This window comes from Colossoma macropomum, unplaced genomic scaffold, assembly GCF_904425465.1.
Source record: "Colossoma macropomum unplaced genomic scaffold, Colossoma_macropomum, whole genome shotgun sequence".
NCBI lineage: Eukaryota > Metazoa > Chordata > Actinopteri > Characiformes > Serrasalmidae > Colossoma > Colossoma macropomum.
Window position 1 is genome coordinate 43,197,547 of NW_023494789.1, and position 72,089 is coordinate 43,269,635.

A 72,089-nucleotide genomic window follows, 5' to 3' on the forward strand; every position below is an offset into this window, starting at 1 on the left:
AGCAACATTCTTGTCTTGACTCCATTGATCACACAGGAAACTAAACATTTGCCCCCAATTACTTGGGCAGTTCGTCGTCCATTGCTGCTGGTTTCATCAGGCCACTCTATTGGTTGTTCAGCCTTAGCAGCCTGCACTTGGATGGGGGACATGTAGAATGGTTGGGTCACTGGCCGTTCCTCCCCAGTGACCTCACCCTGTTTTCTGACTCTGGCCAGCTGTTGCAGCCCACAGTCCAATATCCTACTTGCCCTCAGCGGAAACAATGTTGGCACTGCTCACATCCCTCCTGGTTCCCTCCACGACATCTTCCTTTAACACTCTGATGCCGAGTGCTGGTAGATAGTCTAAACTGGGTGGTGGCTGGTGAAGCATGCTGAGTGGTGGCTGGTGGTACAAACTGGGTGGTAGCAGTAGGTAAATATTGAGTGGTAGCTGATGGATACTGGTTGGTGTTGGCAGGAGGTACAACCTGGGTGGTGGCAAGAGGTAAATACTGAGCTGTAGTTGATGGATACTGGTTGGTGGTGGCAGGTGGGGACTGGATGATATATGGCAGCGTGGTGTTGACCCAGGGAGGTTCCGGCTGGCCAGCCTTCACCAGCTTCTCCACACTCTGTGTAAGCACAGCCACTTGAGCAGTAAGTTGTTAAATGGCAGTCCGGTTGGCTTCAACTCCTGCTTCTACCAACATAGGTTGTTGCTCCTGCACCCCAGGTCACTGTGTAGCACTCACTGTGGCTCACTTGGGCTTACTCAGGACAGCCAAACGCTTAGCCCTCTCTGCTTCCTCAGTGGCTAATTTAGTTACTTGATCTAAAATTACACTGTCTGAAATCTGAGGATCACTAAGGTAAGACTTCAAATTACGCCTAATTTCACTATTTGTAAATTGGTAAAATTGGTAAAAAAGCTGCAACATCACTGATCTTAACAACTTGAGTAGTAGCCTTTGCCTGTGTGTTCCCCATCCCCCCAGAGTCTCTGCTGAAATTAACACTGCCTGTTGGAAGGGTGGTTGCTTGAGGAGGAGGCACCATACTGTCCCTTCTCAGAGCTGAGGTTGCAGAACCCTGTCCCTGAGACAAAGGGCTAGACTGATTACTTGAGCCTGATTACTTTTATTCCCAAAAGTTCATTGATGTCATCATGGGCAGCTAGTAGGCAAGCCATTCCTTCATCTTCCAGCTCCAAGTGTTTTTCACCTTTTAAGTAGTCTATGATGTAATAGAACAGTTGTGGCTCAGAACATTCAGACAGTTCCGGATTATCTTCTCCTTCTAGAGAAGATGCCAGTTTATACAGTTGAGACACATTGAGCAATGGACATCTCTTGTGTATGTCCCACAATAACACTTGCCGCGGTTCTGAGGACACAATTTTCTCTGGATCCAGCTGCTGAAATATCAATAAAAAATAAAAGTTTTAGTTTTATGATAATATGTCACAACAACCTCTGTCATTTTAGTCTGTCCAGTCTCTTGTGACAAACCAGGATGAGTGATTAACATTTGGAGTGGACATCAGTTCTAGAAATTGGATTTTCTGTTACTCACAGAGTTTTGGTTCAGAGCCAAACAGCAGGCCTACAGGAAGAGTCTTTTATTGTCCTATTGTATAACTTCAGTAATTAATAATCTCCTCACTGGGACCAGATCTGGCTCCTGACAGGGACCTAAAAAATGGAAAATTTGTGAGTGCCTCAATCCAATTTTATGGCTGTAATCTAGACTGTGATGAGTCCAAACTATTAGCTTTGGAGTTGTGGAGAGGTCTTGTAAACAAACTGTGTTTTCACTGCTGCATATATGCTCTCTAATAATGAACTATTTGTATGTTGACAGTAAAGAAAAAAAAAATATGACGAAGCAGATAAGTAAATCTCACAATAGTGCCAATTGCATGGATAACTTGCATATCTGTGAGGGCACCATTAATGCTGAGGGTATATCCTTACTTCTTTCCAGGGATGGGAGAGTAGCTAAGTAGCATGCTACTTTTTGTAGGTAACTACAATTTTTTGTAGCTAATAGCTGTAGTCGCTACAGTTTTATGAAATGTAGCTAATAGCTGTAGTGCCTAAAATTTTTCGTGTAGCTATAGCAAAAGTTACAATTTCACTACAGGCTTCAGGCAATCTGCGCAAAATGTGAACCATAGAACGCAGCCGTTAACTGGGCTGGTGGCGATTGTGTAATCCTGACTGAGCCATGGACAGTTCGAGGAAAACTGTCACACGCTGGTCCCAGGCACTGATCACCCCATACTAGTAGGCTTAGCGCATGGGTCGCAACCGAAATGTTAGGAAGAGCCATTTTGTCCTTTCAACAAAAATGAAACCACCTTGGGAGCAACTATCATGTTACATCCGATTTACCATCATGGCTGTAAATAAGTCTCAGTATGTGCTGATGTGCAAGTAAAGGCTAAAAATATAATATAAACGAAAACGCAGACTTGCTTTGCTCTGCTTTAAGCTTTAGATCAGCTACAGCTGCTTTTCTCGCACTTCAGTCAGGAAACTTTTAAGCGAGTTTCTTGTAAAATGTCTCTCAATGTTTGACTTTTTACCAGGCTGAAGTCACTTCTCATTCTCCAGCTTATCGTTCAAACTGTCCCGTTCCACATTAAATGATGCCTGAGGCGCCAGATTGTACTGCTGCACCATTTAAGGTGGAACGGGAGAATTTGAATGAGAATGAGAGTTTTGCGAGTTGTTGCAGATTAAACGTACACTATATTGCCAAAAGTATTCACTCACCCATCCAAACCATTGAATTTAGGTGTTTCAATCACTTCCATGGCCACAGGTGTATAAAACCAAGCACCTAGGCATGCAGACTGCTTCTACAAACATTTGTGAAAGAATGGGTCGCTCTCAGGAGCTCATTAAATTCCAGCATGGTACCGTGACAGGATGCCACCTGTGCAATAAGTCCAGTCATGAAATTTCCTCACAGACCTCCAAACTTCATGTGGCCTTCAGATTAGCTCAGGAACAGTGCGTAGAGAGCTTCATGGAATGGGTTTCCATGGCCGAGCAGCTGCATCCAAGCCTTACATCACCAAGCGCAATGCGAAGCGTCAAATGCAGTGGTGTAAAGCGCCGCCACTGGAGACGTGAGCCACACACTGATGAGGATTTTGAGGCTAAAGTGTTACTGAAGTTTAATAAAGGACTCTGAATGTCATGTCTGTACATATCTTGCTGATATGTTTAAATTGGGGCAATTTTATTTCAACAGTTGACAATGCATTGCACAAAATTGTTCCTTTTGTGTCTGGTTATTTTTGTTGATTTTTTTAAGGAAAAACCTGGAATGACTTTGCCTTTACTTAGTCTAAATTTTGTTGGATATTACACCTTTGGTTGTGTAAGTTTGATTGTTGGCTACACTTAAACTTACATTTTGGTGATCTTTTTGTATATTTGCAGTTTTTAAATTATATGTCTTTTTTCTGGCACATGATTAAATGCAGTGTCTTGTTCACACTATCAGTTGGGCTTGTTTGGTATGTCAGGTGGAGATTCACAAACATTCTGACAATTGCGCTTTAAAAGTAGCTAAAAAGTAGCCACTACATTTTCTGGAAAAGTAGCTAAATTGTAGCTAGCTACAAATCTTGGGAAAGCAGCTACAAAGTAGCTAGCTACTAATTTTCACTAGCTATCCCAAACCTGCTTCTTTCACAGCAAGACAGTGCCAAGCAACGTTCTGCAGAGTGTACATGCTAGACTGGCCTGCCTGCAGCCCAATCCTGTCTCCCTTTGAAAATGTGATGCATTATATCAAGCAAGAATGAGACAAAATTCCACTTTCACCACCACAACTGGTTTCCTCAGCCATAAAAGATTACAGAATGTTGTTAAAAGGAAAGGTGATATAACACAGTGGTAAACATGCCCCTGTCTCAATTTTTTATTTAAATTTTTATTTAAATTCAAATGTGTTGCAGGTATCAAATTTAGAATGAGCATCATATATACAGGAAAAAATTAAGTTAATAAATTGAAACATTACAACACAAACAAGTAAAACAAGTCCATTATGTAGTTTTCTAAAGTATGATTCACCACAGCTGTGTGTTCTGTCATGACACCTTGGTTGTGAAGATTTATTGCAGGCACGAAAATATGTTGTACACAGAAGGGCTGGTCTGAAGAACACCACTAATCATGTCATGAAAAACATGTCTGTTTCTGAGTCATAGAATGAAGTGTCAGAAAGCCAGATTTGCTGCTCATACACTGCACGAAAACACACATTTACAGGAGTAAATGCGCATCACACATTTTCTGAACTGCTTATCCTTCTGGGTCGCAGGGGGTGCTGGAGTCTATCCCAGTAGTCATTAGGCAGAAGGCTGGATACACCCTGGACAGGTCACCAGTCCATTGCAGGACAGACATATACATTCACACCTAGGGGCAATTTAGCATGCCAAGTTGGACATTCTGCATGTCTTTGGGAGGAAACCCATGCAGGCACGGGAACATGCAAACTCCACACAGAAAGCACCCTGGCCACCCACCCAAGGAAATGAACTCAGGTCCTTCTTGCTGTGAGGGGACAGCGCTATCCACTGCACCACCGTGCCACCCACAAAATATACTACCATATTAAATTATGTAAAATATGTTGGTCTAAAGCAAAGTGCCAGTATCATATATGACATCTCCTAATATTATGTGATGTGTTATAAGCAGTAAAAAAGAATACTCATTTTCAAATGTCCATGCATGTAAGACTAATTTAATTCAGATTGTTCAATTAGTTTTTTGATGTCTAACATTAACTGGTTGCTTGTCTCTGTCATACTACTACAATAATTGGATTAGCAAACAGGTTAAACAAGTGCTTTATATAGTTTTGGACAATATGATTCACCACAGCTGTGCTTTCTGTTCTGACACCTTGGAAGATTTATTGCCGGCACGAAAATATATTGTACGCAGAGGGGCTGGTCTGAAGAACACCACTCCTACAAGTGTAGAGCTAGATACCACTGTGGTGACTGACAAGAAAGGCCATAATCATGTCATGAAAAATATGTCTGTTCCTGAGTCATAGAACGAAGTGTCAGAAAGGCATATTTGCTGCTCATACACTGCATGAAAATGTTGATTTCTGATTTCTGGAGGTAAATGCACATCAGAAATGGCTGAAAATGCTCAGTTTATGGACATATATGGCCACATTTAACGGGTATCATAGCTTCAGTATACTGCCAGGCATGTCCGGAAACAAACTATTTTTCAAACAGGAATTTACCGATAGATGGCTTATTCTCTTATTGCTTAAAAATGTTGTTCTCCATTTCATATATGACTAAAACACTAGTTCTGGCTGACCAATAAGACTGTAATTAACTATAATAATGTCTAATAATAACCACAGCTAAATACAGCTATAACTACAAATTTATTATCTATCTATAAAAGACTGTTTTTAATTATCTTTTTTCCCCTCAAAAAACACTTCATTTTAAAGTTAATTTGAAACTAAAATGAAGCGAACAAATACTAAATTAAAACACTTTTTCATTTAATTGCTAAAACTGACATAAGGACATTATTAAAAAAATATTAAAATAGATATGAGATTTATTTTAATATGGATGCCTTTACATGCCCATTAACAAACCACAAATAACCTTCGGTCTAAATTACCATACTTTAATGGTACAATTTCAATTGAGACATTGCCTAAAAATATCATCCTTTAATCTGTCAAAAAGAAGCCTTTTTAATTTTTTAATCCTTGCTGTCCTGCAAGCTGAATTTTTCAGGTACAAAAGCCCATATTCTTTGTCCAGCTGCCGCTGTAAAATGCTGCACAGCTATGTGAGCTCACTGCTATGAAATCCAAGTGGCTCCACTACATATACTGGAAACACATCCAACATCATCTTCATCATATTGACCTTGATTCTTTTCCTGTCTTTCTGATGGTCTGGACTGTGGCTTGGGCATCAAACATAAAGCAAGCAAAAAATATAACAATGTTCCTATAGAACCAGTTATTTCTGAAATCCTGAGAGCAAATCCTAAGTATGACTTAAGAAACAAACAAATCACATCTATAGTTTTACATTTAAACCTCAGTCACTATGTCACTTTAATTTAATTATACACAATGTTGCCAGTTCCTTGAACCTACACTCACTGGCCATTTTCTACACCAATGTATTAGTGTACCTTGTAGGTTTACAATTACTAACTATGGCCCATATGTTGCTACACAATTTATCAGCCACTCTCTGCCTCAACCAGAAATGGAAAGGAACTACTGCTGACCAACCATTCTCAGCACAGCAGTGACAGAAACATATAGCGTTTGATGCTGCAGTGAGTGTATTGGAAGTATTGGGATGCTGAAATGTTGGAATATTGGGGTGTTGAATCAGTTATGCTAGATCAGGAAATGAAAAAAAAAAACTCTGTAAGTGTTGGGTCTGGACTGACCTGAGGAACCCCTGCATAAGTGGTCAGTTTCTGGCAGTAGAGCTGCACTTGGCTTGATGTTTTTGGATGGTGTTCCTCTCTCAACCTATCAGTGACACTGATGCATGTAAAAACTCTGATGTGTCCGATGCACTCGTATAAACACACACACAACTCTGTCACTGCTACCTTAAAAGTATTACTTTTATAAAGAAGTTATACAGGAGCTGAGAAATCATGCAAAAATTAGCCATGTGGCAAATGATTACAACACACATTTAATAACTGGAATGGAACAATATGGATAAATGTCATAGAAATGACATTTATAATGTAACAGTACTACAGCCTACAGTGTACTATATTTCCCTAACATTAAGTGTTAACGCTTTTCTAATGTTAAGCGTTTTAGATGTAAATTGAAAGGACACCCTGAAATTGAAGGGAATCCGTATGTCAACCTATATTATTGGAACTTGTCACCAAATTGCTCAATGTCTTGGGCTAGTTAGAATAAAAATAAGTTTCTAATTAAAACTTTACTTAGTAAGGGGTAACCTAACTTACTGCTGAGCATTTCCTTCAGCTGAAAGGAGGTAACTTTACTGTGGGGTAGGTTAAACCTGTGAAAGACAAAACCATTTTTAAAGCCAACCTCCAATACACAGTTGTACACTGCTATCGTATAACATTACATGTTAAAGTATGTAACTTAACTTAGCTAGATTAAATAAAACAATTGAGGTTCCAGCAATCTGTTCTGAAAATCCTTTCTCTTAAGTGTCTTCACAGTGAAAAACTGTGAAACTTTTTTACTGTAACATGATCCAAAGGATGCTTCTGAAAAGTATGAAAATGCATGCCTATTTAAATACACATCTCGTTTGCTTATCTATATGTCATTTTATGAAAACTTCAAATACAAAAAATACTTGTATGAATATTTATATTCAACTAGAAAAGATTAATTACTACAACCATTTAAAAAAAAATCCTATTCATTTGTAGTGTCTGAAAAACGGGCTTTAAATGGAAAACAGGACAGCTCTGTTTACATTTATAACTCCCTTTGTCAGTGTCCCTTTGTCCTTTTGTCAGTGTTGTGTTGTCAGTGTTCACTCACGTTCTGTAGAAACTGTTACCAAGGAGGGCTAAGCTCCATTCAGCCTCAGTGGTGCATGCAAAACAGAGAAACAAGGTTGAAGACTTACCCATGTCAACGAGATTTTCTTCTTAAGCCATTTTAAGACCAATGTCGTTATTGAAGCCGCTATCTTGGCATAAATCCGGAAGAGTCCAATTTAAACTGGACATAAGGCTGAGTGACACGGGAGAGATATTCACCGTCCGAAACTGCTGCAGGAGCATGACGATGAACGAATTAAAAACAAAAATTGAGCTCATCGCTGGAATTCCCACCGATTTTCAGAGGCTTAGTTACTTGGACCAAGGTAGCTACAGTTTTATTCAGGCAATGGGTGCAGAAAATAAGAAATATTGTTACCTTGGCAACTCACTAATCCTAGTTCTTGATTTGATGTGCGCGATTAAGCACTTTTTCTCGATAAATGTATTTGTCGCGAATACTTCACGACTGTGTGAGTTTTTCTACATGTATGGGTTTGCTATCAACTTATTCATTTTAAACACTTCTCTCTCTCTCTTTCTGTAAGGTGATTTAATGAATGAAACAACTATCAGATTTAATTACATAATGCCTGGCGCCACGCTTTTTTTGGCTGTCTGGCCCTACAACAGCTGGCCAGAACTGGTGAAAGCAGCTGTATCTGGAGATTTACAAAGAGTGAGCTGAAGTCTAATTCTAGGCTCATTCCTCGAGTTTTTATTATATTGCTGTGAATGATGTGAGGAGTTTCCCTGCTAGAAAAAACAGCACAGACCAGCATGCCTGGTCACAAACAAAACCAGCATATGTTGTGTTTTGGATGTTGACCATGCTAGGTGACAGCTAAACTACCAACATTAAACAGCATATATCAGTACTGATGGTTTAAATACAATGTTTTTTTACTAATGGTTTTGACCTGGTCAGAGTCCAGAATTAAACCCTATAGAAAACATCTGGTCTCACAATAAACACAAACTAAACTAACTTGGCAGTGTTTTATTGTTTGAAGCCATTTATTGAAGCCATCAGTGCTGAGTTGAACAATATTGACTCTACTTTCTGCGAAAGGCTGTTTACAAATTTACCCACAAGACTTCAACATTTAAAGAAATGAAAAGGGAAAAGCTGTCCCATATTAAGATATTTTTGTTTGTTTAATTTACAGACTTCATTTGTTTAATTTATGGACTATTAATTTTCTATTAAGACCTTTGAAAGATTAATATTTTGCCATTTTGGACCATTTTTTTGCACGGGAGGGTAGACCATCTTACACCAGCAAAGTGCATGCTGGTCTGTGCTTTTTTCAGCATTGTTGTCACAAAAGAATATGGCAAAAATATTTATATTTAGTCTAAGTTTTAACATTTACATCTGATTTAAATGAACAACTTCTGTACCTTTTTCACAGTTGAAGAGTGCAGTGTTTAAGCCTGGTTCTCTCAAACCTTGGCTCTTTCACTGTCTCTTCTCAGCACTCTTTATCAGTGCACATCGTGGACATCTGGCTGCAGTCCGTTTCCTCATACAGAAAGGTGAGTGGTCTTATTAATACCAATTACTAGGGGTGACGTTTTCACATGATATGTATCATGATATTCTGACACAGACAAAATACACAAGAAGTGCCACATTTAAAAATTGCTATTAAAAACTGAGCAAAATGATTTTATTCAGTGTTTCACATATAGTGGTTTTGTTATTGCCAAGATGACTGTGACTACTAAGGATTAATTTTACTATTTCCTCCACACCCCGTCAACCCCACCCCATGTCAGGAGCTGATGTTAATGGCCGCACTCTGACAGGGAGACGTCCTTTTCATGCTGCTGCAGCCAAGGGTCACTTGCACTGTCTGCAGGAACTGTATGCAGCCGGAGCTCACTTAAACCTGTCGGACTGTGATGGCCACACAGCTTTGGATGTCGCTTGTCTTTTCGAGCAGAGGAGGAGCACGCAGCAGATCTTCTACTTACAGTGGCAGGAGCGAGCAGCTAGTGTCAGTCTGAAACGCCACTTGCATGAGACTGACCTGTTCCCCCATCAGTGCTTTGACTCAAAGCTACATACTTGGCGTCGGGGGGCTTGCAGTCAGATCTACATGGCAGAACTAAAGAAATAAGTGACTCAAGGCTTCCTAAGACTATACCAACCAGATTCCCAAAAGACACATTTGTCAGGACTGTGAAGATAACCGCCTGGTTCACCGCTGTTGTGAACAATTCTGATCCAACAAGGTTCTCTATAATGGTGTATTTCAAATAAATCTGAATGAATATGTTTATATTGTGTAAATTGTAATGATTAAATTCAAACACACACATTTTCTAAGCTGCTTATCCTTCTGGGTCGTGGGGGAAGCTGAAGCCAATCTCAGCAGTCATTGGGTGAAAGGCAGGAAACACCCTGGACAGGTCACCAGTCCATCATAGGGCAGACACACAGATATATACATCCCCACTCACACCCACACGTCTAATTGGCCTGACTGCATGTCTTTAGACTATGGGAGGAAACCCGTGCAGACACAGGGAGAACATACAAACTTCACAAAGAGAGATGGCCCTGGTTGCCTGGCTGGGAATCAAACCCAGGCCTTTCTTGCTGTGAGAAACAGCACTACTTACTGCACCACCGTGCTGCCCATGATGAAGAACACCATTCCTAAATTGATACTGAAGCTTAATTTGAGTTAACATTTGGTCAGAGTGATGGCTCAACATTCACTGAATGTTAAAAAACATTTCCTTGTGTGGTTTGAACTTGTCTTCAGCTTTCTCCTGTAAAAAAATTCATCTAGTCAGCTGTCACTATATTGTGGTTCCACTGAATGACTGAAAAATTAAAAAGATCCCTGTAGGTTGAAAGTGCATGTTCACACCTATAATTCCTGAGACTTATTCCATGTGAATCTTTTCACGCATGCACCATATGGAATTGTAATATGAGACCACACCTAAAACTTGAAGATACAGATAAATAAAGAGATAATCATTTGCTGATAAAGGGCATGTTCATACTCGTTTTCTGATGGGTCAGAAGGGCAGGGCCAACATTTAAAAGCAACCTCCACCTCTAATCCTCCACCAAAGCACATTAAGCTCTTGAGTGGAGGTTTCAACTGCTAAAAATGTCTGGCTTGTCCATTTACAAGCTTCTAAGTAAGTAAACATCTACTACAGAAGTATATCCTGTTTTTTTTAACATATTCTCAAATAGGGATGTCTTTTGAGACCATATTGTCTGTAAATTGCTTTATTTAAACATTATTTTTTGGGAAAAGTATTAATATTCATTTTTAAATTAATTATTAATTTAATCATTAAATTATTAATTAAATAATTATTCAATTCCTTTAAATCTGTCTCTTAAAAATGTCTGTCACACCTTGCTCCACTCACAAATGGTGCAGACAAGGTGCAGCTCCACTGTGAGAAAAACAACAAAGAGCACCACACTGATGACATTGCCGTGAATAGACTGCGTAGGGGGAAGCCCTTTCAGCTGACATTCCAAGTCAAACAACACTTCCAACCACAGCAGGAATTCTTTCAACTTACTGTGCAGACAGGTGTGGTACTTTATTTTGAAATGTTCATTCACAAGATTTTGCATTTGCATTGATTAGGGCCTTTGATGAATTAAAAACAAGTCTTGTTCTATAAATTCCTGGTTAGAAAATACTGTGAGTTCACCAAGACACTTCGTTGAATTACTTTTTTCTAAGACAGTGGGTCTCAATCCTGGTCCAAGGTTGTATTTACAAAGTATTTCAGAATACGAGTGCTAACCTAGGATCTGCTCCTGACAGTAACATTATCATAAATAAAGCTTAAGAATGTGATGTCATGATGCATTATACAACAGTTAGGTCCGGCCAAGCGAGCTGATTGGTTGAGAAACATTCTAAATTTGCTAAGCAACAACTTTGACAGCTGTGGGAGATGCTCAAGCCATTTGAACGTTTTTATTTCCTACTTTGCGCACAAACAGAAAATGGATACTTTTAAGATTACACTTGGCCTACAGCCGATTTGGTCAGGCTCTGAAGATGAGACTACACTAAATTCTGAAACTGTCATTACCACTGAGCAAGCTTTTCAGTCGGCAGCTGTGACAAAAGAACACCTAAACAACCTGGAATTAGCCAGAAATGAACCGAATACCACTCGCCAAACAAAATAGGCTGTAAGATGCTTTACAGACTGACTGGAACAAAACAACATTAATATTGATCTAGCAAAATATGACAACACTGAGCTAAACTTGATATTGCAGCTTAGCCCGTACTTTAAAGGCGAGGCTTACAGCATACTGTGCAGCAGAGTTCGTTACTCTGACGTAGCAACAAGCTGCTTGTTAAGGAACTATAATTTGGCGGAAGGAACTGCTAACATTAAAACATATTAAATGCCACGTTCACGGCCAATTTATTTATTTATTTCTTTATTTATTTAACTGTTGTATAAAAGCAAGTTTGTGTGTTATCGCGGATAAATCACAGCTGTGATGTTATTTCACCATAACACATGATCTCGAGTGTTCTATTGCTTAAGTGTCTTACGGCTAATCCGCTATTGTGGCATGGTTAGTTGTTCTAAGCTGGTTCTGAATTCTGAAATAAGTCTTCCTTTTCTACTGGTTTTACTTGATTTTGGCTGATATGTATCCCATGGACTCACTAAATACATTAGCAGAGCTCACTAGCATCTGGATCTACATGACAAACAGATTAAAGATCAGAGCAAAATTAAAGAAAGCAAATATTAAAAAAAAAAGTTTTTTTTTTAACTATTTGGATGCAACTCTAGCTCTAGCACATAGGAAGCATCACAGTGAGAACATCAGATGAATTTTATTTTCCAATCTTATAGATTTAGTGGAATAAAACCTTAAAAACAATTTAGTAGATTCATTATGTGTGGTGTCAGCTAACTATCTCTTCATATGCTTGTTATTTTCCAGCTAAAAGGTATGCTGTGACTAGGCTAGTAACGTTAACAGACAAGTAGCTTTTGTCTGTTTCTCTTAAAGACTTTAGATCGACTGTCCTTTCAAGCCACGTGTGATCTAATATAGCTCAGCATAGCAAGCAGTGTTTGCTAAAATGCTACAATGGAATATGCCAGGGGCTGAATGAAATATGAATAACTGAGTGAAATCTGCCAATAACTAAGTTAAGTACGTTGCAGTTCTCCCTTCCACCTGATGACCAGCTGACCAGACCTGCAGCTTCATTTAGTGAATGACATTTAGTCGACTACAGACATAAAGCTCCAACTAAACGCTGAAAACCGACGATTTTGGTGAGATGGATAACTTCTTATCAGAGCATATTCAGCAGTTCAGTAAATATTAACCCTTTAAGGTCGAACAAAAACGTGGCTACACTGCGTTTGTTTGATGTGTAAAAACCATTACCTAACAAAACCAAATATGTATAGATTTTTGTTTAGTTTCTCACAAATTGTATTTTTCAACAAATAAATATCATTTCAATAGGAATACGATTAATACCTTAAACATGATGTATTGTTACTCTTAAACAATTTTTTTCACAATAACAATCATTTATTATAAGTGCTTATTGATCCAAACTGTTCTGAATGAGCAATCCAACAATAAAAGAAGCCTCATGCATCTCATATACAGTCATAGGAAACACAGTAGCTCACAGAAAGCTCAGATTCTATGCTTGTGAATAATATGTTGGCCCTCAGGTATTTTAACACAGTACAATCTGACCCTCTTTGAAAAAAGTTTGGACACCCCTGCTCTATGGCTAAATCTGCCAGCAGCTACTTGTAAACTGTACGTGGGCTTTGAGTGACTTGAAAATTCTGAATTACTCAGAAGAACAGGCACTTACTAGGAAAAAAGTCTGAAAGAGTTGGTAATGTTAGTATATGCAGATTACTCCATTCTTTCTATGGAGGTTTGTATACATCCTAGACTAATTTTATCTATAGGCTGTTGTTTGGCATCTCTATAGAATCTTTTATTAGATTCACTTTTTAACATGAGAAGCCTAAGAAAACACAATAATACAGCACCGTTTGAACAATCCCATAAAGTAGTGCGACAAGACGTTGATACCCAAGCCCTATAGGCCACTATAGTCGTGCCTCATTCTGTAGTCCTCGTTATGCCCATATTAGGAACTCTGGGTCCAAGCTCCATTTCTCTATGGCCAGAATGAATAGGGTTTTTGAAAAATTGCCTCTATCGCACCCTGTGTTAAATAAAAATGTTCAGAACCCAATACGTTTTGTCCTTTGTATATTGTTCACCCGAACACCACCAGATCGTCCGAATTACGAGGTCGTAAAGAGCTATAATATCAATATTGCTACATGCGAGCTAAAGCTACTGCACATGAATTTGATGTCACTAAGCTACACGAAACTAAGGCGGGCAGTGCCACTGCTCTGATGAGTTGTACTACCTTATCAAAATGTTCTACCGTAGTGCATAATTACAGGTATACCTGTAAATAAAACCTCTGGGTGGGATATTTTGATAGGCTAAAACTCCTTATCAAAAAATACTACCCGTGCTAAAACTACGAGGCTGAATTTAGCTCCTTTTTTCACAGCTTCTTGTTTGAATGTTCCCGTTCCACTTTAAATGGTGCAGCAGCTGTGACTAGCTATCACAAACAAGGCAAAATACTGACCTGTTATTTCAGTGAAACAGCAAAAAAATTGTTACTCAGCTGTTAAGTGTAAATAGTGAAACCCTCTCATATCATGCCTTTCAACATGAAGCTGAAGTCAGCTTCTTTTTCGCCAGCTGCTTGTTCAGATTTTCCCGTTCCACCTTAAATGGTGCAGCAGCCACGTTATAGTTGAACAAAAAGCTGGCGAATGTCCTGAAAAAATGTCCTCAGGAAAATGTTACCAGCATTAAAATAATAATTAGGATAGCCTATGTCAGTTTATCAGGGGGTCAGCAGTGATGTTAAGATGAGTATGTACTGGATTAGCCTGAGTGCAGGTACGTTTGTAGATTTTTTTCAAAGCAAGCTAAAAGGAAAGATCTATCGTGTTTCAGTGAGCATCAGATGAAGGACAGAGAACACTAGGGAAACCTGCTTATTTTGTTCTGACTTCTTTTCATCCCTCAGTCTGTAAATGGAAATGTACACTGCCAAAACCTGCTTGAGGAGGCTGCCAGTCTAATGACGTGAATTCAGTGCGCAGTAGCTTTATCTTACATGTAGCAATATTCATATTTCAACTCTATAACGACCTTATAATTCAGAGGACCCAATGGTATTCGAGAGAAGAATGTTCATAGGACAAAATGTATCGGGTTCTGAACATTTTTATTTAACACAGGGTGCAATAGAGGCGATTATTTGAAAACCCTATTCATTTTGGCCATAGAGAAATGGAGCTTAGACCTGGAGTTCCTAATATGGGCATAAGAGTACGGCGCCGACTACAAAATGGCGACACAACTACCTTGGTCTATAAGATGGGCATCTGATCCTAGATCAGCACGGCTACTCTTAGAAGCTTTATGAATACAAGCCTTGGAGTACCACTAACCTGGAAGCATTTTCCTTGTTATTTATGTTGTTACTGGATGTGTCTTCAGTTTGTAATCTGTCATATTTAAGGGCCGGAAGAGAAGGGCACACGGTCGTCATTCGGCCTTCATGTGTGTTCTGGCATTGGCAAGCCATGGAGCGTGCGGTTGAGCACAAGCTTTATGGTGTCTGTCTGCTCTCCATCCAATGCCAGCATTGGACTCTACACACTTTCTGTGAAGACTGGACCTACCAGCACTTCATTATTCCCAATAGGAACACTGATTGTTCTGTTCAATCCCTGGTGTGAAGGTAATTGAAAGGAATTTATTATTAATCAGATTTCTGCTTTTATTTAGTACATACCTGTAGGAGTGTGGTATGTACCTACAGTATGTTGCTAAGTCCACTGGTTTACAACTAATATAGGGAAACATAGGAAAAGAAGCCCCTCTGGATAATATGTCCCCTCATGATTCTCTCACGATTAAATGATGGGGCCCAATCTAGTCTTTACAACATTTCCTGAAAAGCTATAGTGTGATTTATTGCGACTGTGGAGAGAAAAGTACATTTGGTATTGAGCAGGACAAAAATGTTTTCTTCTGGAGTAAAAATGTATAGTTAGACCTTTGGGACCTCCCCAAGACACAAAATCGTTCACTGGAGTTTCACTAAGTAGCTTTTTTTAGGTAGAATTTTTCGCTGTCTTCCATGGAGATGAATTTGTATGTGAGTCTTGCAGCTCAAAGTTACATCTTTACTGTTCAGTCATGTGCAACAGTCATTTACATTAGAAATAATAATAATAATAATAATAATAATAGAGTTAAGTGATATTAATCTGTAATTAATATACTTACAAGAACTGTTTAATTCATGAAAAAATGACATTCTATTTTACTGCCATTTGTTTTGGACTAGAAGTGGATTAATAACAATTTCTGTAAAATTCAAGAATTCACTAGAAGTGATTTGACATATAAATGATACATTCTGTAATACTGAAATGATAGTTTCACCAAAGGGGCCTGATAGTTGGGCAAAAGGCATATTTTAAAGATTTTCTTTTTTTTTTTGCTATAAAAGCAAAACTGTCTACTGTTCAGCTTATTTCCCCTATATGTGTGTAGGTTTATGTATCATCATCCTGTGCACAGATATAGTTTAACCCTTTAAAAGGCCAGGGCCCACCAGCGCGCCCAAAGATTTATTACACACTTCTATAAGCTATGACTATCTCAGACAGTTTGCATTGAAGTCCCTGTAGTTGCTGAAGAATAAGCTTTAGTATGTAATAAACCGGCAATTTTAAGGGGTTAACTTCACATTAAACAAGTGGTGTTCTGAAGTGGGGCAGTTCCCCCAATTTCCCCTACCTAAGTCACTTTGCCCTCTGCAGTCTGAATGTGTGTTTTAAATCTCTGTGCTAGATGACTGGGTGTACCTGCCTAAGGACGAAGAAAGACAGGAGTATGTAATGAGTGAACAGGGTCTGCTTTATAGAGGGAGCTGGAACTGTATTCAGACAATGGCCTGGGACTTTGGACAGGTAAGCTCATTTAGCACATTTATATAATATTTGATTTTCACTCCGTTAGTTTACATTTAAGAAAGTAAAAAACTCCAAAGGTTTTCTTTACATAAAACTGTGATTAATGAATACTTCGGATATATTTTGCAGCACTTAGATTCGTGTTCATCAAAGTGTCATAAGACTGGAAATTTAACTGGCTAAACAGCTGAAAAGTAGTGCTATTATCAGATGTTCCTTCAATGTTGCAGTTTTCGCAAAAAGAAAAATGGCATATTAAAAGCCATAGGCGTTTCTAGACCCTTTGTAGCACCCCTAAAAAAAAGAGTTTCTGTCTCTGATAAGCAAATGTTATGACCCACTTTCTCTCTCCTACACTTCCCCTGCCCCACTCTCCCCGAAGCTGTGCAGTAGTTGTGTGCTCACATACACACACACACACACACACACACGCACGAACTAGAGCCAGTTACAGCACCACCAGTCACTCAGCACCAACACATTACAATCATTAGCAGCAGTCCTCATTTTTGCTGCACTGAATCACAGATCACTCTTTATGTTGTTCTTGTTAGCTATCTGATGTTTTTTTTATCTAGCAAGCTAATGTTGCAGGTTGACAATCAAAGACCGTCCACTGTTTGAATTCAAGTGAGAGAAGCTTGCTGTTGTGCCATTTGTAGGCCTATATGTTTATATTAAAGCCAAGGTGCTAGACTAGTACTGTCTGTATGCGTATCAGCACAGATCCTAAAGCTCTGATCCTAGAATCTCCCCTGTCAAAAGCCTTCTACTTCTTCTGGAAATAGATATATGCATATGCATAAGCCATCATGTTTTCACAAAACAGAGAAATTGAAGCAGGATGTAAATGAAGCAAAACACTAAACATAAAACAAACAGAAGGAAGCACATGAGATAGCATGAAATGTAGTGAAGCAGAGTAACATACTCTGAAAGTGACACAGCATAGCAAAACAAGACCAGGCCAAGGAGGGAGAGAAACATGAGCGCTACTTATAGCAAAGATAAGACTAGAAACACATGGGAAAGGATGCGTAACAAAGTAGTAAAGACCACAGCATTGGTGGGAAAGGAAGGAGACATGGGAGGAAAGGGTGCAGTCAGCACGTGACATGTGATAATGTACATAATGTGTAAGGGTCTACACTATAAAACAAATGGCAAGAGCATTTTTTCTAGTTCATTAATCATGGTAGAAATAACTCATTTACTGAGCAAAACTATTTTTTAATTAAGCTATTAGAGCATTAAGCATTAAGACTGCTCAATATAAAGGTAGTATAAAGTATTACTTAATGTGTAAATTTTACTTGTTTTTCATTAGTTCGAAGATGACATTACTGACATTTGCCTGAAACTCCTGGATGTGAACCCAAAATGTTTAAGAAATGCGATGGAAGATTTTTCTGCACACTGCAATCCCATCTATGTTGGCCGGGTGGTGAGTGCCATGGTATGTGCCAAAGTTCTCACTGTCACCACAACAATGCCTATACAAGGGTTAACACGTATATTAAGAATAGTATGTAAAATCATAATATAACATACTATGTATAAATATTAAAGCCATCCTCACCTCTGTGTGTCTTGAGCAACACTGAATGTCTTGCATCTCATTTCTGGGCCCATGTTATGAGGTTTGTTCACACAGGTTGATTAAACAGCGCAGCAGTGTGTTCCAGACATGGTACAGAAGCAACAGTGAATATAGAGAATAGGCATCAAGTCTCACACATGCCACACCACAAAACACAATAAAATAAAACTAGGGATGCATCAATACCATTTTTTTCAGACCAAGTACGAAAACATATTTTTAGTACTCGTTGATACCAAGTCCGTTACCATACTGAGTAACCTACTTAGAATTAAGTAGCTTTTAGTGTAAATGAGTGCAATGTACCTCAACAGTTAAAACATTAAAACTAAGCTGATTTTAAATAAAGTGCATCAGGTAAGTATGTTGCATTAGTTACACTGGATTGAGTAGTGTTGCAGTGGAAAACAGCGAGCTTTGTCAGAAAAGCGCTTCTGTACAGCTGCAAGTAAGTAGTTGAATGTCCTCTGGAGCCAGACATGCACTGTGTGATTTTAGAAATCCTAGTCTTTGGTGACTCTCACTGTATGTTTGAACAAACAATTGTGTCAAAAGTGTATAATTAATATAATCACACTGTACAAAAATGTAAAATTTTAAAAACTCACTTCCTACCATTCTGAAATATTTAAAAATACACTAACACGTTTGATTAACTTTTTTATACTATGTTGTAATGGCAGAGATAATAGATCAATAAAGTACAACCATAACCATAATCATATAAACAGAAATCTATGTATTGTTATATGATGATGAGTCCAGATATTGTAACCCAGGTTGAGGAAATTTTTGTTTTTATTTACTTACGAGTACACTTGAGTGGGAAGCAGGGACATCTGCTCTGCTCTGCTCTCTTTTCATTTTCTCTTCTCAACCTATCTTATCCTCTCCAGCCCTCTCTCCTCCTCTCCTCTGGTCCTATATTCTAATCTCCTTACAAGTTATGTCTTCTGTCTTCTCATCTCCTCCCCAGGTCTCTCCACCTTCTCTTCAACAATTTCCTCTCCTCTCTAGGACTCTCCTCGTTCCTTCTCTCCATTCATCTCTTCTCTGCTCTCCATGTCTTTTTCCTCACCTCTGGTCCTAATGTCTCCTCTCCAGTCATCTATTCTCATTTCCCAAGTTTCCAATTATCTCTTTTCCTCTCATTTCTTTTTATTTATGTATATAATTGTTTTATTAATTACCTCCCTTGTATTATCTGACATACGCATGAGAAGCCATGCTTAACCAAATATCTTACATTTAAATCTTTTAAGTTAACATCAGGATTAGCCTGTTGTGATGTCATTATTTAGTCCTAACCATACATATTTGCTCCTTTTCTCATTCACCTCTATGTCACCTTCTCTCCCTACACTGTCAGCATCCTCATACTCTGAACATGAGTGAACATGAAAGAAATATTTTCAGTAAACAACTACTTGCCACGATGTTTAGTAATGGTATGACCATTTCTGATCTGACTGGCAGTAATTATATCAAGAAACACTGGCTCATCTCTCATACTACTGTATATATAGTATACATCTGACTAGTACTTATTTTCCTACTGCTCTCAACTTACTTTTCTTTTTTTCTGAGGCTGCCCAAAAAACCTGTAAATGTCACTGTCAGTCCGCTCATGATGACTCATTTGCACTTTAATCTAACTCTAATAATGCTATTTATCATAAGCAAGTACAGCTACACGGGATACTATACAAATATGTAATAAATGAAAGCTACTGCTGTCTACATGCTACACATGCCTCGCTACAATGATTGACACTTTACTGAGACTTTGTGTGTGATTTCTAACAAATATTATGTAAACACATTAATGTTAGTTGAATATGCCCGTGACCATTGTTGGTCGCTGCATGAATGTGGCTGATTAGTTTTCCAGGTAACTTAGCTATGAAAGCTAACATTAGCGATGGTTGATTGCTTAGCACTCACAAATCAGCCTGTTTTCACCAAAAATGTTTGTTTCCACTTCATACAATTTCTGACATATTATTTATTTCCGCAATTACAGTTCCAACGCAAAATGACATGTTGCTGCTGACGTTACATTTTCATATGCAAGTCAGAGACATTATAAAGACTTTGCTAAAGTGAAGTGGTGGTGCGGTGTTACAATAATAAATGTCCCATCAACAACTGATGGGAACACTGATGGATCCTAATATTACGCAAAGCTAGAGAGTGTAATATTTTTATTCGAAACATATCTGAATATTGGACGAGATGTGCCTCCCTCAATCAGTATATATTGTGATTACAGCCTTGATTCTATCTATTCAAAGAGTAAAGTTTGTACGGACTTAGATAGCAAACTTTTTCGCCTCTGTCTAGCTGGCCTCTGTGTTTCCGCGTCTTTGTGTTTGTGTGTGTTTAAAAACAGGCTAAAATCACACAGTATATTTTTGGCCAGAATACACCAGAATGTCAGTTAAAATATAGCTGTGTGAAACAGACCGTAGTTCACTGTGTTTGTTAATTTGTACAGCAGCATGTGGTTTACATGACATGGTATCAGCTGGTTTCGAAATGTTGGTATCATGAATTTTTATAAGTACAAATAAAGGGACACAGTATTGGGCATACCTGATACCAGTACTGGTATTGATACATCCCTATCTAAAACCAATGAAAACAAATCCGCGAACTGAATAAAAATGTCAAGACACAAATTTGGCAGTTAATGGCCATTATCAAACCAAAAAGTAAACTTTTTGTACATACACAGACGCATACATTTTCTAGTAGATCTAAAGGCTTGAAAACGATTGCCCAGTCACAAGTCAGAACAGCCAAGGGTAAATAACTGTATCTTTTTTTTTTATGCAGAAGTAGTCTGTGTTTCCCATGGCTACTGAATCTGAAATTCAGATATGGTCAAAAATCAGGCAACAAACTGTGATTGAAAAAATGCTCATTTGATGGTGGACAACACCGCTGAATCAAGGTAGATGCTGAATTTGAAAGGTGTAGACATGTGAAAGAGTTTAAAATGATGGCACAGTGAATAATGCAGTTGATTTCCCAATGCTGAATTAAAGGCCAATAAAACAAGCAAGATCAAGGCAAGGCAAATTCAAGATCAGATATTTACCTTGATTCAGTTCTGTGGAGACTTAATACAGAGACAGTGCAGAGTGTGTTGTTTCAGTCATTTATAGTTTCAGTGAAGTTTGCACCATCTTGCTCTGAGGTGTTGGTTTTTATATGTATGTCACTTTGCATTAACAGCCTGTGTGAGTGAGAGAGTTATATCCTCTATATTATGGCTAATGCCTTCTGCTTCTGCTGTTACCTTCTTGTTTCTCACATCCACCCTACAGATAAATATGAATGATTATGACAATGGTGTGTTAGAGGGAAGATGGGAGAACTCGTACAGTGGAGGAGTCAACCCAGTGTCATGGAGCAGCAGCGTGGACATCTTACGGCAATGGTCTAAAAATGCATGCTGTCCAGTCAAATATGGACAGTGCTGGGTGTTTGCTGCTGTTATGTATATAGGTAAAAACAGTCTCACAGATTTTGGTCTGAAATAATAATAACGTTTTTACACTACATGGACATCCCTTCTAATTAGTGTGTTTGGCTGTTTCAACCATATGCAAAATCAAGCATACAGACAGGCAATCTCCACATACAAACACTGACAGTAGAATGGGTTGTACTAAAGAGTTCAGTGACTTTCAGTGTGCCACTGTAGGATGCCAGGGTTCCAAACAAGTTAGTTTGTCCTGCTGGTGCTGCACCATTTTATTGTGAAACATCTAGGAGCAACAACAGCTCAGCTGTGTAGAAGTAGTTGTAACCTCACATTGAGATTCAGATTCATCAGACCAAGTGATGTTTTTCCAGCCCTGTTTCAATGAGTCTCTGCCCACATTCTTGTTCTTGACTGACAGGAGTGGGACTTAATGTGGTCTTCTGCTGTTGTAGCCCATCTGCCTCAAGGTTCACTGTGCTGTGTGCTCAGAGAAGACTTTCTAATGTTTTAAAAAGTGGCTATTCAAGTTATTGTAGCCTTCCTGTCAGCTTGAAGTCGAGTAGAGCATCAGACACCACTGCTGAGCTGTTTTGTTTTTAGCCCAACTGGGAAATACAGCTGTGTTTTTACCTTTTTAGGCTTTGTTTTGGTTTAGGTACATTTTTATCCGTCAGAGCTCCCTGCATTGACTACCCTAAACTACGGACTACGGGCTGCTTATTTTATTTTAACCTACAAGCTGTTTTGGGGCCATGCCTCCCTTCAGCTCTTCATCTGGATGTGATGGCCATCGAGCCATGGTCCATTACAGGTGGGGGTTTGTGTGGTTGTAGGCGCTCTGGCCACCACCCGATTCCACAAAAGCTCCACCTGAGCAACAGATTCTCTGTGTTGGAAGAGCTGGAAGACACCACTCCTGCTGACAAACAGTCATTAGTGCAGAACATCCAAGTGAGCTTTCCAGCCATAAACTTTACCCCTGCTCCATCCTGGAACCCCTATGTACAGCAGACCCGCCACTCCACCTCTCAGCTGGACAAGAACTGCTGCCTACCTCCCCAGGCCATCTACACCTCCACCTCTACACGGCCACCATGCCGAGCTCCCTCACAGCTCCTGACCGCCGCTCCCCACCCCGGGATTTTGCTGTGCTGACCCCTTGTCTCCCACCACTGGTTACCGAGCCACGAACCCATTGTCTATCCCCACCTCTGCCTTGACCAACCCACAACCCTCTTCCATCCACGCTCATAGTAGGTGACTCAATTGTTGGAAACGTTAAGCACCATACAGCCGTAGTTCACTCTATCTCTGGAGTCTCTGACATTACACAGCAGCTCCCCAGTCTTCTAAAGAAATATGACTCAGTGAAGAAGATGTGAGATGTAATGATATCTGAAATCAGAACAAAGAACTGCTAAAAAAGGACTTTATGAGCTTGTTATCTTCTATAAAAGACTGTGGTAAATGTGTTTTTATCTCTGGACCAATTCTGTCACTGGGAAGAGGTTCAGGACATTTTAGCTGCATTTTAAACCTTCACACCTGGCTCCAAAAAACCTGTTTCTACAAAGACTTGCCTTTTATTGACAATTTTGACCTTTTCTGGAACCAGCCTTCTTTTTACAGAGTTGATGGGATTAATCCCAATAGGCTGGGTTCACAGATTTTAGGCCACAACATATTTTACTCTGTCTTTAACTCCACATGACTAATACATACCTCAAACTCGTACACAAATATTTCCGTAGTTTTGGGTAGAACACCCAGTAGTAGTTCTTGATCAAAATCCATAAGAAGTATTAAAGAAGCAAAAGAATTTTAAAGGTTTTATTACTTTACACTCCTAAGACAACCCAGCAGTACACCCTGTAACAGATCTTGAGAGTTTTAAAAACAGAAAAGGTTTAGGCATAATTCATCTTAACGTTAGAAGCCTACTTCAAAAAGATAAAATGGATCAACTCAAAATCCTAATTGCACAATCTGATCCATATATTTTAATACTAACAGAGACTTGACTTAGACAATCTGTAAGTGCTGAAAACGTGGCCTTAAATAATTTGAATCTTTATAGAATAAAGAGAGAAGCATGAGGAGGCGGAGCAGCTATTTATATAAGAGTAAATATGCAAGCCAATTTATCACCTGCAGTCTCCAAAGAAAAATACTTCGAGTTCCTAGCTCTGAAAGTGTCCCTTGGAAAAAATAACTCTTATTTTAGCTGGGATATACAGGCCTCCCTCTGCTCCGTCTACTGCACTTGATGAAATAGCCAATCTTTTATCACAATATACTGTTTCTGAAATGCTGGTCCTAGGGGATTTAAATCTTAACTGGCTTACTAATGCATCCGATTACTTAAAGGAAATATGTGGAAATCTTACCCTCACAGAATTAGTCATGGAATCAATGTGCCCAAATCTGAAGGATTCCACCAAATCTACCCTGATAGACTTAAATCTGTTCAATAAAATGGACAAAATTATTGCCTAAGGAGTATTTGACCTTGGCCTTGGTGACCACTGCCCCATCAGATGCATTAGAAACAGTTGCAAGAACAAAAACAGGCTCTTGGATGATGATTAGAGATTTTAAACATTTTAACGAACAAGGTTTTCTATATGACTTAGCAATGAGTGAAATTCACCTTACACTGAAAGGTCCAGATGTTGACTTGGCATTAAATGATTTTAGCAAAGAATTTACAATGGTGGTAAACAAACATGCCCCCCACAAAAAGCAAAGAATAAGAGACAGATCAAGTACCTGGTAGACTAGTGAGGTTTCCTCATTGTTTAAAGGTATATATATATATAGATATATATATATATATATATATATAATATATATATATATATATATATATATATATATATATATAATAAACTTGCTGCCTATGCCTCAGACTGCAACCTACACTGAAAAAAATGGTACTTTGGACAAACTTTAAAATAATTACTCTAATTTGTTACACCTAAATTTATTAGTTTTTCTCAAATTATATTTATGATTTAGTTGAAGTCTTACATTTGATTTAGTATCAATCAAAATACTTCTTTCCCCAAAGACAAAAAATTACTTTCAAACAAAGTAAAAAGATTATTTGTTATAAAGAACATACACTGTTTTTTTCACTTTGTAACAACTTATCTTTTTATTTTGGAAAAACCTAATATTTACTATTACATCCAAGTATAGTTTTTACTTTAGAATAAAGTAATTAAAATACTCTAATTTGTTACTGTTCTAATTTGTTTCTCAAGTTAATTTTCTGATTCAGTATAAACTAAAATTTCTAATTATACCTTAAATCAATATATTTTATTTAGTCACAAGCCTAAAACATACTAAAGGCATACCAATAATATTTTTTTCTTTCTTGAGACTTTTTTTTCCCCACAAACAAAAGCTACATTCGCTTTGATTTGAAAGTAGAATTTTCACTTTAGATAAAACTAAAACAAGTTTGCTAGTCAATGTTTGATTTACAACAAATAGACAATAATATTCTCTCCAAAAGACCAAAATGTTTATTTTGATGTCTTAACACATGCCTTTTCTGTAGGCACAAAAAAATAAAAACACCAAAAAAAATAAAATAAATAAAATATTAATACCATAATAAAAAATGAATATTTGTTTCATCAAAACATAAACAAAACATACTAAATATCAAACATCAACAAAACATTCTAAATATAAGATGAAGTAAATTATGGCATTTTCAATATGTTTTTTCTTTTAAACTTTTGCACCCTTTCTGTAACCTTAACCATTTACACCGACTGGCCACTTCATTAAAACCACCACCTTGTTTCTACGCTCATTGTCCATTTTATCGGCTCCACTTACTATATAGGTGCACTTTATAGTTCTACAATTACAGACTGTAGTCCATCTGTTTCTCTGCATACTTTGTTAGCCCCCTTTCACCCTGTTTTTCAGTGGTCAACACCCCCATGGACCCTCACAGAGCAGGTATTTGGGTGGTGGGTCATTCTCAGCACTACAGTAACACTGACATGGTGGTGGCATGTTAGTGTGTGTTGCGCTGGTCTGAGTGGATCAGACACAGCAGTGCTGCTGGAGTTTTTAAACACTGTGTCCACTCACTGTCCACTCTATTAGACACTCCTACCTTGTTGGTCCACCTTGTAGATATAAAGTCAGAGATGATAGCTCATCTGCTGCTGCACAGTTTGTGTTGGTCATCCTCTAGTCCTTCATCAGTGGTCACAGGATGCTGCCCATAGGACACTGCCCACAGGATGCTGTTGGCTGGACATTTGTTTGGTGGACTATTCTCCATCCAGTAGTGACACTGAAGTGTTTAAAAACTCCAGCAGCTCTGCTGTGTCCTGACCATTGAAGAACAGGGTAACAAAGTATACAGAGAAACAGATGGACTACAGTCTGTAAATGTAGAACTACAAATGCTCCTATATGGTATGTGGAGCTGATAAAACGGACGATGAATGTAGATACGAGGGGGTGGTAATATTGACATGGTCGGCCGGTGTTACATGTAAAACTGGTTTGTACACCTTCGAAACTTGAGATGTACTCCAACAGCCATTAAGAAGTGCAAAAATAGTGTATACCTGTTAAACTTGGCTATCCTTTGGTGAACAGAAGAGAATGTGTGAATGTCACATTACAAAGTGCAATCAAAAGATTAAACGAACCATGGAAAAGCAGTTCAATTGCTGAGAGTGCAATCTATGAACAAAGGCTAGTATTACTGAAATGCTGGTTATTGTGAATATAGCATATTCACATTTTCAATGTTATTTTCAGTGCCACAATATTTCTACCACAGAAAGAATTCTGTTAACAATGACACGTTCCATGTTTCCTGGAAGGTATTTGAATACATGCAATACAACAGAACAAAACATATCAAAGATATATCAAAGATTTAAAGCTTGGCACGAAGACTGCACACTCTGCGTGTCATTTTCTTTGGTTCTATCTCCATGAATATTTTCTGCAGTGCATCGAAAGAGTATTTGAGCTCACCTGGCTAGCTCAAGTTTACAGCATAGATGAGGCCAAACAACATGGCACATGCATGTGCGACTGACGGTAACTCACTCATTAAGGACTTCCACACCTTCAATTACAAACCCAATTTCATGTGGTGGTTGGAGAGGATTCTCATCCTCCCTGATGACAAACACTGCCATTGTACACCTCTCAAGCTCTGTTTCAGCTTCATTCTTCTGAGAAACCTGATAAAAGAGAAGACATTTACTACAAAGTTATTTTGATGGAGCAGCGGTCTAAGCATTGACCCCATCATCAGGAGATTACGGGTTCAATCCCTGGTGATGCTTCAGCCATCCACGGCTGAAGAGAGGGAGCACAATTGGCCTGTCTCAGGGAAGGTGAGATGGGCCCCCATCTCCCCTCATCACACAAGTCCAAATATTCTGTGTGATGCGTGCACTGTGCGGCCCCTGTACATTATCCCCCCCTTCATGCTCTACAGTTAGACTTACCTGTCTGTGGGGGAGGGGTGCCACGAGTGAATGCGTGCGTGCAGAATGTGATTAACACTAAACACAAAGAACTGCAACCCAGCAGCCACCAGACAATATGATGAAGAGGACGAAAAATGGCAAAAAGACAGAGGTAATGTGATGTGATGAATGCATACAAAAGTTGCTTATTTCAGTTTTCAGTTCCACCTTAAACAGAGCACATGTTCTACCAAAGGGCATCCGAATAAAACTTCTGCGCTACTTAAGGTAGAACGGAAAAATTAAACTAAGCACTAAATACACCAAAAATACAAATAAAAGCTAACAAACTAATAAGCACTAATATTTATATATAACCATTTCATTTGGTTTTGTTTTGTAGCACCGTTGTGAATAGAGGTTGTTGGCTTGGGTTCCACCTTAAACTTTATTACTGAATAGAATGTGTTTTTCCACACTCAGAGAGTGTAAACTCTTGTACCTTCCACAACACCAGCTAAAGGAAGTTTTTCTTTCAACTCATAAGAAAATAAACTAACAATTCCACCTTAAACAGCATTTGAGATATGGCTAAATCTTACGTCTCCCTGTTCCCTATTTAGTGTATGTTGTAAAGTGATGATTTAACAGATTTTTTAATTATGCAAATTTGTTCTTATTTAAGTTTGCATATGGTCATTTTACACTGTTTATTTTATTACAATTATTTAAAAGAAATTGTGTTTCAGACTTATTTGATTTGATGTTTCTATGTGCTATGTCTATTTCAAGTCTATTTCTAAGTCTTTTTACTAGATACTTTCTTACTTTTACTTAAGTAATAATTTAAATGACTACTTCTACTTGAGTTTATACTTGGTTAATTATTATTTTAAAGTAACAGTACTTCTACCTGAGTACAGTTTTTGGCTACTCTACCCATCTCTGATCTGTTGCATAGTAATAGTTACAGTGAAACATTCAGAGCAAAGTTGTCAGCTAGATAATGTTCGCTAATTTAATAAATAGCTAGCAAGAGTTAGCGTCAGTTACTCCCACGCTGAATTCATTACGGAAAGTTGGAAAGACTATTCAGGTGTTTGGAAAATAACCTACATAAAAGTGTATTTGCATTTAATTTATTGACATAGTTATGTTTGTTGTCAGTTTTTTCTACAGCAGGAAAGCAACACCTTTTAAGGCGAGTAGATATTAATTTTTTCAGAGCATTTATACTTGTAACTCCTACTGGAGGTATCATTATTTGTCTCCATAAACCTTTTGAACGTACAATTCTGAAAACTGATTGAAAAACACTGACTTCCTTATTTGGGACGATAACTGCAAACATTATCGTTTAAGTTGAATATCTGATATTTTATAGACATTTAAAACTGCACTGGCTACTTAACATTTTACTTATTTATTGCAAATTAACTTATTTTAATTTGAGGTTGTGTCAATTCTTGAGATGTGAAAAATTTTAAATGTAACAAATATGAAGTGAACCCAACATTTAATTTTCACATTCACACGTAATATCCGCTACATTCCAAATAGGGATGCACGATTGGAACTGCCAATTTTTTGCTCCAAACACACAATCAGTAAAAACAGCCAATTTATTATTCTGATCTTGGCAGATTTTTTTTTTTTAGCAGTTTAATGATGTGAATAATATGAAACCAGAAAGTGAAGATGTGCTGAATTTGAATGCTGCTTCTACAACTAAAACCATGTTATTTAAATAGGCAACTAGGGTTTATTTTATACTTTAAAACGGCAGTTTGGTTAAAGAGCAAATAATGTCAGATGTGTTACAACTTTGGCTAATACAAAGTACTGAAAACGAGCTAGTGAGTTTTATGTCTTCACTTTGTGCATAAATGAGAGTTCAAAGTTTGTCATTCCTATTTAAACATACATGCAAATGTTCACAGCTGTTCATTTTGGAACTTACCAAATTCAGCAATATGGCTACAATTGTGACATTTTCAGCAAAGAAGCGTGAACCTGTAAACACAGATAAAGGTGAGATTTCACATATAGTTTTGTTGTTGTTGTTAGCACAGTTAGCAAAATCCATTATTGTCACTACAGACTAATTTATTAACTAGGCCTTAGACACACTGATAGTATTGCACAAATTATACTGACAGAAGTAATACTGTAAAATAAATTCTTCCTTAATCAGTACTCACTGTCTACTACTTCATCCACTCATTATTTTTATTATGCATAAGAATAATATTATTCATGAGTGAGTTCATAATACTTATTTGCAAAATACGAAAACAGTCTATAAACTAATGGTTAGTTGTCCATCCTGCCACTAAACATAAATGAAAACGCGTTCCCCTTAAACAAAAGATACAATGCATCACTTATGCGAAGCACCGAAGCGCAATTCTCAATTGTAAGTCGGCCCTCAATATCCAGGACGGTTAACGACGCAGGACCTCCACAAAAGTGGAAAAACTCGAATATCTCTAGGCCCCCAAAACCTTAATGTCGTCTCTTCATAATGCTGACCACATGCACTACCCAAAAACATTTTGTAAAACCAAGTCAAAGAGCGTGGCGTCACATATCTAAACGCATTTACTCCATAATACATAAAATGCACGCATTTATGACACACCAAACCTTTTTCGTTTTCTTTAGCTAGCTAGCTACGTTTCCAGCCTATGCGTTATAAGATTGTCTGCAGTACGTCGCAATCTCCCAAAAATCACATTTAATTATTGACGGCAAACCCGTAGCTAAATCTGCAAAAGTTAAACCAGCAAAGGTCGAGTTTCGACTGTTATATTATAAGGAAAGTAGGCACAGCAATCTTGGGAAGCCTACAAATTCGTAGCTAGCTAACGTTACATTACGTTTTTTTTTTTAATAACCTGGTTTAGCTAGCGTTAGCTAGCTAGCAAGCTAACTCGTAAGCAAAACGCAAAAACAGTCTGCAAAGTACCAATTAGCCGTCTATCCTGCTACTAACCATAATTTTACATGTACAGCACATATTCTCCTAAAAAACAGACGCTCGAATCCTTACCTTTAAGAGTCGCCATCTACAACAGAAAAGCTGCACTTTCTGAACGAAGTAATGGCGGACAGCAAAACTCGACCAGGAGTGATATGACGTCATGAGGTCACGTGACATCAAAACGTCTGGCTTAAAGTAAAAATATTATTTCAATAAAATTATTTCTTTTAAGTTTTTTGGGGGGGGATGTCATTTGCTTTTGGGCAAACTGAACAAACAGGTTTGAACTGGAAATCATGATTTTCAATTACACCAATATAAAAATACACTTTAAATAAATGACATGGTTGTTTCACTTTTTTCAGTGTATATGCAGATGACACAGTTTTATACTGTTCAGCTGACTCTGTGTCCGATAAGAAAACTAAGTTCATGCTGTTTTCCAAATCTACTAATATTGATTTTAATACTGTAAAATCACTACCCTGGCAGGATCCAACACTGAAAGAGTCACAGAGTATAAATACCTTGGCATATGGCTGGATGATAAACTCACTTTTAAAACCAATATTAATAAATTGGTTGGCAAATGTTGACAGAAGCTTTAGTTATATATGTAGAAATAAATCCTGTTTCCCCATCTATGCAAGAAAAAGAACTGTTGAGGCAATCTTACTATTTGTCATGGACTATGGTGATGTAATTTACAAACATGCATCTGCCAGTTCCCTCAAACCACTGGACTCAGTCTGTCACTCTGCACTGAGGTTCATTGCTGGAGACCTGTATAACACTAATCACTGCAGACTGTTTGAAAAAGTTGGCTGGCCCTCACTAGTAGCACAGTGGGAAACACGTTGGTTTATTTTTATTCATAAAACACTCTCCAGCCATATGCCAACATATATTACTTTAATGATGTCTATAAATAATGGTAATTATCAGACTCGCTCCAGTGGTTGGATCACATGCCAGGTACCGAGAGATTTTACTGAACTGGGAATATCTGCTTTTAGTTACAGTGCACCAGCAAGCTGGAACTCACTACAGGAAACACTAAAGCTCAGCTCGCTGGTGTCACTCGGTCATTTTAAACGTTTACTTTCCAACCACCTCCACTCTGCCTGCAACTGTTTTACTTGATTTTTACTATTATTGTCTTATTTTTATAATTTTAGCTAGTTTATTTTACTTTATATATTTTCTTATTTATTTTTTTCCTCATTTATTTATCTGTTTATTATTATTCACATTTTGAATTTTGTTTTAATTATGATTATTTTATTAATATTTTAGTCATTTTAATTCATTTTAGTTTCCTTTTTTGATCTTATCCTCCTTTTGCTTTATTTATCTTCTTTTGATTTTATTAACTTTAACGTTTTAGTTAAGCTTTAATTATTGTTCTTTTTTTTGTCATTTATTATTAATATTTCATTTTATACTTAACTGATTTGAGTCATTTTTATTATTAAATTTACTTTTATTATTTGATATGTTCTTACACATTGTCAATCCCCTTTCCCTGTATTAACTGGGCAACATTGTAAATGAGCATCACCCTCAATGTTCTCCGTGTTTAAAGGGGAATTCCCCAGATTTTGCAAAATTACTTAACTATTCAAAGGTTTAGACGAAACAAAATCATTCAGAGTGGTTTGGTGTGAAATGCCCCAGACAACAAATGTACACTGCGCCTGATTAGGGCCAAATGTAGTGCTGTATCCGGTCCGGATCCGCAAAGCAGAGCTGGCCCGGTGTCTTTTTGCACAACGGCCCAATACTGGAACTGATCCATTTTACGGATCTGCGCCAAAACAGATTAAAAACCGGCCCAGATGAGCAAAGAACAGCGTTACATCCGGCCCTGAACTGGTGCAGGTCTAAATATTCTCTTCATATCTGGCCCAAATGTGGCACGGACCCAGTTCAGAAGAGGTCCAAGCTCAAGTTGATATAAGCAGCTGTCTCTGGAACTGATCCTGCCCTGACTTGTTGCATCTGCACCGGATCCGTTCCAGAGTCAGCAACAGCTCCATATCCCACATAATTATTCACAAATCATTAATAAGGAATGTTTTCAAAAAAAGGTAAATTCAAAAGGGAAACATAAAACCAAATACCTCAAAAAAAGGTTTATTGAATGTCATTGTTTTCAACACAGCATTTTTTTGAAAAATTAATTCAAACAAGAAAACAATATAATGCCAGTACTGAGGTGTAGACTTATCAGCAAAAAATCCTGCCATTAAAGAAACGATAATTAGCTGCTTTGTTTTCAGTTGTAATAAACTGACATACAAAACAGACTTTAACACGGATAGAGATTGCTAAACTCTGCTCATGTCATCACAATAATAAAGGTTAACTGGCAATTTGAACACAAAATACTACCATGCTGAGTTTTACAATGTCAAATTAAGTAGTGTGACCATTGAGAAGTGACATTTGTATAAAACAATACAATATTAAATTCTACAATATAAAATAATACCAGCCAATATTGTTAAGTGTTAACATAATTTCCAGCCTCTTAACAATCATTACTGGTATCAGTCACAGTTTTCATATTGGTTGGGCTCTAATCCATGTTCTGGAATTCATCCAGTACCTGCTTTAGCCAACCCTACATTAAACTGAACCAAGTGTGCTGCTGATGAAATTGAACAAATCCATGCAATGGCTGGTGCTGCAGCAAGAAAGCAGGAACAAAACCTATGTTTTTAACTCTATTCCTCTATCTAACATATTAATAACTTTATTTAAAACAGGGCTGTCACTATCGATTATTTTAGTAATTGAATAATCTAGCGTTTATTTAGATTTTTGGATGCACACTGAAATCGTAATAGCCATTACAATTACAACACTGAAAATATATGATAAGAATGGGTCCGCTGCCAGAGGAGCACTGGCGCTACTGTCCAATTAAGAGTCTGACCAATTCATTGGTTGGCCCAAATCAGCCAATATTTGCAGCCCACAGTTTTATTGAGGTCATGACCTCTCAAAGGTTGGGTGAAACTTTAGAAGAAGAATGTTCACCCTATAGCAGACATGGAGGAAGTTGGATCTAAAGAAGTGGTGAAAAAGGTTGGTTCCAGAGGAAAACAACAGAGGCCAGTCTAGATAAAGTGGGAGGCTGGCTCACCATCAGGGCCTTACGGAGAGGTGAAAGAGGCTGGCCCTGGGAGAGAGATGTAGGAGGCTGACTCTTGCGGACAGGTGTAGGAGGCTGGCCCTGGCGGGGAGAGGTGTAGGAGGCTGACTCTTGCGGACAGGTGTAGGAGGCTGGCCCTGGCGGAAAGGTGTAGGAGGCTGGCCCTGGCGGGGAGAGGTGTAGGAGGCTGACTCTTGCAGACAGGTGCAGGAGGCTGGCCCTGGCGGAGAGGTGTAGGAGGCTGGCCTTGGCGGGGAGAGGTGTAGGAGGCTGGCCCTGGCGGGGAGAGGTGTAGGAGGCTGGCCCTGGTGGGGAAAGGTGTAGGAGGCTGGCCCTGGCAGGGAAAGGTGTAGGAGGCTGGCCCTGGCGGGGAAAGGTGTAGGAGGCTGGCCCTGGCGGGGAGAGGTGTAGGAGGCTGGCCCTGGCGGAGAGGTGTAGGAGGCTGGCCCTGGAGGAGAGGTAAAATTTGTTTGAACTTAAAGACAATCAAAGAGAAGACTCTAACGGTAATTTGTTTTAACAGAACTAAAATTGTCTGTACTCCTCTACCATTAAGCTTATTTGATTGTCAAATTGAATAAAATATTTAAAAATAAATTAAACAATAAACAAATGTAATAATTTGTGATACCTGATCACATATGTGCAGATATTGAAAGTAATGGTTAACTTACCTCAAAGTCAGCAGCAAACTTTACAAACCAATACCAAGACTGTAGACCGCTGAGCAGGAAAAAAGAAAGGGGAATGTTTTTTTTAATTAGGCGCGTCCGTTTTATATATCGGGCCTTGGCCTGAGCCCGGTAAGAGTTACCGAGCTACCGCAGTAATAGCCCATAAAACACGTTCTTTTATTGGTTTATTTAATGCAAACCATAGCGTGAAACAGTATTCCGACAGGTCAACATGACTGAGCTGCGATAGTTAAACGTGCTCGGTGCTGCATGTATGTTTAAAAAAAACGGCTGCGTTACTGTGACCGTTTTAGGACCACCTCAGACCACCATGGCCATGTCTCAGCTTTCACACACCACATCGGACGGTAAAGTTTGTGTGACATTCGTAGTTACGTTCTGTGTTATTAGATTAATTACACTTTCGTGGCCAAATTAAAGATGACAAACACAACAAACCCAGTTTGTACTGAACACCATTCTTTTCTTGTTCTTTTTTCTATTCTTTTATTTTTGCCAAAAGGTTCAACTCACGCTATCGCTGTGCTTGCCCGCGTCTGCTACAGAGCCAGAGATCGTCTCAAAATTACAGGACTGAACAAGTGAAGCTATTATTATTACTACTAGTAGTAGCAGCTTTAGTATCTCTGTAAATAGCTCTGCTGATGCTTTTGAACATATCAACAGATGTACACACAGAGACAATAATAATAACGCTAGTAATGATAGCAGAAACACTTTCTTTTCGTAATTTTGAATATTTTGAGACTGGCCCTGAGTCCGAAGCGGCCGCGGGAGCAGCAGTGTGGGAGTTGAAGCCTCGTCAAATAAAAGATTAAGCAAAGGGAAACCCGTTCTGTTTCTGAGGGTTATTTTACACACTTTTAACCAAATACGAGGACTGTGTTAGCGGTATATACACTATAAAAAAGCAAATAAAAAATAAGATGGTTAAACTAACGTTAGTGCTTGCACTGGCTAATACAGCTTAGCTAGCTAACGTTAGCTATATGTGGGGGGGGGGCGGTGCTGTCTGGGGCACCTTTCTAGAGAAATTTACCGAGTCAGAATTGTTCACCATTATAATACTAGAAACCAAATTTCCGAAGCATTTAATGGCTCTAAAAGCTACATCCCATTAAGTTATTACACAAAATGGTATAAATGCTTTGCTTGATACCTGAGACATTGTTTTGCGATAACTTTGTTATGAAGTTTTGGCCTAAAACATATTTTTAATATAAACTATTACTACAAGATTACTTTCCTTTCAAAACCGCATTCTCAACTGAGATCAACGTGCGCGAGGTAAGGTGCTTCTGTAGTTACTAGCCTGAAGCTACAGCCGTTCAGCACGTCTAACGCCGGTGTTGTAATTCGATTCAGTTCCCCCTTAAATTCTTTGACAAATCAGGTCCTCGGGCACGCGCATTCACTGAACAGATAACAGCGCCAAGCAACACTGGAACTACGGCAAATGAAAAGGTTCATATGGGGCTCCTTAGGTTCAAAAAGGTTTGCACTGCAGCTGCATTCACCCAATCGGCGACGAACAGTACAAAAAGTACCGACAGCCAACAACAAACAACTTGCTACTCTGCTCACCAGTTAATAGGGTAGGACGGTGAGGTGACTGCGATCTAAAGCAGCTCCTCTGATGAGTAACGTTTTCCACATAAACTATGAGTTTTGCTGTCACCGTGCATCGCCACGCCGCCAAACCAAACCACAAAAAAAGGCATGCACAGCTGAGAGGTACATACAGGGCGTTGCAAAGAAAAAATAGTATCCAAAAACGTATTTTTTCGAATTTAACACTATTTTACCATTATCAGTGTGACATCTAAAACCTTATAAGACGCATGTAAGTTCACTGGGCATTTTGGATAACGGATAAAACGATGATATTTATAGTTTTGACATACGGACGTCTGGTTCCTAGTACTAGCGCAGTTCACACCAAACCACTCTGAATGTTTTTGTTTACATCTAAACAGATGAATGATCAAGTAATTTTGCCAAATCAGTTGAGTTCCCCTTTAAATGAATTGCGCTGCTGGATAATTGCATGACTGAGCAGGTGTACAGGTGTTCCTAATAAAGTGGCTGGTGAGTGTATGTTCCTTGACCGAATAAAGTACGTTAAGATGCCACAGGCCAACAGTCATTGTTCAGTGGCTAGTTTTTACATTTACATCGGCCATAGTCCATAGTCATTTTGTAGGCCAGTTATTGCTATAAGTTAACATATTTGCAAACACAAATTCTTTATTGAAAGCACTGACAAAGCTGGCTGTTACAAATGCTACAGTTATGAAGCATTGCGTAAGGAAGTTGGACTATGTATTGATGCACCATAAATAATTGCCCAGAACTGTAGTTTAGACAAGAAAGTACAACCATCACTAGCAGTGCATTTGTAGCAGTAATTCAGACCTTTATTTCATGTTTTTCCAATTGTCCAGTAACCAACATTTTCAAATCCAGTAATACTTTTTTTGTGCCTTTTTAGTGCTGCGGTGTTTAGGCATTCCATGCCGTGTCATCACCAACTTTGAATCAGCTCATGACACTAATACCAACCTCCTCGTTTATATGTACATGAATGAATATGGAGTTGAGGATGGGGAAGACAGCGTGTGGTGAGTGTTTTATGCAGAGCTCTACAAGTGCAAAAAGCAAACATTAAGGAGTTCAAGCTTCTCTCATTACCACAGTTTATGATACATAAACTTAACATTCATGTTTCTACGCAGGAACTTCCATGTTTGGGTGGAGGCTTGGATGAAGCGCCCCGATATCTCTGACAAATCTGTCTATCATGATTGGTTGGCAGGTCCTGGATCCAACGCCACAGGAGAAGAGTGAAGGTACAGCTCACTTTAAGTCTTCAAGTTAGTGCCTTAATGCAGTATGTAGACTATTATAAAGCCTCATAAAAGTAAAAGCACTGAAAGAAACACAGAGACATCTATGTTTGGTATAGTTTTGGTAAAATTAAGCAGTGAATATTAGTAACGTTACTGATTGCAAACCACCTGTGAAAGAACAGTGCTTTGAACTTTTCCTGTCTTTGAACTGTTCATGTAACATCTTAGTGTGGTAACACTTTATTTGAATGGTCCACTGTAGATGCCTTGAAGACACTCAGTCTATCTTAAACTGACATTCAACAAAATATCTATGTGTAACTGAAAAAGTTGCGTGTGAAAGATTCTATTAAATCATTCCCTAATCCTAACCCTAACCTCAAGGTAAAACACCTAAATCTCAACCTAATCTTAACCTTAATGCTGTTAATAATCAGCTGAGTATCACCAGAAAGATTCTTAAGAATATAAGCATCTATAGATCTATAGGGGACCAACCAAATAAAGTGTGACCCTTAATGAGCATGTTGTGCTTTTTGTTAACTTTCTCAGAGAAACAGAAACCGATTTCTCTCAGTCAAGCACTGACTGATATGGCAATAATGTATTGAAACTTCAAGCTTAATATAAGTATAAATTAAATTCTCTCAATGTAGGTGTGTACTGCTGTGGTCCAGCTCCAGTGAAGGCCATCCTTTCGTGCCTTTCGTGTTTGCAGGTCAGTGCAGACATAGTGAAATGGATAGTGAGGTCTGATGGCTCCAAGAAAAAGATCTGGACAGATACATCCTCTGTTGGACAGTTTATCAGCACAAAGGCTGTGGGAAGCGACAAGAGGTTGGACATCACCAATCAATACAAATATCCAGGTTAGTCTGTAAATTATGATAGACGGAGATACAGGGGTTACTGTATTTCCAAAACCTAGTGAAGTTTGGGAAAGGTGATTGGCTACAGCACTTCTTACTTGGGTGCATTTTGATGGCACCTCCTTATTTTTGTATGAGATAAAAAATTACTTTGCAGTTGTCCTTGGTAATACCTGTCAAATGAAAAGCTTCTACTGCTTCTGATGTCTATGGTTGATAAATTCAAACCAAATCAATATTCAGTTCAATTCAGTACCAATATAAATAAACTTATTTATTCAGTATCGTTATTAATGCTGTTACCTGCGCCTCCTTGTACATTCATTATTGCACTGCCTTTTTTATCTCGGGTTATAGATCTTATTGCATATTTTTGTATATTTCTATTTGTATATATGCCTGTAGATATATTTTTTGTATATATTCTTCTTTTTATATTGTATCACCCTTATTATTATAACTGTCCTGTGTTGTGTGACTGCTACTGGCTGCTAAATGTCCCTCGGGATCAAGAAAGTATCTATCTATCTATCTATCTATCTATCTATCTATCTATCTATACAGGGGTACAGTATAATGAAAACAGGTGCTTCTCTGGTGCATGAACATTAAGACAGGGACATGAGGGCACATGTACTAGTTGGCTGACAGACAGTATGTATACACAAAATAAATACAAAAAAACAACAAATAGACAGTACAATGAATAGATAATAGACAATAATGAAAGAAAAAAATAGAGACATGGGTGTACTGGTGCATAGAAAAGATTAGCCTATTTCAGTGGTCATTGAGCAGAAGGCAGGAAACACCTTGGACAGGTCGCCAGTCCATCGCAGGGCAGACACACAGACCTGTAGATGTGGCAGAGGAGCTGATGTGGCAGATTGACTCTCCTCAGCTTCCTAAGGAAATGATGGTGTTGTTGGGCCTTTTTGATGAGGTGTGACGTGTTGAGTGACGAGATGCGATCCTTGGCTATATGTACTCCGAGGAATTTAAAGCAGTTCTCTCTTTTCACCATGGTCCCCTCAATGCTCAGAGGTGTGTGCACTCTGCTCCTCTTCCAGAAATCAACAATCATCTCTTTGGTTTTGTTTACACTGAGGGAGAGATTTTTATCTGTGCACAACTCTGTGAGAAGTTTCACCTCTTCCTTATTTGCTTCCTCATTGTTGATGTTGCTGTTGTTGTTACTGTTGTACCTCCAGATGGTTCAGTGCAGTGTGCATTGCTAGGGTTACTGCATCTTCAGTGGATTTGTTCACACGATAGGTGAACTGATGAAAATCCAAAGTTCTGAGGGAGGCAGTTCTTAACAACGGTCAAGACCAGTCTCTCAAGGCATTTCATTATGATAGGTGTGAGTGCAGTTGGCTGAGGCATATGATGCTGAGTTTCTTTAGTATGGGTATGATGGTTTTGGTTTTGGAACACGTGGGAACAGCAGACTGGGCCAGGAAGAGGTTTAAGATGTCTGTGAAAGTTGCAGTCAGCTAGTTGGCACATACTGCCATCATGCCCAGCGGCTTTGTGTGTGTGAGCTCTTGATAACTCTCCTCACCTCATTGTTAGACAATATCAGTAAGCCTATGTTTAGTTTTGTTTGTATAACTTGTCTGACTTTGTGCTGTGGAAACCAAGTAATTGATTACAACATATATGCAGGCTCAAAAGCAGAGAGAGATGGGTTCAACCGTGGTGTGAGAAATATGGCCACTTCTGATGACACTGAAGATGTTCCAGCTTCTCTACACAGTATGCCATATATGTAAAGCATGAACCCTGAAGACCAAACCAGTTCTATATATGTTGCTTAAACGTAAAGCAGATGAAGTACACCAAATATAAAATAAATAATTCAATTGTTATCTCAATAAATAATCAACCCATCAGGGAGTGTTGAATTTTCCATGACTAACACAATGGTTTTTAACACCTTTGTACATTTAAACAGAATTCAATTGATTTGTGTGGTCACAATGGGCCACTTTCCATAACCCAGGTCCCCTTTAGTCTAAGACTATACTAAAAAAGAATTTCTGATGATGGTTTTCCATTGACACTGTAATTTATTTCAAGATTAGAGTTAATTCATTGTTCCCCTTTTGCTGCAGTAACAGCATCTACTCTTCTAGGAAGGCTTTACACTAGATCAGCAGTTCCCATCCTGGTCGTATTTCAAACTCGGGGCTGCGCCTTATGGTTGGATCATTCCTTAGAGCGTATGACCATTTAGGTATGGGGAGTAAGTCAGCTTTCAAATTGGCGCGAACTTACAATAATATGGCAGCTAAACGCACTAAAGTGGATGTTCATTAATTTCAACAAGACTAGACAGATTTGTTTGATTTATGCACCAAAAAAAAACAGGCTGCGTGTGCTGTTCTGCAAAAGCTTCGTTTGCTGAAACCCAAACATACAGAATCTTGTAAACCATGGTAAGAGTTGCAAACTACACTTACAAAATAGCTCAGTGCATAGCTATGATTAGCCCTTTACTAACAGAGAACACATTAAAGAAGTATTTTGTGCAGCAGATGATTTCTTTAACGGTTTGCCGAACAAGGACACTATCATTTCTAGGATTAAAGACACCTGTTTCAGCAAAAGCTGATAAGCGCCGTATCACTGATATGGCAAATAACATCAAAGAACAGCAAGTTGCCTCAGTACAATAGGAACTGTGCTGTTTGAAACCCATCTATGGCACCACAAAAAGGTGAGTACTTGGCTAAAACCTTTGAACATTTTGAAAGCGTTGCCATTGATGTTTGAAAAATCTTTGCTATCACCACTGATGTCGTCCCTGCAATGGTGGGAAAGCAAAAAGGATTCGCCAAAATAATTGAAGACAAAATTCGGCACCCTGTTCTTAAATTCCACTGCATTATACACCAAGAAACTCTCTGTGCAAAGATGACAATTCCTGATCTTAACACTGTGATGGCAACAGTTTTGAAAATTTTTTGCCAGCTCACAGGCAATTCTAAGCACTGCTGGAAGAAATGGAATATATGCAAAGACATTCCACTTTACTCCAGCGTCAGGTGACTCAGTAGTGGAAAAGTGCTGGAGAGTTTTGTGAACTGCATTGATTTCTTGTTGAGAAGGACCAGCATTACCCAGAGCTTGAGGATGTCAGGTGGCTAGAGAAACTGATGTTTTTGAAAAAATAAAAATAAAGATAAAGTACTCAGTGTGCCATGCAATACATTGTATATATTCATAATCCATACATTGATTTTTTTTGTTTTTATTTTAAATTAGCACGCTGTACAAAAAAGGTTGCCATTAAATAATCCCTCAAAAGGGCTCAGTAACACTGAGAAAAATAACTAACTGTAAACTTTGTCAAGCTTTAGCAGTATCTTCAGTATTTGCAAAGAAGCCATTTGTTGAGTTGCTCTTTAGAGGGTGTCTAATGAGGTGATTTCTACAATAGTTAATAAACAAAAAATATTTTTGTAACAATCATATTTAATCAAAACATGTTATTCTTGATTTTAAAAAAATGTATGTATAATTGTTGAATGCTGCATTGCTGACATTTATTACATAAACAGCAACTAAATTTCCAAGGCCTCTGGGAGCTACAGCAGCTCGCAAAGCATATGCTAGTTGTCAACTCCCGTTTTAGATCATGGTAGCTACCTAATTGGTAACATTTATGCAAAATTATGAATATATTCTTACAATGTAATAAGATCAGAGTTAAAGGAATTTTTCAGTGAACAATTAAATTTACACTATTTTCCACTTATCCCAGATGTAGTCCATCAGTTTAGCTTCTTTAGTTCTGGAGATACAAGGCTAACACGCACTAAAAGTCAGTTGTCAACCAAATCTTTTTCACAAATACATGCCCGAAGTTCTATCAACACACTGCATCCTGGTCTCCATGAAGGTCACACAGACTTTCATATATAATGTTATTTATAAAAAAAAAAAAAAAAAAACAAGAAATCATGGATGTAATTTAGCATCCATATACTTGTGTGGTGCATGCACATTCAAAGGGGAGATGGAATTCAGCTCTTTTTGGGGATGTATTTCTGGAATTACACTTAGGATGACTAGTGACTTTGAATGTTTGTTAGTGACATTTGTCTCATAGCTCCAGTTTAAAACTAAGAAGCAATTTTTCGGACATGAAACGTCTTGAATTGATTACATCAGAGGTAAGTGAATAATTGTACAATTTGATTTTTTTCACCCAACTATTCTTTCAATTACACAGCAGTCAGAGTTCTGTTGTGACATGAGAAACTTTGCTTGGTATAGTTTTTTACAGGATCAAAACCATGGTGGTATTTGAAGTGAAAGCCTGCATCTTCTGGGTGTTTGGGTTAAGCAACAATAGGCACAATTAAGAAGTTATATAAGCTTCGAAGAATCCTTATGTTATGGCTTGTTATGTCTGTTTTAGAGCGTCTACTGGCAGCAGGTGCTTAGTTAACACCACCACGTGTCTCATAAGAAAAAATTAAGTGAATTTACGTTTGATTATACGAAGAGTTGGTTACGGTGCTGGATTTTGCCTGTTTCATTGCGCACTCCTAATTAAACTTTTGAGTATACATACAGCAAGCAGGCTGTGTAGCCTATATGTGTGCTTTTGCAAGTGAGAGGTCTTACGAGGTTGAAGATTTTTCTCTATTACCATCCCCATCCTCGACGAGGGAAGGTGTTTCTGATCAGGCATTGCGTCTTGAGCCTTAAGAGTACGAGCCTCTCAGTGTGTCCCAAAAGCTATATGCACACAGAGCGCTGACGTAATTCTGGGAAAATCTCAGCCAGCTACAACACTTCCGCTATTCATACTGTTGCTGTGATTTTTGTTAAGCGGCGATAATGTCCCTGGAAAAGAAGTTTTAAGTTTCAACGAATCGACCGTGCTACAGCTGAACATTGTTGTGTGCCTTTGTGTCAAGCCTCCAGTAAGTACTTAGTTTTTATACGTTTCCCTCCGATGCGGAAACCTATACTATACACTGTTGCATGTCTTCTGACAAGTTATCAAAACCCAGAAGAAGCCAGAATAGCACTTATACATTACAGTGGTTCCCAACCCTTGTCCTGGAGAACCCCCTGTACTGCACATATTATTAGTGTTTTTCCTGCTGTCAACACATCTGATCCAACCAATCAGCTAATTAACAAACCCTTCATCACGTGAAGTGGGTGTGTTCGGAACAGGGAAAATGCTCAAATTTGTAGGTCAGGGGTCCTGAAGGACCAGGGTTGGGAACCTGTGATGTATTGCATTTACATTTAGTCAGCTGATGTTATCCAAAGTGACATCCTCTGCTGGCCTTTTTTGAACATGGAAGAAGTGTTAGCCCCTTACCACCTCCAACCCCAAAAAAGCCTATCAGAGGATGTATATTGTCTTGAAGACAAAATGTAAATCTTGTAAATAGCAATTATCTATGTACTTACATTAAATCTGTTTTATATTGTTCATTATTGAAAACTGATTTATTGTAATAAATTCAATTTAATTTTATTACTCAGTTTTTTTTGGCCACCTACCTGTCAGTCCTGCTCCCCTACATTCCTCTATCAATCACCATAGTTTACACAAGACAACAAAAACACTCCAATGCTAGTCATGTATCTTTATTACACTGTATCATTTCCTATATAAAATTGTTACATACATATACAAATGACATTTGTACAACAATAATAATAAATAATAATAAAACAAGTTTAAATTGTATATGGATACCACGTTGAAATTATGAAAACTCAATTATGAAATGCAATGCCTAACAGCAACATTTCATTGATGTAACAGCTGTAACCTACTGAGCTCCAATAAATGAATGAAATGATCAAATATTTTAATTACTACTATTTACGTTGGAAGTAAATGGAACGTAACAGTTATGTTAACAGTAAATGAAATTTGTTACTTTTTACAATTAATTAAGCTTACTTTCAAGAAGTTCTATCTCAATCTATTTATCGAGGGAAGTATAGAGATAACAATAAAAGAAAGAACAGGTCAGTTTTTGGGGGAACAGAGCTGGGCTTCAGGTCAGAATAATGTGCAGTCTGGTATATAAGTGCTGCCACATAGTTGCACAAAGCTGCCACACAGGTACACTGGCAGCTTTGTAGCTGCACAGGATGGGAAGCACAATCTGTAAAAATACACATCTGTTACAGTACATACTGTAGGTGCTGCAAGTGCAGTTAAACAATAAAATGTTATTTCTAAACAATAAATGAATGAACTTTTATTATAAAGGAGCATGATTACAGGGTTAGCAGTATTAGATTCACAGCATTGATGTGATTCACAGAAACTTGATTTGACGAATAGGAGACATTGGATGTCTCACGAACGAGCCTGCACTGATACCGCAGGATAACTTTCCCTAGTTCAGTTAGTTCTGTTAGCTCAGTTATAGTTCAAACAGCTTTTATTAAATTATAAAGGAGAACACATGAGTACAGTGAGAAGCTCTGGAAAAAAACAAACAAAAAAAAACATGAAAAATAACAAGGAACACAACATAATACAATGGAAAAGAAGTGACAACCCACTCTAGTTTCTGTGTATCCTATTGTTTTTACAGATTTTTACACACTAGTATTATTCATAGAATATCATATGAAATACGAACTAAAGTAGCCTTTAGCAGTATTGGTTTCACTGCATTGATATGATTCACAGAAACACCGCTCTTGTATCGTTAGCCGCTCGCCTCAGTTTAAACCTAATACTTATATTTAAAAGTTTACTCGTCAGCCTCCGTTCGCTTCTCGGTTGATGCCGCCATGTTCTCGAATCCTCGCCGGCACGCAGTGAACCTCGGGATATGTTAGCTGGCGACGGATGCACCCGTTGGATCCTTCGTTGCCATGGAAAAGAAGGACACATTTCTCGGCCGCATATGAAGGAGCCTTCGAAATGGGACAGTCTAGTCGCGCAGCTGTGACGCAATCGGCCTTCAAATGCAGCCTCCGAAGGACGCAGCCCCTGAATTGAGACACACGACTCAAGCCATCGAAGAGTTAACGTAGTGCCAGTAGTTCGAGTAGTTCGTCAAACTAATGAGATGTTGTCCCTCTCTAATAGCCTCTCAGAATTTAGAGGTCATTTCAGACGCTCCTAAGGACAAGCAGAGGTGTGTAGAGTATGTGGAAGTGACATAACCATCCAAATGGTTTTAATGTTATTATGATAACCTTTTTTCCTCTTGCTTACTATTTAGGATCTGATAAACACTCTTGGCCTGTTTATATGAATCCACAGCAGAAAAAATTGCCACTGACAAAGAGTGTCCTAGGCTCTCTATGGACACTGTCGAAGCAGGAGTTATATCGGGGTATAGCAGAGTGTAATAAATACAGAGTGTACCTGCAGGCCCAGAGCTTTTGTATTCCTTGCAGTTCTTATTTGATTAATTTTGTCAGCCAAATACTCTTTATCTGGAAAAGTACATTAAAATGAATAAAGTATTCCCTAAACCATTGCAGTAGCAACATGCTTTTATTGTCGATTCACCACTTTTCAGCCTTTCTGCAACAGTTTTTGGTAATATAAGGTGATATTTCCTTGGCTGCCCTTCAAAATGACAAGGATGTTGTCCATGTGATGTTATGGCACATATAACATGAAACAGTGGTCTTATATACTAAAAGGTCTAATGGAGAAATAGGGCAGACCTGTTTCAAATGTGTAGATTGTTATTCTTAATTTGTTACAATATGCCAAATTGCCACTCAAAACATCTTTCCATTGAGCAGTGATTGGCTTTTAGATTTAGTGATTTAGTGAATTGAACACATTTCAATTAGCAGTGAATGCCATAGTGTGTGCTATTTAGGTGAATTATCCTACTCCTAAGTGGTGTGTATGAAAGTGCAGTTTGTAAGTGCATATATTCATATATTGTCAACATTAGTGATGACATTAAATTGTTGGGAGATAAAACAAACCTATTATAACTAATCACATAACATGCAATACTGGATGTTATTTTTTTTGGATGTATTGTGTAACAGTATACTTCAGTAGGAACACCAATGAAGGATGTGCCCAATATGAGTGACTAATGAATATTGGGGTTAATTTGTACATTGTATGATTGTGTATTCACAGTTGTCGTCGGAGCTTCTAGCCAATGAGGATTAAGCTCTGTCCTCATCAAGCCATCTCTCAGCTCGCGCAGCTGGTGGGAAGCAACTGCAGCGAGTGGCTCTGAAGCCTGCAGCCGCCTCGCACTCGCGAGATTATAACGCTGTTTGTCATCGTGACGCGCCGATGGTGCCGACGCAATTCGGACAAAAAAACTAACTGGCATGCACCGTACCGAGCCAGGCGGCAATTGGTCTGCGCAGCGCCGGGTTAAGTCCAACAAGCCTAGTGATTAGCAGCGAGCGGCAAAGGTGTCAGAACAGAAGAACATTCCCTAAAACAGTGACAGCTTCTAATTATCTGTTCAGCAGGTCCATATTCAATATAATCCTGACTTCTTAGATGTACTCCGGATGAATAAAGTGGAGCGGTTTAAACACAGTCTAAGTTTGATTAGGTTTGACATCAAGGTCGCAGACTGCATCAGGTCAGCCAGGGTTTGCTGCAATAGCCTTAAATCCTTACGTTATGCGAGTTGTTCATGGCACTTAATGTTCCCGGATTTACATCCGATTCAGTTCCCTCTCAAATTCACGTTCCCCTTCATAAATCGAACGTTTGGTTGCGCAAACTCACTGAACAGAAATCAATGGCAAGCAACACTGGAACTATGGAAAGCGAGAAAAAGGTTGACACAGTCGGTAACAATGGCCATTTAACGTTAACCTTGCCTGAACCGTTTCCAGTGTTGCTTGCCGTTGATGTCTGTTCAGTGAGTGCACGTGCCCGAGATAAACATCTTTATTACAAACTAAGCTTAGATTAACTGGGTTATTTACAGTTAGTACAGACGGCTGCCTTATCACAGCCTTGTGAGGTGATGCTGGGGGTATTTAGCTCAGCACATGAGTGTGGTTATCTCCTGGCTCCAGGGTCCTACACTGTAAAAAATGTTTGTGGAAAGTATGGTAAAAAACTATGAAATAACAACAGTAAAAGACTATAAAATCCAAAACAGTATTTCACTGTAATAGATACATTGAATAACCCTAAATCAAGAAACAGTAAATAACTTTAATTTTTATTGCTGTATTGTGTAGAAAATATACAATTTAACTGTAAAAATACAATTTTTTGGTAAAATTAATAGGAAAATACCATAATGTCATAAACAAGTAATTACCTTAAAATTAATGCTGTAATTCTGTTTAAATTACAGAATTTGTTGTTACATTTACAGTATAAAACCTTTCACTGTTCACCAAAATCATACCATCATTTCTACAGAAACAATGTGTTAAAGGTGTGGTATATGTTTGTTAAATAATGTATATTTCTAAAAAACAATAAAAATGTTTAAATATACCATAATTCACTGTCATTTTATGCAATGTCCTTGTAAATCTGACACTTAATGTGCTATGTGCAATGGAAAACTAAAACCACTAGAAAGATGCATTTCTAGAAGAAATCGATTACTGTGCAGCAATGCTAGCAGTCATTTGTGGTTGCCAATGTTGATTAGGTGGGTATAAAGGTATTTTAGATGGTTGCTAGGGTTTTTGAAAGTGGTTGCTATGGTGGTCTAGGTGGTTGGTAAGATGATCTTAGTTTGTAACTAAAAAAATCTAAGTTGCTAAATGTTATGCAAATTTTAAAAATACAGCTGGTCCAGCTTCTCATGATGATTTAATTCACTCATCAACCTTTACTGTGTTAATGCCATCTCATTGCAGGCAGATGCCTGAACTATTTAAACGCATGCGCGCCCACGTACTTGGGCGGGGCAGCTGTTGTTGGGCGAACTCAGTAGCGTAACTGATTCTCTATTAAAACGGCGCCACATGACGGAGAAAATAAAACAGAGTCGGCTCGAGCTCGAGGCGGGTACAGATACGGACTCTGTAATTAATGTGTCGGCAAATAATTCAGGATATTTCCGCCTGTAATCAGGAGAGAGATTACACCTGTATTCAGGAGAGCAGATTACACCCGCATTGAGGTCTGGGCCGTCACCAACGTTTCACCGCGGAGGCGGGAACTGCGCGCCTAGAGCCGCTTCTGGAAACTTTGGAAGGATTCAAAACGCGTTTGGTGAGTAAATTATTGTTTTATTTGACGTAGCAGCAGTTTTCAATCGGATATTTATTCAAACCTAATCCTAGCATTTGTGAATGTTGAACTTTATATATGTCAAAACGAAAATAAACATCACTTGCTAATAGTTAAGTTAGCTAGCAAACGTTAGCTAGCCATCATGTAAAATTTTGGTAGGCTAGCGTCACCTCTTTTAGATGATTATTGACTGACTGTAATAACCTTTGTGAAAGAACAGTTTCGTGACTTTTTTTTTGCATAAATCTGCTTCAATTGTATACAAACAAACTTATTTTTTTATACAAAAAAGTCCTATTTCAGGGTCTCTTTTTCTTCTACTTTTAGGCCCCCTACCCACTCCCCACATTTGCAGCTTCAAGAGCCTTTTCACCAGGAATAAACAAAGTACAAAATTCCAGACTTGAGTAAAAGTAGAAATTTACATTTACTTTATTAAATATAAAAGTATAACAATAGAAGTATTCTATTTGTCTTACAAAGGTTCTTGCTTTTAAAGGAAAATTTAATCAGAAATTGTAATGCATCAAAACAATACTGTTGGTTATTTTTAATTTTATTTATTTACAAAACTCATTATACTTCAAGATTGTGGCAAAATAAGAATTTTGTCTCATACACACACAAAGAAATTGTGGACAGTAGTAGTAGTACAGAGAGTTATTGCAGTTGTATCATTTTGGTGAATACTTTCTGTAAAGGAGTCCTGTGTGGCTGCAGACATTAGAGTTAACTGTTCATGTCTGTAGCCACATGGGACTCCTCAACAGAATGAATTTATCAAAATAACATATTTTCTATGGTAGCTAACAGTGCTTATACTTCTGATGCTTATGTACTCAACTCAAGTGCAAATGTTGACTGAATACCTTTTACAAACGTAGTCAGATCATTTCTGCTTTTACTCAAGTTACTAACACCTGTCTTACACAACAATTAAGAAGTTGTGTACTTTGTTCACCCTGCTCCTTGCTGACCTCCTACTCCAGAAGAAGCCAGAAAAAATATCTCTAAGCTATGAAAGTAACCTGTTTACTAGATTTGAGAGGCTTGAGTGTTTATACAAATGCAGTAAGTCAACAAAAATGCGCTTGTATCTATTTCAGTTGTTGAAGCTAGTCTTTAAACCTTTACCAAATGTTCAGCCATCCATCTGCTGTTTCTGGTTCTCGACTGATCAGGAATTGTCCCAGGTAGTTTCATTTATTGTGTCTTTATAGTATTGCTCTTTGTAATATTAGTACATATTATGCTAAATATTTTATTACATCTTTTAGCACAAGGCATTGCCAGTATTATGTATTTTAAGATATTTGGCTTACCTGCTTTGCTTTTTTATTTTTATTTTGCAAAGATGTTGTATGAAAGCAACAGGACTTGGAAGGTTGTGTGCTATTGTGAAAGATAGAGCAGGTTATTGTGAATAACAGTGTACTTTCTTGTATTGTTTTGCATATTCCTTTGCTTTTTCATGTCACTTTGTAGATTTATTTTGATACTGTTTACTATTCATTCAAGATTCTTTATCATTCTGTTTTGTATTGTGAGTGTTTGTTACTAATTTTGCTCACTTAATTCTTTGTTTTAGATGCAGTCATGAGAAATCCATCTTCACAAACTGCAAGTGACAAAGAAATTGACCAGAGACCACATCTGTTAAGAGCTGAGTATATTCAGCAGGTAGGATTCAGATGTTCATTTACTTGCTGTCTCTCCCTTTCCATACATACTGTACATAGATGCTTATTGGCCATTTTTGCGGTGCTCCTAAATTAGAGACTATAGTCCATCTGTCTCTCTGTACACATTTTTACCCCCCGTTTTTCCCTTTTTTTATCGCAGGGCCACCACAGAGGAGGTATTATTAATGGATCGTGTTCAGCACTGCAGTAACACTGACATGGTGGTGGTGTGTTAGTGTGTGTTGTGCTGGTATGAGTGGATCAGACACAGCAGTGCTGCTGGAGTTTTTAAACACTGTGTCCACTCACTGTCCACTCTATTAGACACTCCAACTTTGTTGGTCCACCTTGTAGCTGTAAAGTCAGAGACGATATCTCATCTGCTGCTGCACAGTTTGTGTTGGTCATCCTCCAGTCCTTGATCAGTGGACTATTCTCAGTCTAGCAGTGACACAGAGGTGATTAAAACATTGTTCTATCTGATACACTAGTGCCACACTTACTATGTCAGTGTCACTGCAGTGCTGAGAATTAACCAATAATACCTGCTTTATGGTGGTCTTGGGTCCTGATCATTGATAAATGATGTGAAAGGAGGCTAACAAAGTATGCAGAGAAAAAGATCAGCTACAATTTGCAGAACTACAAAGTGCACATATTTATTTAATGGACCTGAGTCAATAGAAAAAGTAAGTAAATACAGGGCAGCGTTACCTAATAAAGTGGCCAGGAAGTGTATACATAGTGATGTAATTTAATTGGTATTTTTTTGGAAAAACACCATCATCACTGTTTATTTATGTAAGTACCTTGTTAGAAATTCGGCACCAAGAGTCAGGAGACTGGAGCTTCAGCATTGACTAGAGTTTATTTCCACATACAGAGTATGGGTACAGCGTGGTCGATCAGCAGTCAATCAGCAGGATCAGAAGTCTAGTCTAACAAGAATATTTTGGAAGGACCTTATATACATTGAAAAACTAAAAGAGGGGGAAGGGGAAACAAAAGGACTTTCAGGAGGGGTACGGAGGGGTTGTAGGTGGGGGGTATGAATAGAGATGTAGGGGGCAGAGATAAGGGGGGGATGATAGTGTCACCTTAAGGTCGTGAGACGAAGGGTCATTTAAATACAAACAAAGGAGGGAGGGGGCAAGGTGAGAGTGTGACAGTTATCACTACTTCTGCAAGCAAAAGACCATTTGCTAAAATTCTACAATAAACATGGTTAAGATTATAAGAAAATAGCAGACACAGAAGAGTAACATATGTTGAGAGAATTACATTAGAAAGGAAAATAACATATGGTGACAATATTTTCTCTCAACCTGCTATTCCACTCAATTTGTCTGAATTGTGTGCAAGATTTGCATACTTTGTTTAGGCAGTTAATGCAATTGTTTCTAAAGGATTTGTGGTGTAATCAATTCATTTATGCTTACCTGTGAACACAGAGTAGAATTGTTAACTTTTCAAGAAATGATACAGTATGTAGTGGCTTAATATATGATAATACGTATATTACTATCTTAGAACAGTGGCAGATTATTGATTGATCAGCTGTGTTCATCTGTGTTGTACTTGTTCTCTGCTTTGCTTGAGACTAGTTGTACCTAATACAACAAATATTCTAATGTTAGCTCAACTAAATATTTTAGTGCTGACAGATATCAATCAGTAAAACTAGTAATTTATGGACATTGAGCGAACACAAACACGCACACACACAAACATCTTCTAAGCTGCTTATCCTTCTGGGTTGCGGGGGAAGCTGGAGCCTATCCCAGCAGTCATTGGGTGGAAGGCAGGATATACCCTGGACAGGTCAGCAGTCAATCGCAGGGCACGTTGAGCGAACAAGAGAAATCTATATATGTACACTAAGATGTAACATTTGGCTTCTGGGGTGTTTCTAGGTTGTTGCTAAGGTGAACTAGATGGTCACCAGATAATGCCAGGTGGTCATTCGAGTGGATTTGTTGGTTACTAAGGTGTCTGATTGACTGGAGGCATCTGCGCATTTAGGCTACAAGTTGACAGAGGTGAAATAAATGCTGATGATGGCTTAGTGTTGAAATGTGTCCTTTTCTACTTTTCGCACCTGAACTTTATCAATTGTAAACGTGACCGGTAACACTGTATTCCAGAATTTCGGATTCTCCTATATATACTTTGGAGCTCAGTTTAACAACAGAAGGCCTTGTGTTCATCTGTGGGTTGTTACGGGACGGCGGGGAGGCGGACCCAAGTGCAGAAATGGAAACAGAGAGAAAAATGGATAAATAAGTTTATTGAGGCACTAGGTTGTGACTTTGAAACATGCGGATGAGGTGACCCAAAGGCAGATTTGAACTGGCAACGTACTGATCGGTGCTCCGTGGCGTTACCACTGCGCCACTGAGGAGCACAGGTGACTACTGGCAAAACACCTCAAGGAAGGGGGAAAAGAAAAGGTGGGAAAACGACGAACAGCAGACAAAAGAGACGCTGATAGCAGCGTGCTCAAACAAAGGCTGAACTAGAAAGGCGAAACGACAGATAACAGGAAAACAAAAAAACACTTCCACTCCAAGAACGAAGGGAAGGCAGACTTTGTTTCAGTTGTTTGCTGCTGGTGGAGCAAACAACTCTATTTTCTCTGAGCCGACTGTAGCTCAAGAACTTTTTTTTTTCCCTTTAAGTAGCTTTGGGATAGTTTTTTTTCTCAGCCCTCTTTTCTTTTTTTTAGTTTTGGGGCAATTTCTTTTCTTTTCTTTTCTTTTCTGACACTTTGTCTGGTGACAAACACCACTGTTTGCCTTGACCTTAAGTAGAGGAGTCCGCAGGTGTGTCGCGTTGAGCCTAATCAGCCCGCGGACTTCTGGGAATTGGAGTTCCCTGAAGTTATGGCCCTGTGCCGCCGTCGCCCTCTGCTGGCAGCTGGCGACGCAGGCTGGACACCCTGCCACCGTCGCCCTCTGCTGGCAGCAGGCGGGGCCGGTTGAACCCTTACAGGACCCCCCCCCCCAGGGACGGCCCCAGATGTCCCAAGGCCAGCAGTGCGTGTCTGTCGGAACTCCCTAATGAGCTCCGGGTCCAGGATATGGCGTGCTGGACCCCAAGACCGCTCCTCAGGCCCGTAGCCCTCCCAGTCTATCAAGTACTGGATGGCACCCGCACATGGCGAAAGTCCAGGAGGCGGCGGACCGTGTAAGCCGGGGAACCAGCAACAAGCTGCGGTGCTGGGGGCCGAGTCCCACAAAGGAACGGCCTAAGGCGCGGCACGTGAAATGCGGGGTGGAGCCGCATGGAGGGCGGAAGGCGTAGCCGGTAGTGACTGGGTCCACACGGAGCGGAAGGTCCTTGGCCGAGAGCCAGACCCGCTGGCCTCGTCGGAAGCCTATTGCGGTCTGCCACCTGCTTTCTGGCCTCAGTGGTGACCAGGAGGGAAGCACGGGCCTTCCGCCATGCTCTCCGGCAACGCTGCACAAACTGCTCTGCAGTAGGAACCCCAACCTCGCGCTCCTCTTCAGGGAACATGGGCGGAGAAAACCCAAACCGGCACTCAAAGGGTGACATGCCCAGGGACGAATGCCGGAGAGTGTTATGGGCATATTCCGCCCAGGGTAGATACTCTGCCCATGAGGAGGGATTGGTGGAGGTCAAGCACCGCAGAGTCTGGGCAAGGTCTTGATTGACCCTCTCAGTTTGGCCATTGGACTCTGGGTGGAAGCCGGAGGAGAGGCTCACAGAGGCTCCCATGAGCTGGCAGAAGGCCTTCCAAAAACGGCTAGCGAACTGGGGACCCCGGTCAGACACCAGATCACTAGGCATCCCGTGAACCCTGACCACGTGCTGTAACAGGAGCTCCGCTGTCTCCTTGGCAGATGGAAGCTTGGGCAGGGCCACAAACTTACATGCCTTGGAGAAGCGGTCCATGAGGACCAGGATGACCGTGTTGCCTTTGGAGGGGAGTAGACCTATGACAAAGTCCAGGGAGACATGAGACCATGGACGCGCAGGGAGGGGCAGTGGGTGGAGGAGACCTTGGGGCCGTGACCGGGGTGCTTTGCAGCGTGCACACGTCTCGCAAGACGCAATGAAGGCACAGATGTCCCTCTCCATGCTAGGCCACCAAAATCGCCTGCGCAAAAAGTCCATGGTCCTAGCCACCCCAGGGTGACCTGAAAATGGGGAGGCGTGCCCCCATAGCAGCACCCATTGCTGCACGGCAGCAGGCACATACAGCTTACCGGGGGGACCTCCTCCAGGATCGGGCTCCTGCCGTAGGGCCTCCCTGATGGCAGTCTCCAGCTCCCAATGGAGTTGGGCCAAGATCCGAGGAGCGGGAATAATGGGTTCTGGGGAGGGGTCAGGCCCCGGAGGTGCCCACTGTCTGGACAGAGCATCAGGCTTGGTGTTCTTAGAGCCTGGCCTATAAGACAGCAGGAAATCAAAGCGGCTAAAAAACAGTGCCCATCGGGCTTGGCGAGGGTTGAGCCGCTTTGCCTGTTGGATATAGGCCAGGTTCTTGTGGTCGGTCCAGACCACAAAGGGATGTTTAGACCCCTCAAGCTAGTGCTTCATGGCCAGAAGCTCCCTGTCTCGGACATCGTAGTTGCGTTCAGCTGGGGTAAGACGATGGGAGAAGAACACACACGGGTGGAGCTTCTTGGACCTAGGCGTTGGGAGAGAACGGCCCCAACACCCACTTCCGAAGTGTCTACCTCGACGACAAACGGTTCCTCCAGATTGGGCAGCTGGAGGACCGGGGGAGATGTCAACCGTGCCTTGATCGCCTCAAAAGCCTTTTGGGTCTCGATGGTCCAACGAAAGGGCCCTGGGGTCTTCCGGGTAAGGGCAGTGAGGGGTGCCACCATGGAACTGAAGTTCCTCACAAAGCATCGGAAGAAGTTGGCAAACCACAGAAAATGACCAACCGGAGGGAGGTAGGACGGGGCCAGTCCACCATTGCTCTGATCTTGGCCGGGTCCATGCGGAGGGTGCCCTTAGACACCACAAAGCCCAAAAAGGACACCGTAGAGACATGGAACACCGACTTCTCCAGCTTTACGTACAGGCGGTTCTCCAGCAATAGTTGCAGGATCCATCTGACATGCCCGACGTGTTCCTCAAGGGACCGGCCGTAAATGAGTATGTCGTCAAGGTAGACATACGCATAAAGATCCAGGGCTTCTCTGAGGGCTTCATTTATGAAGCGCTGGAAGACCGTCGGGGCGTTCATTAGCCCGAAGGGCATTACCCGGTACTCATAATGCCCAGTGGGGGTGATGAAGGCCGTCTTCCATTCATCCCCCTGCCGAATGCGGATGAGGTTGTAAGCACTGCACAAGTCCAGCTTAGTGAATACTGCGGCTTCCTGCAGTGCCTCAAACGCTGTTGACATGAGGGGCAGGGAGTGGCGGTCTTTTACGGTGATGGCATTGAGACCACGGTAGTCCACACAGGGGCGGAGACCTCCGTCCTTCTTTCCGACAAAGAAGAAGCCTGCTCCTGCGGGAGAGGAGGATGGGCGTATGAACCCCAGCTCTAATGCTTCATGGATGTATTCATCCATCGCAGCACGTTCAGGGGGCGAGAGTGCAAACAACCAGCCGCGGGGTGGTGTGGCATCTGGGAGCAGGTTGATGGCACAGTCGAACTCCCTGTGGGGTGGCAGAACCTGGGTCTTCTCTTTACTGAAGATCTCCTTGAGGTCCCAGTAGTCTCTGGGGACCCCTGAAATGTCCGGCATAGCGGGACCCTTGAGGGAGGGAGTCCCTCGGAGGGGGCCAGGGTCGACCAGGCAATGACCGTTACACCGGGGGTCACATGCATATATGGAGTGTGTCGACCAGTCAATGCGAGGGTTGTGCTGCCTCAACCAAGGGAACCCCAACACTAGTTGCAAGTGGGGGGCTTGGGTGAGGTACAGCACCGTGCTCTCACTGTGGGGGCCCACTCACAAGGTGACTGGCCCAGTGTGATGAGTGACGGGCCCAGACCCCAGAGACTGGCCGTCAATGGCCATAACCGGTAGAGGATGTTCCAGGGGCTCAATGGGTAGGCCCAACTCAGCAGCCAACGTGGCATCAAGAAAGCTTTCTGCTGCTCCTGAGTCAACGAAGACCTGCGAGGTCGTGTGTTGACTGCGCCCCCATGAAAGTTTTACTTCCAAGAAGAGCCCCGAAGTGGGGGGAAAAGGACGACTGGCCCCTCACCGGTCCCCTTGACCGGAGCGGGCCCATGCGTTTCCCCATGGGTGGCTGGTATTGCCAGGGTGTCTGGTCTCAAATGATTGAGCCCCAGAACCGCGATCAGGCAGCCCAGCACTACCGAGTTGCATGGGCTCAGGCAGGTCCCTGCTAGGTGGTGACCCGGCTGGAGAGGGGCGCCAGGGGGGACACGAGACAGGAGCACGGAAACCACCTCTCCGGTCCAAGTCTCTTTGACACATGCGGGTATCCAGATGGATGCATACGTCATAGAGACCCTCTAATGTGGAGGGCAGCTCCCGGGTGGCTAGTTCATCCTTGAGCTTCCCATTAAGTCCCTGATGGAAGATGGCAGTTAGCGCCTCCTCATTCCAGCCACTTTCAGCGGCCAGGGTACGGAACTCGATGGCATAATCCGCCACCGAACGGGCTCCTTGGGAGAGGGCCAGGAGGCAGGGTGCTGCCTCCCTACCCCCGATGGGGTTATGAAAGGTCGCCCGCATGGCCTTGACAAAACTCTCTCCCGATGCTGTGTCAGGAGAGTCCTGCTCCCACAGCGACGTGGCCCAAGCCAAAACCCTACCGGTCAATAGAGAGATCATGTAAGCAACTTTGGACCTCTCTGTGGGGAACCGGGAGGGTTGCTGCTCAAACACCAGAGAACACTGCAAGAGAAACCCTCTACAGGTCTTTGGGTCCCCAGCATATCTCTCTGGAGCCGACTGTAGCTCCCTTTAAGTAGCTTTGGGACAGTTTCTTTTTCCTTTTCTTTTTTTTTTTAGTTTTGGGGCAATTTCTTTTCTCAGCTCTCTTTTCTTTTCTTTTTAGTTTTGGGGCAATTTATTTTCTCAGCCCTCTTTTCTTTTCTTTTTAGTTTTGGGGCAATTTATTTTCTTTTCTTTTCTTTTCTTTTCTTTTCTGACACTAAGTACCGTACTGGTCACCCCTTTACAAAGGTGTGACAAACACCACTGTTTGCCTTGACCTTAAGTAGAGGAGTCCACAGGTGTGTCGCGTTGGGCCTAATCAGCCCGTGGACTTCTGGGAATTGGAGTTCCCTGAAGTTATGGCCCTGTGCCGCCGTCACCCTCTGCTGGCAGCTGGCGACGCAGGCTGGACACCCTGCCGCCGTCGCCCTCTGCTGGCAGCAGGCGGGGCCGGCTGAACCCTTACATGGGTATCATGCTCCAGCACTGCATCAATCTAACTTTTGCTTTGTTTCTGTTTTCTGGCTACATTCTGGGTTATGCCGGTCCGTAGTGAACACGTGATGGTCAACATGTGAGTCCTCATGCAGAACTGGCGACAGTGCACACTTCAAGTCCCAGTCATCATCCAACATAATTTCCATGTGAGACTCTATCCCATGTTGAGCCCCCTCTTCGGTCAAGTCTGGACTCAGTGATTCATCATTCTTGAGCAACCAGGGCAAGTGGCTATTTTTTTATGTTTATTTATGTTTATTCATTCCACCGTGGATTATCCTGTATATATACATACATATATATATATATATATATATATATATATATATATATATATGGATACATGCTGTTTTCTTAACATCTCAACACTGCTTTGTGAGTATCCTGGGCAAGTTATTGGATCATGCAAAAAAACTTACTTAGGGTTTATCAAAAAAAGTCTGTAACTTTGTTATTTATTTATTATTTGTGTTATTTGTTATTTGTGTAATTTATCATTAGTAGTTATTGACTGTTAACTCTATGCCCACTAATTGTAACTCCTTATATGTTGTACCATATATTTTGCAGTGAAATTCTGGCAACCACAGCTGCCGGTGATTTACTGTAAAGTTTAACTTTGCAATAAAAAAACTGTAATGTGTCATACGGTTGTATGTGTTTATCACTGACATACTGTTAATATAATTATAGTCTATCTGTTGTTTTTAATGTAATTTACTGTAAACAGCTGTTTTTCACAGTAATTAACCGTAAACAAACAACAGTTCTCAACAGTGAAATTTACGGTTGCAGCAAAAGCATACTGTAATGTGTTATACATTGTCACTTTAGTTTTTACGGTGAAATTCTGGCAACCACAGCTGCCAGTATTTTACCATAAATTTCACACATTTCTTACAGTGTATATCTGTTGTTTTTAATGTAATTTACTGCATACAGATTTACAGTATATGCTGTTTTTCACGGTAATTAACCGTAAACAAACAACGGTTCTCAACAGTGAAATTTACGGTTGCCACAAAAGCCTACAGTAATATACATTGTCACTTTTTTTACGGTGAAATTCTGGCAACCACAGCTGCCAGTATTTTACCGTAAATTTCACACGTTTTTTTTTTTTTTACAGTGTATGCTTTCATATTTATGAGCGCAGCACGAGCAGGGCATCATCAAGGGGCGGTAACGTTGTTTGACTGATTTGCATACTGTGACGTGTCATGGATCATACAAAGACACGTCATCTGCGTCTATAGCAGAGTTGAACCAGAGGGGTGCTGCGAGGCAGAACTGACCACAATAAAAATGATATTTACAGTTTGGAAAGAAGTGTTCACATTTTAAGCAAGGCTGGTACATTTTATTATTACAGAGCACTGCATTTCAGCTGTTAATGAAAAAAATGTCTTAGGATGTAATTACTTTAAATGTGTGTTGCCCCTATTTGTTTGTAAAAATTAGTACCAGTGTACCACATAAATGGCTGTAAAGGATGTGATGAACGAGCATCTTGCTGTGATATGGATGACCAGCTATATTTTAGTATTGATGTGTGAAGTTGTTAGTATACAGTTTTGTTTGCATTAATTAATTTATGTAAGGTAAAGGTTATTTTAGCCTAGACAACGAACAGTGAGGGAGGTAAGGTACAGCTGAACCCAAAATGGAACTCTCAATCAAAATACAACAGGTGAAAGCGTGCTAACGCTACTAGCCAAAGATAAATCTGAACTTGCACTCACACAACTGAGACGTATGGAGCGCCAGCGGACAGGGAAAGTCAACTTCGACCAACCTGATAGTAAACATCAGTTGTGATGTTAGGAGCAGAGAAAATGGAAAAATTGTAAGGCTAGCAATAGCTTCTAGCTAGCATAAGTTAGTTAGCTAGCGAAATATAAACAAAGTCTATCAAATGCATACTATATTTAAAAGTCCTACTTCCGTTTTAAAACATTAATATTACACAAATTGCTGGCATGTTGTACAAAGACTAAAACTGCTTGATGTGAGCAGCTCAGCTAAACAGGGCTACACCACACCTACAGCATTTTAGCTCTGTTTTAGTTAAATCAGTGTTTTTGTGTTATGGTACATTTAAATTACATTTTATCTCTTCTACAGCAGTTATATGAAGCAGAAGTGAGTTTTACCCTACTAACGCTCAAACTGTTAACTCTTTGGCTACATTCACACAGCGGGTAAAAGTGGCCCAAATCAGATGTTCTCGCCAAATCTGATTTTTTTTTGTTTTGTTAAGCTATTAGTAGTTATTAACCCCGGTAAATGTCAAAATGATTTATGAGTTATGCGTGACGTCACATGTGAAATATGTAAAGTATTTTCCCAGGGGGTTGATGTGTATAAAAATGTAAACATCAGTGGTATGACATCACATGTGAAATATGTAAAAATATTTCCCAGGGGTTGGTGTGTGTAAAATGTAAACATCAGTTATATGACGTCACATGTCAAAATTGCAACTAATTTTCCCAGGAGGTGATGTGTGTAAAAACTGTGAACAACTATTGTAGGTTGTAAAGAATTTTTTTTTTTTTTTCCGGTGATAAAATGTTGAATTTTCCCCAGGGTACGTGTTGGGAGGGGTGGCAAGCGTGAGCAAAATTTTCCCCTCTTGAGAAGTGTTAATGAAAAAAATGATGTGAATTTTGTGTAAAAGTTTAAAGGGGTGTGAAAAATTAAGAGTAAGGATGAAAAAAAAAGATGCGAGGACTTACCGTCGGTGGGGTGGTGGTGGGGTGGGGTGGGTGTGGGTCGGGGTATGGTGTGTGTGTGTGTGTGTGTGTGTGTGTGAATGCTTTTTGATAACTACCCGAGGTTTGCCCGGTATGATGCGTGGGAATAATTTTCAAAAGATTCCCAGGATGTGTTTTGGAAAAAAAAAGATTCCCAGGATGTGTTTTGGGAAAAAAAAAGATTCCCAGGATGTAATGGTATGACATAGTTGTTGTTGTTGTGTTTTTGAGTGACAGTAGCAAGTGGGGGGGCCCCGTGCGCTAGCGTGACTAATAATTGAACAGGTGTCGTGGTGTTTTTCTCCTCACAATACTATAAAAACTGGCCGTAAAAGAGACAGATTGGTGCGGAGAGTGACTTTTCTGCAAAACCATCGTCATGGATTCTCCAGACAGATCGTCTAAGGCTCAAGCCGGATCTCCGATCTTGAATTCCTTGAGCAAATGGCGCTATCGCACATTCATTCGGGACAACTTACAAAAGCGTGGAATACCTTATTTCGTGTGGCCAAACAGCCTAAAACGACTGAAACTGAAGGAGCAACCCCTGAGGACCATTCAAATTTTGAGCGCGAGGAAGGCCTTCGTTCGCAATGACATACCTAAACACTGCTGGCCCCGTTCGATTCGGGAAGAAAACGATGTTACACCTTTGCAGAAGAAAAAGCAGGAAATCGACAGATTCAGAGCGGACGACAGTCTGTTTAAACCGAGCATAAAGAGGAGATGTCTTTCGATGACGTATTTGACAATTTTGCCGAAAGAAACCCGGCTGAACAATCGCTACATCGTTTTCCGTCAGAGCAGACTGTTTCACAGTGACAAGCCGACTGAAGTCTCCATTTCTGAAAAGGAGTTGTACCTGTTAAACCAGACCGTCCCGAAAACGAATGAAGTGGGGGAATTGCGTGCTATGATCTTACAGGCCAGAAACAGGTCATGCATGGTTCGCGACACAAAACACAAGACCGAACTGTCCAGGTCAGCCACAATCACACTGAAGGTCAGATCCGCGCATTATTTGCGTCAAATCACCCTGACCATCACAGGGCTCAAGACCACTGAGTTTACCTACAGAGTTCGACTGGAAGTGTGCACGTCACCTGTGATAAGGCGCGAAAACGTGTGCTCCAGCGATGACGATCAGTGGATTTTTTATTTTGCCCCTACTGAAAAAGAAGAGCACGTCCAGCTGATTGAAATAACTTTGCGGGAGAGCGAACTACTGGATATTTATCACGCGGTCAAACATGTTCTGACAGGTAAGAAAAACGCTTTTTTTCTTAAGAATTCATTTTGACCGTTCGAGGTACCGTAGTTTGTGAATATAAGCCGTGAAAAGGGTTATACCGTTTCAAGTTGCAGCGTGTGGCTGAAGAGTAAGCATGTACGAGGCCGTTAAACCTTTTAACGATTTTCTCTCTCTATCACCAGCCAGCCTAATATGCGGTTGCGACAGCTGTCATATTCCACGCCCGACGAGTCTGATGTCTAAATACCAAGATGACAAAACAGCGATGCGCATGTGCGAGGACATGCCCAGCGGGAGAGACTGGGGGTGTTCCCCCACTCACCAGCCAGAGCACGATGAAGAGAGTTCTGATCTAGAAAAAAAAAGCGGCGAAAATGACATTTCAGATTCGACCAGCGCGAGCGAGGTAGAAGAAGAGGAAGAGGAAGTCTCCGGCGTGACCGATCTGGACAGCGATGAATTTATCGTGGTGGACGAGGACGGCTTACAAAGCCGACCTTCTTCGCCGGCTGACATCGAGCAGCGTGAGAGAGAGAACGCGAGCGCTTTCTCAGGAACGGGATCAAAGGGTCAATGCGAGGAACCTCTTGACGCCGGCGCCAGCTCGGAAAGTCAGAGCGAGAAGCCTTCGGACCTCAGTCTGAAGGACCGAGCCACGAAAATTGTGCAATTTCTGGCTGTTCGTCAATGGGTTACGAGAGATTGCTGTGGGTGTCAAATTGAACACCCATCACAGAGACAGCACAGTTGCGTGGAAGGCGTCCCCGTAAGATTTCTGGACAACGAGTTAAAGCAGAAGTGGCTGAATCTCATTCCCGCTTGTGAATTGGAAATAAAAGAGTCTCTAAAGCAACACTTTGAATTAAAAGAACCTCATGATGGTTTTGTAATAAACCTTTTGCGTAGAATTTACACGCTGACGCAGGAAAAATTGAGTGAATATACCTGAGCAGAGATCCGTCCGAAATTCTGAGCCGGTTCTACATGCGACCGGATGAACCTCTGAACAGCGCTGCGGAATCAACGGCCGCCGACGTGTGTAAAATTCTGATGGGGTCTGAGGATGACAGATCGGTGTAGTGATTCGCGAGAGAGAGAGATTGTGTATTTGTACATAAGACATTTATGACACCGATGTTTTTTTTTGCTGCTAGTAAGTTTATACATTGTATATTTTTTTTTCATTAGACAAACCATAAACATTATTTTTATTAGAAAAAACTGGGACCTTTTTGTTTTATTAAAAAACACCACGTTTTTCATTTAATATTTTAGTCGTTTGAGTTTGTGTAATTGTTTATAGCACCTTTATGACATCTTTTGATCGCTGCTAGTAGTTTACATATTTTTTGAACCCCTTCAAATCAAATCAAATCAAATCAAATCAGATTTATTGTCACATCACAAGAGTACAGGGACACAGGTGAGTGAAAAACTTGAGTGCGAGTTCCCCAAATTATGCAGAGAACAGTATTTACACATAGATAAACAAAACTATAGATAGGATAGAAGAATAGATAAAACCAATTTAACTAAAATATATACATATAATCTTACACAATAACTTAAAAATAATAATATTGCACCGAGACATATAATATTGCACTGGGAATGTAGGGTGGGTGTAATCAACTATATATAGTAATGGATATTACAATGCTATGTGGATGTGCAAATAATCACACTAGGTGTGGAGGTAGAAGATGGTACAGTAGGTGGCAGAGTATTTAGTAAAGTGCAAGGTACAGGAAGTTAAGTGGAAGCGCAGGGGAGAGTATTGTCTTTGGATAGGTATTCAAAGTCCAGCTATGCAAGTAAAGTGCGGGAGTACAGTGGGTGCACGTACGTGTAATGGGAAGGGTTGGGCTGGGCAGAGCAGTGATTACTGGCTGTTCAATAGCCTGGTTGCATGGGGGAAGAAGCTGTCTTTGAGCCGACTGGTTCTGGCTTTTAAGCTTCTGAGCCTCCTACCACTCGGCAGCTGAGAGAACAGACAGTGACTAGGATGGGAGAGGTCCTTCATAATCCTTCTGGATTTCCTCAGGCAGCGACTGGTGTATAAATCCAATAGGTTAGGGAGCTGAACCCCGGTGATGGACTGTGCTGTCCGCACCACCCTCTGCAGAGATTTCCTCTCACGAACAGTACAGTTCCCGTACCAGGTGGTGATGCTGCCCATCAGGATGCTTTCCACAGTGCAGGTGTAGAAGGTCTTAAGGATGCTGGGGTTCAGGCCAAACCTCCTCAGCCTTCTGAGGAAGTAGAGGCGCTGGTGGGCCTTCTTCACCACCTGTGAGGTGTGCACTGCCCATGTCAGGTCCTCGCTGATGTGAACACCGAGAAACTTAAAGCTGCTGACCTTCTCTACCGCAGTCCCATTGATGGAAATCGATGGGTGTACTCTCTCCTGCTTCCTGAAGTCCACGATCAGCTCCTTGGTCTTACTGACGTTTAGAGAGAGGTTATTCTCCTGGCACCAGTTTTCCAGGATTTTAACCTCCTCTCTGTAGGCCGATTCATCGCTGTTGGAGATCAGGCCCACAACTGTTGTGTCGTCAGCAAACTTTATGATGACGTTGGAGCTGTGTCTAGCAGTGCAGTCATGGGTGTACAGGGAGTACAGGAGCGGGCTGAGCACACAACCCTGGGGGGCTCCGATGTTGAGGGTCAAAGAGGAGGATGTGATACTTCCCATCCTTACCACCTGCCGTCGGTCCGTCAGGAAGTTCAGGATCCAGCTGCACAGTGTGCTGTTCAGACCCAGATCCCGGAGCTTGCAGTCAAGCCTCGAAGGAACGATTGTGTTGAATGCTGAACTGTAGTCTACAAACAGCATTCTCACATACGTGTCCTTCTTTTCCAGGTGGGAGAGGGCAGTGTGCAGGGTCAGGGCGATTGCATCGTCAGTGGATCTATTCCGCCTATATGCAAATTGCAGTGGGTCCAGGGTGGCAGGCAGTGAGGAACAGATGATATCCCTGACCAGCCTCTCAAAGCATTTGCTTACGATGGAGGTCAGGGCAACAGGTCGCCAGTCGTTCAGACAGGTAATACTAGCTGTCTTTGGAACTGGCACAATGGTGGCTAGTTTGAAACTAGCTGGCACGACCGAGAGAGACAGTGAGGTGTTATAGATGTCTGCAAAAACTCCTGCTAGTTCCCTGTAGCAGGCTTTAAGCACTCTCCCGGGAATGCCATCTGGTCCTGCTGACTTGCGTGGGTTCACCCTCTTGAAGGCTTTGCACACATCAGCTACGGAGACGGAGGGGATGTTGTGCATGTTTATTAGACAAACTGTATAGTCTTTTCATTTTAATATTTTAAACCATGTAATCATTTTCATTTAATATTTTAATCATGTAATCATTTTAAATCATGTAACCATTTTTCATTTTCATATATTTAATAGTGTAATCATTTTTCATTTTTATATATTTAATAGTGTAATCATTTTAATATTTTTAACAGTGTAATCATTTTAATTTTTTAATATTTTAAATCATGTAACCATTTTTCATTTTCATATATTTAATAGTGTAATCATTTTAATATTTTTAACAGTGTAATCATTTTAATATTTTTTTAATATTTTAAATCATGTAACCATTTTCTTTTCATATTTTAAGTGTAATCATTTTAATATTTTTTAATATTTTAAATCATGTAGCTATTTTTCTTTTCATATTTTAAGTGTAATCATTTTTCATTTTCATATATTTAATAGTGTAATCATTTTTATTTTCATATTTTATACTTCAGTGTTCATCACATTTAGTTTGAAACTAATTTACCTATATCTCAAACTAACGGTTTGTCAGTAGATTAGATACTAACAACCAAAAAAAAATATAAAAGAAATAAACCGTTTTATAACAAAAAAAACACATAAAAACCTTTAAACAACACATAAAAACCTTTTGAAGTCGTTTTCTGTCATCAGTTTGTTTTCTCCACATTTTATTTTAGACCGTGTTTTACCCAGAAGAAAATATAAAAACCCGAACGTGTTTCACACCTCGACCATTTGGACATGTCTCAGACGGCGCTGCAAGAGTTGTACCATAAACCCGGGTCGGAAGGCGGTCTGTGTGGTAGGGAGCCCTTTATCAAAAGCGTAAGGGAGGTGGGGTTGGCTAATAAAAATAAAGATGAAATTGATAGGTTTTTACAAAGTTCAGACACTTACACGCTACACAAACCCCGAAGAATAAACTTTAAAAGGAGTTTCGTACTAGCGTGCGAAAAAGATTCACAATGGCAGTTAGACTTGGCAGATTTGTCCTCTCTATCGGAACACAACGATGGGAAAAAGTTTATTTTAACCTGCATAGATGTGTTTTCAAAATACGCGTGGGTGGAGGCGTTGGAAAATAAGAACGCCAAGAGCGTAACGAAGGCCTTTGAACAAATACTTTTACGAGGTAGAAAACCCGTCACCCTTCAAAGTGACAAGGGGCGAGAATTTTGTAATCAATCATTCATGAAACTTTTAAACAAATATAAAATAAGACATTTTACTACGGCTAGCGAATTGAAAGCCTCTGTGGTGGAGCGATTTAACAAAACCCTCAAAACGCGGATGTTCAGATATTTTACAGGTTTTAACACCTTGAGATATTTAGATGTGCTTCAGGAACTAGTGAGCGCTTACAATCGCGCTTTTCACAGATCTATTCAAATGCGTCCCGAAGAAGTGAACGAGTGCAATCAGATACAGGTGTTTCATCATCTGTACGGGAAAAGAATGAGAGGGGAATTACCCCGACCCAAGTTTAAAATAGGTGACGCGGTTCGGATTTCGAAAGAGCGCAAGGTCTTCACGAAAGGTTACGAACAGTCTTTCACGGATGAATATTTTTTTTGTGGATAAAATTATTAAACGAGACCCGCCAATGTATAAACTAAAAGACCTCGATAATGAAATAATAGAAGGTTCTTTTTATGAAGAAGAAATGCAGAAAATTATCGTACCTGAAAATAAAGTCTATCGTGTAGAAAAAATACTGGCTAGGAAAAAAACTAAATCCGAGGTTCTCGTTAAGGTGAGATGGAAAGGTTGGGATAAAAAATTTGACTCCTGGGTAAACGAAAATTCTATCCAGGACGCTCGATAAAAACCCCGTGAGAGAGCGGCGCGAGCCCCTATTCGGAAGCGCGGACCACCCCACCATGGAAGAAACCAGAGATTTTTTCATCACTCTGCCGAGTAACGCTAGCGACAAATTATATCCTCAAAACGATATATCCAGCTACAGGGTGAAGTTAGCCAAAACCGTTCACCTCAGGGGCGGTTGGGAGGTCGGCTTAGCAGAAATTTCATTTCCCCAGAGTTGGTACACGCTGGCGGACGGCGGGCGACAGGAAACGGACTTTTGGGTGTGCGAAGGGCCGGATCTCAGTAAACAGGTGCCTTTTAAAGTAAAATGCGGTTATTATACTTACATCGCTGACATTTTGACCGAAATGAACAAATATTTTAGAACCACCAAAACCCACGTCGAATTATATTTGGATAAGGTCACGAGACGGGTAAAATTAGGGGTCACACCGGAGGAGATTATACGACTGACCTCGCTGAACAGATGGCCTATTCGGATTCGAACGCACGGACAGTTGGCGCACATTCTGGGCTTCGAGGAACAGAAGTGGACTGACCCGACCGAAACTAAATTCCCTGCCCATATTAAAGGCGGAACGTTTTATTTGTTTCTTTATTCAGATATTTCTTCACATCAGATCGTGGCCGATACCTTAGCACCTCTTTTGCGAACCGTTCAAATACCCAAAGCGCATCTGGATTTCGTCACGCTAAACTTTGACAAGGTGCACTACAACCCGGTCAGCAAACACGTGTTTGATGAAATTTTAATAGAGTTGAAGACGGATCAAAACCGAAACGTCAAATTCGAATTTGGAAAAGTGATCGTGAAGCTACATTTTAGACCGATCCGATAAAAAATGTCTGCTTATCACGCCGGCCCTAGCCCCTACGTCCTTTATTATACGCGACAGGCGGGGTCCGGTTTAGAAGGTTTCAGCGGAGCGCCCGTGCAGTACGGAAGAGGGATCGGCAACGTTTTTCGGGGTTTGTTTAGACTGGCGGTGCCTCTGCTAAAATCGGGCTTCAACTTAGTCAGACCACACCTCAAGACCGCTGCTAAAAATATCGCGAAAGACGTGGTTTCCGCAGCGGCGGGGAAATTACTGGGAAACGCGTCGGAAAGGCGGCAGGAGGGGGAAGGCCTGGTGGTTTTGAGCCGCGCGAATCGACGCATGCGCCCACCGGGGCGTCGCGGTTCCGTACCTTTTAAAAATAAAAGTGTTTTTTCAAAAGGTCTCAGTCTGAACAGGAAGCTGGCGGGTGCGCTCGTCCGCGCCTCTCGTTTAAGGAATAGGAAGAAAAAAAAGAGCGAGCGGAAAACCGGTGCGGGTCCCGACATATTTTAAAAGATGTCTCTCATACACAGCGCCTCGGCGGAATGCATGAAGTCCGAGCTGGACCTATTTACGATCCCTATGACGCAACACAGTATAGAATCCTACAAATACGTAGAAACGCCTCCCATCACGGCCATTACCGAAAACGGCCCCCTGGAATTTTTTATGGCGGGGTCGGGGGACACCTACGTCGATCTGAACCGTTCGCTTTTGTACCTCACGTGCAAAGTTACCAACGCGGACGGAACCGATCTGGCGGCCGGTGCGACCGTAGGTTTGATCAATTACCCCGCGGCCACTCTTTTTAGCCAAGTCGACCTGTCCCTCGGCGATAAGCTCATTTCTCAAAGTGGTTCCACGTACACCTACAGGGCCGTTCTGGAGTGTTTGCTTAACTATTCCGAACCTACTCTGAATTCGCAATTCGCAGCGGGGCTGTTTCGCAAAGACACGGCGGGGCGCATGGACGAAGCTGACCCGAACAGAGACAATGAGGGGTTAACGTGGCGAAGCGCTTATTGCGAAAGGAGCCGAACGTTCGAATTAATGGGACATTTGCATAACGACTTTGCATTTCAGGAAAAGCTTCTTTTAAATTCCGTCGACGTGAGAATCAAGTTAGTTCGTAATAAAAACGAGTTTGTTTTAATGTCGTCGGATCCGAACCCGGGCTATAAACTTCACATTTTAACGGCCCTTTTGTACGTGAAAAGAATACACGTGTCACCCAGTGTGAAACTGGGGCACGCGTCAGCTTTGCTTCAGTCTAACGCGAGGTACCCATTAGAACGAGTTAACGTGAAAGTGTTAAGCGTGCCGGCGGGGGGTCGCGTGTCAAACCAGGATAATCTATTTTTGGGCCAAGTGCCAAAATTCATCGCTATAGGTTTTGTTCATAACGAAGCTTTCAGCGGATCATACGCGCGAAATCCTTTTAATTTTCATCATTACGACGTGGAATCTTTAAATCTCAGCGTGGACGGTGTGTCCTACCCGTCCACGCCTTTTCGACCCCTTTTTCCCAGACAGCGCTGCCTGCGAGAATACTTCAGCCTGGTCGAGGCTACGGACAGAGGGTTGAGGGACCAGCCTTTGGCCATCTCTCGTGAAGATTTTTCTCAGGGCTACTGTTTATTCGCGTTCAACTTGACCCCCGACGAAAGCTCGGGCGAACACGTTTCCTTAATACAGTCGGGGCACGTTAGACTGGACCTCCGGTTTCGAGCGCCTTTGCCCAACACCATAAACATCATCGTGTTTGCGGTTTTTGACAACGTGTTAGAAATTAATCACAAACGTGAAGTGCTTATGGACTATTTTTAAAAAAAAATGGACACCAGACAGATCGCTAAAGCCATGCGATGCACCCTCGGTTTCAGAGGCGTATTCGCCTGCGATCAACTACCTCGGGTGTTAAAACACACACCTCCGTCTTGTTTTATTTTAAATACACATCCTCATACACGACCTGGGGAACACTGGTTGGCTGTTTTAATACTGTCAGATGGAAATGCAGAGTTTTTTGATTCCTACGGGTTTCCGCCGGACTCTGAATTTTTCCCCAGTTACATCATGCTTTTTCTAAAAAATAATTCACGACGAGTTTTGTGTAACGCTAGACAAGTTCAAGACCATAGGTCGGACGCCTGCGGGCATCATTGCGTGTATTTTCTAAAACAGCGTATGAAGGGTCTTACGTTTTCTCAGGTTCTAAATTCTTATACCACCGATTTACGAGAAAATGATCGCTCTGTTAAAAAATTTGTAAAAAGTTTGCTGCGGATAGATTCTTACTGTCATATTGTACACGGAGTACAAAGTTGTGTTTACCGTTGTGATTTTATCAATAAATGATTACAAAATGATCTTTTAACGTCTGTGTGATTATATATTTCAATAAAATCGCTACGCTTTAAAAAATGTTTACTTTATTCAAACACACACACACAAGAAAAAACATATTAAAAGAGTTGAAAAATATGAGACTATGTTTTAATGAAAAAAACAAAAGCATAAAATGTACTTTGAATCAGATATAAATGATGTGGTTATTTAAACATACGAATGAAAGCATTTTGGTTTTAATAAAAATGTGAAAAGATTCAAACATACACATTACCCGTTGGTTTAAAAATGACACGATTATAAAAAGCATAAAATGTACTTTGATTCAGATATAAATGATGTGGTTATTTAAGCATACGAATGAAAACATTTCTTAATACGACATCCACCCCGGAGGTTCAAAGTGTGTTTTTCTATTTCTTTTTTTTTTAACCCGCGAGGGCGTACTCGCAGGCGTGCTAAACGTTAAAGAATTATCAACGGACCCTTTGATGTGTTTGTATTTTTCCATCTCTCGCCTTACAGAAGAATTACCCAAGGCCCCCGAAGGAACGTTGGCGTCCGCCAAGCTGCGAAGGAAACTGCTCCACCCGACGGGCTTGTAATTCAGCTTCTGATAAGAGGTTGCCGTTTTTAACAAATCAAATATATGACTCCCTTCCACGACATCCCCTCTGTACACGAATTCGCCGCGAGTCGTCCACGCGTTTTCCAGCGCGTCCATAATCAGTCGGGCTTTGTTTCTCGAACGAGCGGGCAAGTGTTCCAGAACCTTTGTGGAGAAGCCGTCAGGTGTTTTACTTTCTCGTTTTTCTCCTTCTTCTTCTTCTTTAGGTGGAGGTAAACTTAAAGTCAGTTCTTTTTTTCCAAAGATTTTTGTTTGACCAGAGTCAGATATTTCCGCAAAAGTTGAGAATACAAATCCAGTTTGGTGTCCGCGGATAAATCCTTTCTCTCCAACAGGGATTTAATCTCCCGCTCCAGTTCATTCTCGCTGTTTTCCCTAATGTCTCCTTTAGAGGAGGGTGTGAGTTTTTGCAATTGGTCGGCAGAGACTAGGTACAGTTTTCGCGCGTGGTTCATTGCTGCCTGGGGGTTAGCATTTGTAACACAAAAGGCAGGGCCGCGGCTATTAACGGGCCGATAAACCCCCCCTTCTGAATGAGTTTACGCTTGCGCCCAAACGGATAACTTTTGTCAGCCAGATGTCTTAAACAGCGTCGCCTTTTCTTAAACTGTTTATACTGAGAGTCAGTCAGCGGGACGTTGCCTTTTAAAACGTTTAAAACGATTTCGCATATGGCCAAAATCACGTATTTGGGTAAATTTTTTTTGTCGGCTTTATTGTTTCTCTTGGCGTTTATCCAAGCGCTTAGAAAAGGGAGAGCTTTTCTTAAACGGGCTGACGTCATTTTTAAAAAAAATCTATGTTTTAGGTACGTACACCACAGATTCTTGTCCGGGTAACAGCCCGCTCCGCAACCTAAATGTTTCTGGCGTTTCGGCTTTAAGATCCACAATTAAATAACCGAAAGGTTTACTCGTAGCGTCCTGGAACGATTCCAGGAAATATTTCGATTGTCCGGTATACATTTGTTTAGCCAAAATTGAAATGTGTAACTTATCTCTAGGATTTTTAAAAAGTATCAGGTAGGAGGCGTTTAAACTAAGTGTGCGAGAATTCTTTCCTTTATAAAATAGATTCTGCGTCAAATATATCACGCTAAGATTATTGTGGTGAGAATATCTCATGAAAGCCCTTTCTAATTCTACCGACTGACTCATAACGTCCATCATATCGTCCAGAACGATCAGAGGACCCCCTCTCCCTCCTCCTCCTCCTCCTCCTCCTCCTCCTCCTTCTCCTGATCGTCGTCCTTGTAGTTCATCGTCGTGCAGGCTGCTCGGTGCTCCTTGAACGAAAACCACGTCGGGCATAAGCTCCAGTAGTTCGTCGTAACTTTTTTGCCAGTTTTCATAAAACCACATGATTTTGCCAGGCTTCCCGTTGAGAGTTTTGGAAGAACATTCCAAAAGTCTTTGCACAAAGCACGTCTTCCCCGAACGGCTCGGTCCGGCCAAAATACATGTAAACGGCAACTTTAATCTGACGTCAAAATCCATAAGGCACCGTGGTAAAGTCGGGTCTCAGTATTCTCTTGTTATAAATTAATGAAAATTTTTTCAGAGCTCTGACGTTCTGCAGAGCCAAGCGTTTTTTGTTTCTTTGAATTAAAAGGGTCTCGGTCAGCAGAGTGTCGGATCGCCCCTGTGCTAACGTGCTGCTCCACCAGCCGTTTAAAGGAATCAAAATGAAGAATTTTAGAAGTCTCCGGATTAACTGTAAACCCCTTGACCTTCAGAGAAACTTGCCCGCCGGCTGTGACGAAACAATAGCTTTTGGGTCCTGTAGACACAAATTCCTTGATATAATCTCCATCCGTTAGCTGATTCGACAGATCACCGAGATAAAACCCCGTGGGAGGAGTGTATTCCCCCGGTTTCGCCGTGAACATGACAGAATCCGTATCAAAATATAACACCCGCTTTTGTAATTTTTCTAGCACATCGTACAGTTTTAATCGTCCGTAAGCCGCCGTGAAAACGGCCACAAATACATTAGAAACCACGGGTTTTTGCAAATAATCCTTTTCGTACTGCCACTGGACCAAAGCAACGTCGTCGTTAATAAAAGTAAAATAAGAAATGCGTTTATGTTTGCAAAACATCAGT

General features: G+C 40.4%; 1 protein-coding gene and 1 long non-coding RNA gene across 2 annotated transcripts; one reads left to right on the forward strand and one right to left on the reverse strand.

The window, feature by feature from the left end:
* The first annotated feature begins 7,811 nt into the window (after window positions 1-7,811).
* On the forward strand, window positions 7,812-39,552 carry tgm8 (transglutaminase 8). The gene is given in 14 exon segments (XM_036569693.1): window positions 7,812-7,896; window positions 9,050-9,109; window positions 10,987-11,145; window positions 14,840-14,848; window positions 15,199-15,420; window positions 16,542-16,660; window positions 17,991-18,119; window positions 21,596-21,768; window positions 36,119-36,126; window positions 36,551-36,680; window positions 36,795-36,861; window positions 36,863-36,908; window positions 37,565-37,777; window positions 39,446-39,552. Coding segments are annotated over 14 exon segments (1,527 nt in total).
* Window positions 26,435-30,344, reverse strand: LOC118807593. The gene is made up of 3 exons (XR_005007236.1): window positions 30,274-30,344; window positions 29,182-29,234; window positions 26,435-26,990 (listed from the first exon to the last, which is right to left on the reverse strand). It is a non-coding gene; the product is annotated as an uncharacterized LOC118807593 (long non-coding RNA).
* Window positions 39,553-72,089: the final 32,537 nt, after the last annotated feature.